The following is a 72,089-nucleotide window of genomic DNA, read 5'->3' on the forward strand; positions in this document are numbered from 1 at the left end:
GCCAAGATCAACAGTTTCAAAGTTACGTTGTGGTGCACCTATGAACTAAGGCACACTGCGAGTTTTGGCATCAAGCGAGATCATTGTGCAAAATCAAAACAAAATGTGATCTCTTAAAAATGAGATAGGTTATTATAGGCTTTGGCATCACCGTCCTATAGAATACAATGTTTTATCGATATCCCTCATGAGCTCTGAGTTACGACCCTCGAAAGATCGACCTCGAAATGCACTTAGAGCACCTTGGAGACTACCCGGTACAGGGTGGCCACGGATGATGGATGATCTCTGTGGCTAGAACAAGGGTGTCACTAGGGTTCACCCATCCATCTGGAGCTAATGGCGCTGACGATTTGATGCCAAGATCAACGATTTCAAAGTTACACTGTGGTGCACCTATGAACTGAGGCACACTACGAGTTTTGGCATCAAGTGAGATCGTTGTGACGAATCCAAACAGAATGTGATATCTCAAAAATGAGATAGGTTATTTTAGGCCTCGGCATCACCGTCTTATAGAATTCAACGTTTCATCGATAGCCCTCACGAGCTCCAAGTTACGACCCTCGGAAGATCGACCTCGAAATGCACTTAGAGCACCTTGGAGACTACTTAGTACGGGGTGGCCACAGGCGATGGAGGGTCTCTGTGGTCAGAACAAGGGTGTCACTAGGGTTCACCCGCCGGTTTGAAGCTAATGGCACTGACAATTCGATGCCAACGTTAGTGGTTTCAAAGTTACGCTGTAAAATTTATCCTCTGTTTTAATACCATGTTGTTCAATTATTTGACTTATACAATAATTATATTTAAATTCCTATTTGACTTAAGTTTGGGGGGACTTAAGAACCCATAATTTCTAATTTGGAGATCTTTGGATGTTCATTTATAAAGCAAACACATTTGTAGTAGGTTGTCGTATGCATGGAAGCACTAGTATTGTGCTAAATGGCTAGTCTTACACTTGATCAACCCTTATAGAGCTCACTTTCACACGTTTAGACATAAAGATCCCAAAGAAAGAGCCCTAATTTTTCCTCGTAGACCGTCTCAAACAAATTTCATCAAATTGAATCAAAGATTGTAAGATGTGCATGAATGGAAGTTGTTAAGTATGCTTTAAAAACTTTCAAGAAATTGCATTCTTAGATATGAAGCATCATTTTGAATTTACAAATTGGGTTCTAATAGGCTTTGAGTGTTTCATAAGGAATTAATGAATGATGAATTATCTCCAATATTTTGAAAGTTTCACATGTTAAGTTTTTCAAAAGGCAGAGAATTTGGTTTTTGAATAAGAGGTCATAAGTTCAAATTTAATAGATTATAAAAGTTTCATTCTTTTCTCTCTATATGAAAATAAAAAGAGGTGTGTCAAATGTTGAAAATGACAACAACGAAATAAGAAAATAATAAATGAAATTTACTTATTTTATTTAGTTTTTCTTATTTTAATATAATATTAGTTCAATATAATGGCTTTGATTTAAATGTTAAAAATTGTTTTTTTTTTTTAAATTAATAGATAAACTAGGATATATATGGACAGCAATACTTTGAGTTTATACAAGTGTTTCAATAAGTTTATGTGATTGTTGTCACATAATTAGAGCCTATATAATATAGAGAACCCAAAATTTGACTTGACCTATAACAACCAACTTTAATAAAGTGTAACAAAACCACCCTAGCATTCCCAAGATATAGAAAAACATTATCCAAATCAACTATTTCTTCCACCCATCGTTCTTCTTGCACCATGAGTCTTTCTTTATAATAATCTAGAGATGAAAACCTCACACCATAAAAGAAACGAAATGCATTGATAAGACTTGTAGTAAACGGCTTACACAATATTAGCATCATAAAATCACTTCTTGTTTCAATGCCTCATTGTGAATGAGTATTCAAACTTATTGACAGCTTCCCCAAATTGTTTTTTAAGGAATCAAGTATACATATTCCCAGCTCAAATTTTCTCCCTCAATAATTATCTATATTAATTCTAATTGTTCATCCATATTTTCTAGATTTGTCTTATTTGATTAGTTTGATAAAAATGGTTTTAATAATCATAATGTCAGCTCTATGTCAAATAAGGAAAAAGCCAAACTTGTAATAAGATATCCACAACCAATTATCTTTCATTATCTCCTTGCTTCAATACTCATATAGCTATAAATGCTCTTAAAATTGTCCTTATAGCCTTGTATCACATGCAAATATGATTTGAAAGAACTTGTTCAATATCTTTCTCTAAGGATCTACATCTACTATTTATTTCATTTTTATATCATCCTCTTATAATTCCTTACAAAGAACCTACCAAAATACAAATTAGGATATGTAATTAATTTAACCTATCTTTTTCATTATTACAAAAACTATATTAAAAAAGTTTAATACATCATAAATCTTAGGAATTCTCCCCAACAACCCCCCCTCCCCTCCCCCCCCCCCCCCCCCCCCACTCTTCATGACGTACCTACATTCCAATATCATAAAAAATATTAGTAACTTATTATATTAAACAAGATAATCATTGATTTACTGAATCATTATGAAGAAAATAACATAAGAAGTAAATATACCTAGTCAAGTGTTCCAGTAGGGTCCTCTCTCTATTTTAGGGTCTCCAATAGAGCTTCATGATCAACATTAGTAATAGTAAAAAGTTCTTTTACTTTTGGTCTTCCTTGATGCTTCAACAACTTTACATTTGTTGCTATAATAAGATGCGAATATATGAGAATTATTTTGTGCTTCTGATAGTCTTCGAATGTAGGATTTCCATTCCTTCTAAGCATGTATGTTTGCAGCCATGTTCCAGCGACAACCACTAAACCAATAGTATATATGAATCCATCATCATCTGTGATCGGTTGTGCAAGTTCTTGTTTACCTCTTACACAACGTGCTAACCAATAATCAGATTTCTCATCATTCCCCTATGGTGTAACCAATGCAAAGACATGTCCTGGTTGAAGAAGATCTGATAGATGGTTATGCTCAAGTGAACTTTTCATATCATCATTTCTGATAGAGGGTATGATAGACAATGGAGTAAGATAATGTGGAGCCCATGTGTCCACCCACTCACTCGACTCACAGTGATCCCAATCACACTGAAAACAACTAAGACAAAAGCAAGCTAGTTGTCATGTCCAAATGGTCCATGTACTAGAATCAAAGCTCCAGAATGAATGCATTTTTGATGAGTCTCTCACTGTAGAACAATCTAATCTATCACCTATGGACCCTTCCTCAACCAACCAAAAGAACCTGCGTACCACTAAATCAAGATTCCCCCCTTGTGATAATGCTAAACTACACCAATCAACAATGCTACGAGCATCAAGAAGCTCTGTTGCTAAAATCTTCAATTACTCCTTAACTAGAGCTCTCTTCACACATGCCCCTACTCCATTATGTTCCCCTTTCCCATGGCCGGACTCAAAAAAACTCCAAATATGAGGCACCCCCCTCTCTATGTGCTTCCTACACAACCAATAAAACATGCGAGCATTCTTCAATTGACATGCACAGTTATCTAACCAAATGATATGTCTATCCATAGCAATTGCATGCTCCTGTAAGAAATTATCAAAATAATTCTTGAAACAATGTTGCACAAATTATTGAGACTGAGATCTATCATCACTCATATAAAAATGATACTCTCTAATAATCTTTCAATTATCTTCCACACTATTAGGGGCATGTCTATATGTTATGTGGACGAAAATAGCAATCTGAATGGAGTTGTAATACTGAGATTGTGTCTCATTTTGAGGTTGTAATGTGTAGTTCTCAACAAAGTCAACAACTGATATAATAGTGCCAATGAGAAAAGTCTCCTTACACATTCTAAATTGTTGATCCAACCACTAAGACCTGTGACTATGTCTTGCATACTTGTAGAAAAGATTTTCCTTGAAATCTGAAATAAAACTAGCCATACTGATTTCTTTTGAAACCAATTCACATCTAGAACCCTCACCCCCACTTTTTAATGTGTATTTCACCGTTTCATATACCTTTTTTTTTACTATTGTCTTTCCAAGATCTTGTTCGTACCCCTCATGGAAACATGTGTCAAACTTGGATAAGCCACCACATTCTGAACACTTCTCATTTAAGTAAGCATTTCTATAAAAAACAACAACCATCAACTCTATGACATAAAAATTGATCTAGCAAGTCTCTTGATGATTTTGGAAGCCCACTAGCATCACAATTCTCCGACATTTTTTTACTATGCAAAGTAGAACGGATGGAGTGTAATAGTTCATGGTGCATAGAAAACTCGACATGATATTTGCAACAACATGTATTTCAAATTTTAAGTGGCACACAATAAAATGGCTTCAAAGATTCAAAAATCCTTTGTGATATATGAAGACTTGGATGACTCTCTCTAAATTGTTTGAACAACATAGTTTGACTTACCTCCAAATAGTGTTTAGGATGTGGCGTGCGGTCTCTGATGCCAATTCTCAACTTTAACACGTCTTTAGCATTGGGTGATACTCGTGAGCTAGAGTGCCAAAATTGTGTAATTTCTTCCTTCACATCATATGATAGATTCTTATCAAAACACAGAAGTCTCCCACCAAAAGCCCATGTTTCATTTTGAAGAGGATCATCAATTCTCTCTCATCTACTAACTGCTCTTCTCAAAGTAGTATGATTTAGGTTCAAGTCAATACAAGTTTGTCTCATATATCTACCCTTTCTCAAATTATGACTTACCAAAGAGGTTGTGATAACCCTTTGAGCAGCTCTCTTATCCTTCTCCCTACTATTTTTCCCAATGCTATTGAGAGCACTGAAAAGATTCTTCACAATAATGGCATTTCTTTCCAATTTTTTATTTACACGAATCTTCAGTTTGGAAAGCATAGGTCTCATATTTTGCATCTTTAATAAGTGCATAAAATGCTGACACTGCTCCACCACTGTCTTGTTGCCGAAAAACATCTTATATAGTCTTGAAGCCCATAACCAAATGGTTCTTTTGGATTTCTTCCCTTTCAAATTGGTAATAATCGTTTCATCAATTTCAATTATCCATTTTGGTGTTCTAGAACCTTTATGTCAATTATAATTAGGAAATATGTAAGGTTCCTATGCATTGTCATGTTTGGCATGGTCAATCATGCAATTTACATTATGACCTAGTAGCATTTCATCCTCCAAATTTTCATTCTCTAAATTTTCAATCACGACATTATTGTTTTCAATTGGTACATTTTTATTCCCAAACTGCACATATTCATTATCTAACTCTATGATTTTACCTTCAACTAATTCATCGTCAACTTGACTCACATTTAACATACCTTGTCTTTTTCTTCGATGATTTACTTTGTCCCTTTCCCTATATGTCGCAATGTCCTCATTGGACACATGTGGTTGGTTCTAATGTGTCGAGAGGTGTCATAGGTTCTCGACACATTTCATGACAACCTATGTCCCTAGGGGTCATAGGGCCCCTAGGGACACATTTGGTTGGTTCTAATGTGTCGAGAGGGGTCATAGGTTAACCTAATACTTTGACCAATGCATTTCATGACAACCTATGTCCCTAGGGGTCCTAAGGCCCCTAGGGACGCATTTGGTTGGTTCCAATGTGTCGAGAGGGGTCATAGGTTAACCTATGACCCCTCTCGACGCATTTCATGACAACGTATGTCCCTAGGGGCCCTAGGACCCCTAGGGATGCATGTGGTTAGTTCCAATGCATCAAGAACTTATGACCCCGATCAATGCATTTCATGACAATATATGTCCCTAAGGGCCCTAGGACCCCTAGGAACGCATTTAGTTGGTTATAATGCGTCGAGAGGGGTCATAGGTTAACCTATGACCCCTCTTGATGCATTTCATGACATATGTCCCTAGGGGCCCTAGGACCCCTAGGGACGCATGTGGTTGGTTCTAATGCGTTGAGAGGCATTATAGGTTAACATATGACCCCTCTCGATGCATTTCATGACAACCTATGTCCTTATGGGTCCTAGGGCCCCTACAGATGCAAATTGTTAGTTTTGATGCGTCGAGAGGCATCATAGGTTAACCTATGACCCCTCTCAACGCATTTCATGACAACCTATGTCCCTAGGGGTACCAAGGCCCCTAGGGATGTATTTGGTTGATTCCAATGCATCGAGGGGTCATAGGTTAACCTATGACTCTGACGACACATTTCATGGCAATGTATATCCCTAGGGGCCCTAAGACCCCTAGGGACGCATTTGGTTGGTTATAATGCATCAAGAGGTGTCATAGGTTAACCTATGACCCCTCTCGATGCATTTCATGACAACCTATGTCCCTAGGGGTCCTAGGGCCCCTGGGGACGGATTTGGTTAGTTCTAATGCATCGAGAGGGGTCATAGGTTAACCTATGACCCCTCTTGACGCATTTCATGACAACATATGTCCCTAGGGGCCCTAGGACCCCTAAGGATGTATGTAGTTGGTTCTAATGAATCGAGAGGCATCATAGGTTAACCCATGACCCCTCTCGACGCATTTCATGACAACCTATGTCCCTAGGGGCCCTAGGACCTGTAGGGATGCATGTGGTTGGTTCTAATGCATCAAGAGGCATCATAGGTTAACCTATGACCCCTCTCAACGTATTTTATGACAACTTATGTCCCTCTGGGTCCTAAGGCCCCTAGGGATGCATTTGGTTGGTTCCAATACATCAAGAGGGGTCATAGGTGATCGACGCATTTTATGACAACCTATGTCCCAAGGGGTCCTGGGGCCCCTAGGGACACATTTGGTTGGTTCCAATGCGTCAAGAGGGGTCATAGGTTAACCTATGAGCCCTCTCGACGCATTTCACGAAAACATATGTCCCTAGGGGCCCTGGGACCCCTAGGAATGCATGTGGTTGGTTCTGATGCATCGAGAGGCATCATAGGTTAACCTATGACCCCTCTCGACGCATTTCATGACAATGTATGTCGCTTGGGACCCTAGGACCCCTAGGAACGCATGTGGTTGGTTCTAGTGCATCGAGAGGCGTCATAGGTTAACCTATGACCCCTCTCAACGCATTTCATGATAACCTATGTCCCTAGGGGTCCTAGGGCCCCTAGGGATGCATTTGGTTGGTTCTGATGCGTTAAGAGGCATCATAGGTTAACCTATGACCCTGATCAATGCATTTCATGACAATGTATGTCCCTAAGGGCCCTAAGACCGCTAGGGACGCATTTGGTTGGTTATAATGCATTGAGCTCTCAATGCATTTCATGACAACGTATGTCCCTAGGGGCCCTAGGATCCCTAGGGATGCATGTGGTTGGTTCTAATGCATCGAGAGGCGTCATAAGTTAACCTATGACCCCTCTCGATGCATTTCATGACAACCTATGTCCCTATGGGTCCTAAGGCCCCTACGGATGCATGTTGTTGGTTCTAATGCATTGAGAGGCGTCATAGGTTAACCTATGACCCCTCTCGACACATTTCATGACAACCTATGTCGCTAAGGGTACTAGGGCCCCTGGGGATGCATTTGGTTGGTTTCAATCCATCAAAAGGAGTCATAGGTTAACCTATGACCCGACTGACACATTTCATGACAATGTATGTCCCTAGGGGCCCTAGGACCCCTAGGGACGCATGTGGTTGGTTATAATGCATCAAGAGGGGTCATAGGTTAACATATGACCCCTCTTGATGCATTTCATAACAACGTATGTCCCTAGGGGCCCTAGGACACCTAGGGACGCATGTAGTTGGTTCCAATGCATCAAGAGGTGTCATAGGTTAACCTATAACCCATCTCGACACATTTTATGACAAGCTATGTCCATATGGTCTTAGGGCCCCTACGGACACATGTTATTGGTTCTAATGCATCGAGAGGCATCATAGGTTAACCTATGACCCCTCTCGATGCATTTCATGACAACCTATGTCCCTAGGGGTCCTAGGGCGCCTAAGAATGCATTTGGTTTGTTCCAATGCATCAAGAGGGACCTTGATCGATGCATTTCATGACAACCTATGTGCCTAAGGGCCCTAGGACCCCTAGGGGTCACGCATTTGGTTGGTTATAATACGTCAAGAGTGGTCATAGGTTAACCTATGACCCCTCTCGACGCATTTCATGACAACGTATGTCCCTAGGGGCCCTAGGACCCCTAAGGACAAATGTGGTTGGTTCTAATGCATTGAGAGGCATCATAGGTTAACCTATGACCCCTCTCAATGCATTTCATGACAACCTATGTCCCTAGGGATCCTAGGGCCCCTAAGGACGCATTTGGTTGGTTCCAATCCGTCAACAGGGGTCATAGGTTAACCTATTATCCTGATCGACGCATTTCATGACAATGTATGTCCCTACGGGCCCTAGGACCCCTAGGGACGCATTTGGTTGGTTATAATGCATCGAGAGGGGTCATAGGTTAACCTATGACCCCTCTCAACGCATTTCATGACAATGTATGTCCCTAAGGGCCCTAGGACCCCTAAGGACGCATGTGGTTGGTTCTAATGTGTCGAGAGGTGTCAAGAACCAACCAAACATGTCCCTAGGGGCCCTAGGACCCCTAGGGACATAGGTTGTCATGAAATGCGTCGAAAGGGGTCATAGGTTAACCTATGACCTCGATCGATGCATTTCATGTCAATGTATGTCCCTAGGGGCACAAGGACCCCTAGGGACACATGTGGTTGGTTATAATGCGTCGAGAGGGGTCATAGGTTATCAACACATTTCATGACAACCTATGTCATAGGGCCCTTAGGGATGCATTTGGTTGGTTCTAATGCGTTGAGAAACCCTCTTGACACATTAGAACCAACCAAATGTGTCACTAGGGGCCCTTGGACCCTTAGGGACTTAGGTTGTCATGAAATGCATCGATAAGGAGTTTTTGTTCCAAAAAAAATTTAGTAGAAAATTCATATTTAATTATTTATTTGGAATAAAAATACCCAAAAATATGTGTCACCTCCGGGCATGAGTCTACTTTTTATATCTATAATTATATTAAAAAAGATTATCATTTGATTTTGATTAAGGTGGTCAAACATACACCTACCTTTTATTGTTGCCCTAAAATTTTCGTAGTACTACATTAAAATCCAAACTTTTGACCAATCAAATATTTTTTTCTCCAAATAAGGCCTAGTAGTTTAGAAACTACATTCAATTTTCTACAAATTATTTTCTTACAAATTTTTGATATAAAGTCCAGAACCACTTTAAAATTGTGTCAAGTTGACACAACCCTGATTTGTTGGTTTTTCACTGCCACTTAAGGCCATAGTTTGGTTGACCATGATCCTGCACATACCCTCCTAACAAAATATCCTTTCTCACTATAACAAAAGAAAGGTTGGAGAGATCCCTCATAAGAAGCACGAGTAGCAACACTAATTGGATAATCCATAGTGGTTTTTCTCACCACATGCCTGGTGTTAGGAGAAAATTATATGAGGTGGAAGCTTACAATGGAGGAATGGTGTAATTAGGCAACAACTCACCATACACAATAATAGGTAAGGGTATTATATCCCTAAATGAATCCACTCACTGTGAAGATGTATATCTAGTGAAAGATCTCAAAAATAACCTATTGAGTGTAGCTCAGTTAATAGATAAAGGTTATAAGTTCAAATTTAATACAGGGTCTTGTAGAATCTTTGACAAGATAGGTAGACTGCTAGTAATGGGAAAACAAAGAAGAGGTAACGTCTTTGACCCCAATATTTATGAGATAACTTCTTTGTAGATAAGAATGATAGTAGTTGGTTATGGCATAAAAGGTTGTGTCATGTAAGTTTTGAAAGCATTGTTAAGGTAGGAAAGAAGAAATGTGTAAGAGGCTTGCCTCCTATTACTAAACCTAAAAATGTATTGTATAAAGACTATCAACTAGGAAAGTTGGCTAGCTCTAGTTTTTCTAGTAATTCATTTACCTTTGAACAAATTTTAAAGTTAGTACATACTGATTTGTACAGTGCTATGAGGACTTAGAGTGTATCTAGTGACAAATACTTTATGTTGTTCATTGATATTTTTCTAAAGAATGATATGGATTGTTTACTTGAAGGAAAAGTCAGAAGCCTTTCACACATTCAAGGCCTATAAGGAAAAGGTAGAAAGGGAGGCCGGTAAGGCATTGAAATGCCTAAGATCAAATTTGGGAGGTGAGTTCACCTCACAAGAACTTGAGAGCTACTCCCAAGAGCACAGGATAAGAAGGCAGATGTCAACTCCCATGACACTACAACAAATTGGTGTTGCAGAAAGAAGAAATTGAACAATCATAGATTTTTCCAAGATATTGTTGATTCAAAACAATGTTGCACAAATCTATTGTAGTGAAGTCGTGAGCATAATTGTATACACTTTAAACAAGGTATAGTTAAAGAAGGGTACTAAGAAAACTCCCTATGAACTACGATTTTGGCACTCACCTTTGGTGAGTTACTTCAAAGTGTTTCAAAGAAAGTGCTACATCAAATGAGACAAATATCAAGGGAAGTTTGAACCAAAGAGTGATGAGGGTATCTTTTTTGGATTCCCTACTTAGAGCAAGGTACCAATGTTTGGACCTCCAAACAAATAAAATTGTGGAACTTGTTAGTGTATATAAGTTCTCATAGAACAATGAATAAGAAAGAAAGAACTAGAAAGCTACAAATAATTTGTATACACTCCACTGGTTGAACTAGTGACAAAGGCACTAGTAGAGGTAGCACAAGAACAAGTTCATGCACATGCAGAAGGAGTTCAGCCTAAAGAACCAAGGGCAAAGGCACATGAAGGAGAACCTATGCTAGCCAAGTATATGAGAAGAAACCTCTATGTTGATCAAATCATTGGATACAAAGACATTGGAGTGATGACAAGGAGGAAGGTGAGAGAGACAACATGTTTGTTCTCACACATGGAACTCAAAGTCACAAGAGAAGCACTGAAGGATGAAAACTAGAGAAAAGCCACGGAGGAAGCAAATGACCAAATAATAAAGAATGACACATGTGTTAGCATGAATGTTGATAGTATTCCTATGGGGAAGTATATTAGCATTGTTGGAGATGTGATTTAGAGCTTATGTGTTGCATCCATAACAGTGTTTGTCATTGATGTCAACATATTGGTTATTCTATGAAGACTGGCAAAACAACAAAGAGAGATTAGCTTCACGTGGTTCAAGGGTTGACAATCAGCTTATGTGCACTTAATAATATATTCTAGACTATGTATAGATGCTACAATTAAGAGAGCATATAGGAAGATGAAGATTAGACAAAGTTATACAGATTTTAATGAAGGTGGCTTTCAAACAACCTTTCCAGAAATTGGTAATTGTTGTTTGGATTTTATCTCCTAACAAAGATGGAATATGGTTGAGCAAGCTAAGACAGAGGTTGAAGACATGTTGAAGATGGCTAAGTTAGCATGATCAAATGTTCATCGCATGAAAAGTTATGAAGACTATGAGCTAACAAATCGATTGTAATCTTGGTTAAAGTGTAAAATTGTAATGTAACATGTATTGTGATATCTTAAGATGGTCCTATATTATCATTGTAAATTGGGAAAGCCTCGGGACTAACTCAATGATTTATTTTAGGACTTTCTATAAAGGAAATATGTTTTCCTTGGTTGTAGTCATCAGTGAGATCCTTTTCATGTTATGTGAACTTGAGAGTGAGATCCAACATGAATATTTTGTAGTCAGCATGAATATTTTGTAGTCAACAAGAATATCTTTGTAATATCTATTGTGCAAGCTTGGTATATGAAGTTGTGAAGATCATAGTAGAGTTTGGTGCAGTTGAGGAAAAAATAGCTTACAAGGAACTATATTTGGAAAGATAAGTTGGTGTTGGATAGTTACTGATTCACACTTGTATTATTCAATGAGGATAGTATAGAAGTTGTTTGGACAATGGTTTTAGTTGACTTCCTTTCAACTCTTAATAAGGTTTAATAAGGTTGGCAGAAGTCCTAATAGGGTTGGAATCTCCTAACAAGGATTCAAATTCTCCTAACAAGGACTCATATGTACTAATTGTATTTCATTGACTCCTAATGTGGTCTATCCTCTTACAAGGAACTTTTAAATTAGTACATCATTTTGTGTTTACCATCCCCACCGAGGTTTTCTCTCTTATCAGGGGTTTCCCTAGTTAACAAATCTGGTGTTATTGTGCATGCTTATCTTTCCATGGTTGTTGTTATTAATCGCATTGCAAGATATATTGTCAATTAGTGTCAAAACACTTAGTCATAATGGAAAGATAGTTGTAATCGAGTTTCTAGTCTACAGTGTTAATCGAGCTCACAAAGGAACCATGCAAACAAAGTTAATTATGTAGGAAGTAAGCAATGTCAACCGAGTTGTTGTGTCAACTGAGTTGACAATCCACACCGAGTTGTATTGTCAACCAAGTTGACAGTGTCTACCGAGCTACAGTGTGAATCAAGTCAATATAATAGTTTTGTTCCAAGGTGATAATCAAGTTGGCAGAATAATGCGAACCGAGTCAGCAATGTCTACCAAGTGATCAACATGAACCGAGCATCCAATATCAACTGAGTGCCAGAGTTAGCCAAGGTGACAGTGTTGCCCGAGTATCCTCAGCATCACCCGAGTAAGCCATTGGACCCGAGTTACCGCACTGAGCCGACTTGCTAATTGTTTTTAGAATTAGTTATGTTGTAGCTAACCTGTGATTGAATTATTTGGATGGATATAAGGCATTTTATTTATCCAAAATATCATTTATTGTATTATCATTAAAAGCATTAAGCAAATATGGGAAAGCGGATTGTTTGAAGGCTATAAGCATTCCAAGGAAAGAAGGAGACTCATCTATCACAATCAAGTGATTAGTTTACTTCAAAGGATCTTCATCAGCAATGACACTTGCACATTAGATATCATTCCACTAATTCATCCTAGTAGGTGCATCAGTCCCAAATCCTTTAACTGGGTGGACCTAACAATCCTTTGTAGAAACTCCTAACAGAGCACATACTTAACTGTATTGTATACATCCTTTCACAAGGCGGACCTAACAATTCTTATTGCTCTTAATCGAGTAAGATCATTAAAAGTGATCATTTGTAAGCCTTAAAATGCCAACTTTATTATTGCAGTAGTGAAGCATTGTGGGTGTCATCCCCACCCCAATTTTACCTTCTACTTGGAGGGTTTCTAGGTTACCAATATTGTGTTATGGTGTTGTTACTTTACTGATTTATGTTTCTTGCATGCAAGTAGATTAGACAACTTAACAAGTGGTTTAATAAGAAGAAATTTAAGTGGTTCCTAATTCACCCCACCCCCTCTCAGTTACCTAGCTTACATTACATTTCTAGCAATTGTATCTATTGTTTACATGTTTCAGAGTTAATAAAGATATTGATAGTTGTTTTTATTGCATAACTGATTCACCCGATCACATCTAGTTGAGTAGGTTTATCTTAGGCATCGTCCCATTTCACCTGTTGACATGTGCAAACACTCAACAACACACCCTACTAGTGTTATCCCTTGTGTTCCTTAAGTGCATAAAACCGTTGAAATTTGACAAGTTCTTTATCACAAATTATAGCACTTGTGAATAATATGCTTGCACCTACAAGGTCATGTTAGGCCCTTTTATAATAACTTGTCTCAAATTTTGAAGACTCGGAGTGATTTTTATAGGGCAACAATTCTCCTGTTGATACAAAAATCATCAAATGCATTAAGTGCAAAGTTGCAAGGTAGCCTAAACCTTGTTCTATTTTTCATGGGCATGGACCAACATTGTAATCACATTTAGTTGGGAAACTTTACCATAAGCATAGTCCCCTTTCACCTCTCAGCGTACTTGAACACTTAGCAACATACCCTACCGATGATGTCCCTTATGAAGTACCCTAAGTGCATAAAATTGTCAAACTTTGGCACGTCACTTATCAGAAATTGTGGCACTTGTGAACAATCATTTTGAACCTATAGGATCGTGTTAAGCCCCTCCACAATAATGTGTCTTAGATTTTGATTACTCAAAATGTTTTTCATAGGGTAGCAAAAAAAATCATGCAATAACATTTAGATGCATTAAGTGCAAAGTTACAAAGTAGCTTAAATCGTGTTTTGTTTGTCATGGTCATGAATCAACAATGCAATCACATCTAGTTGGGAGGGTTTACCCTAGCCATGGTTCCATTATGCCTCTCAACATGCTATACACTCGATGACATATCATATCTACATTGTTCCTTGTGCGCCATAAGTATATAAAATTTTTGAACCTAAATGGGTTGTTTTTCACAAATTGTAGCACTTGTGAATGATCTATCTAAGCCTATAGGATTGTGTTAGGCCCCTTAACAATAACCCATCTCAAATTTTGAAGACTTGTAATGGATTTGGTAGGGCAACAACTTGTTTGTTCATGCAAAGATCATCAAATGTAGTCAATGCAAAGTTGCAAGGTAGCCTACTTGTTATGTTTGTCGAGGATATGAGCTAACATCACAATCACATCTAGTTGGGCAAGTTTACTCTAGGCATGGTACCATATCACCTCACAACACATAAATGCTCAATGACATACCCTATCAACGATGCCCCTTGTGTGCATGAAATTATCAAACTTTGATGGGTCATTTCTCAGAAACTCTAGCACTTGAGAACAATTTGTTTAAACCTACATGATCAGGGTAGGCCCCTTTACAGTATTGTCTTAGATTTTGAACAATCATAGTAGTTTTGGTAGGGCAACAAAATTTTTTTGGTTCATGCAATAACCTTCAAATGCATTAAGTGCAAAGTTACACGGTAGTCTAAATCTTGCTTTGTTCATCGTAGGTGTGATCTAACACCACAATCACATCTAGTTGGATAAGATTACCATAGGCATTGTCTCATTTTGCCTCTCAACATGCACGAACACTTGACGATGTCCATTATGTATTTTAAGTGTATAAAACTATCAAAATTTGACAGGTTAGGTTGTTTCTTGCAAACTATGACACTTTCAAATGATCTCTAAACCTATAGTGTTGTGGTGGGATCCTTTATATTATCTTGTCCCGGATTTTCAAGACTCAACAATGGTTTTTGTAAGGCAACAAATTTTTCATCCATGAAAAAATTGTCAAATGTACTTAATTCAAAGTTGAAGGGTTTTATATCACAATCAAGTCTAGTTGGGAAAGTTTACCCTAAGTATGGTCTCATTTCACCTCTTGACACACATGGGCACTTAACAGTGTACCCTATCGTTGATGTCCCTTATGTGCAAAAGATATGAAGGTTATTGTTCTATTGATGTAAGTGCTTCAAACTACCTTTTCTAAAGTTGGAGGACCTTGGCAAAGGTTTATACCCATCACACATACCTTACAACAAGAAAGTTATGCTTTTAAATGAATATATGATTCCTTTTTTTTTTGCAACAAAGGATTATAAAATAGATTTACTTATTTAAAGTATGACAATAGAACCAAATAATGGCTACTTTTGATTATTATTATTATATTTTCAAGAATCATTTATGGATTAAAAATACATATTATTACATTTGTAAGGTAGGGGAGTCATGTGCTAGATAATTTTGGGTTCTTTTACATTCACAACGTCAAAAGAGTGTGGTTATCTTCATTTTGAATTATAGAAAATATAATATTGCAAATCCATGAGCTATGTGTTAACATTTATACTATATTTTTCCATATGTTGAATTTGCAATCTTTTCTTTTGAATTATCAATCATGTGATGAATATAAATGTTTTTCTTCCTTTATATGTATGTTACCCTATGCAACTCAAATGATAGAATAGGTTTTTTTAACCTCTCAATCATGAAACCCAATGTAATCAATTTTTTTCTCTAGCTACATTTTATTTATCAAACTATACAATTTCCACTTTGATTTTTGTTTTCAAGGAATTAAATAATGTGTTTATTATTCTTTTCTAATCTTTTCTAGATTCTTAATTCCTTCATACTCCTAAAACTACAATTTGTATTAATATTAAATTAAGGTTGTCCCTCTCTAGCACAAAGAAAAATTGTTGATCCAATAACTAGACTCCGAGAATGATTTCTATAACAAGATTAACTAGTCTAAGGTGTAAATCCTTCAAACAAAATGTTTTCAATAGACAAAACATTTTGGTAGTTTCTAGATATCACAATGTTGAACAAAGATCAATACATTTCACTTGACGGTGCCTTCACTAGTCTACATTAAATTTAAAAAACAAACAAACAAACAAACAAACAAATTTGAAATTGAACAACGGAATTCAAAATATTTTAAATAAAACATAACATTTTGATACCTTTAAAATCACAATGAAGGAAAAAATAAGAAAGATATGAGGCCATCAACATGAAAATAAAGAAAAATAATAATGAAAATAAGAAAAAAAGGACCTAAGAAAATGATATAAGATTGTACGTATATTTTTGTTCTTTTCAATAAATAAGCAGTGACCCATCTTATACCGATATATTTTTATTCTTTTTAATAATAAGCAATTACCAATAGAATAACATTTATAAATAAAATAAAAGTTTTGAATTTACATAATGAAAATGAAAACAACAGCTTCCACAAAGACATCATCTAGCTCAAAACAAAATGTCATTTTGACATTCGGTTACCCAAATTTCGCGAGCCCATTACGGCTTGCCAGTTGCTTAGAATATGGAGAAGAAAATGTATCATTGGAAAGGTCTTCAAGCCAATATTAATAGGACCTATTCCAGGTGATAAAAGACGTCTGTATGCTGCTGCACAATGAAACTAAAACGGAGTTTGAAAGTAGACTTGTCAAACAAAATTTGATTATTGGAAAGAACAAAAAAGCAAACATTATTTGAAGTGTTTATAAACCACTTTATCTCCAGAATAGAAACGAAACGAATATGTTTATTAGTTGTCATTTTCTAAAGAATAGAAACGAATATGTTTACCAATAATTTGAAATGCAAACTCAAGAAAAAGACACGTTTACTATGGAGAGAGTAGTTGCTCCTATGTATTTGCATCGGCTTTTCCGATGCAAATAGAAAACAGCAAAATTATAATTATAAATATAAATATTTTGAACGGGCAATTGATACAAACCATCAGTATGGCTGCAAATTGCTCGCTTTGTGATGCAGAAGCAACAATCGTCCAAGATTAACATCCTAGAGGATAATCTAACCAAATAGTTTTATCTTAATTTTAGTTTTGATAAAATTTTAGATACATATTTTGTGGATTAGGAAGTTCTATATTTTCATATAAATATTGTAAGTTTGCAAGCTTTAAAAACAGACTGAGCATGTGGGGAAAGGAAATAAATTATGCGTTTTTTATGAAGTTCCAGAATGTCATTCATTTTGCTTGCTGTATATTATTTTCATTGAGTTGAGTTTCTACTGTGCACCATTTGTGGTATCAGAGCTTGGAGAATTTGATGGAATGCTGATATTAAAAACATTGGAGTCATACTGTGGTACTTTGAGGACAAATCCACAAGCACAATCAAACCAGTAGACAATTAAAAGTCAATTCGCTGCTGCAAGGAGGTGGGACAGCGAAGATAGATCACAGCCACCGGTTTGAGGAAGAAATTCGCAGCCTTGAGAGTAACTGCAAAAGCCATACAAAGCCATCTAGACTTGAGCCAGTCCAACATTGTATTGGTACGATATTTGACTTGATATTGAGACTGTTCTTTTTATTGGTTATTGAACTGTCATGGATGCTGAATTATGTCTGCTTCAAATGTAAATTAAGTCAATTTTTCAGAACTGCTGAATTGTACGATAGACTCTGGAAATCCTCTGAAAATTTGAAAATGTTTTTTTTTTTAAATCATTTTGAATACTTTGGGGGAGGTATTAACTGAATTGTCAAATAAGGTGTAAGGGTAAAATGTTCTGGAAAGCTAAGAGGAAGGAGAATCCAAAGCCATAAATCAGTTTGAAGAGTTCATTCCGTGGAAATATAATGCTAATATTGTTTGTATATTTGAAATCCTTATTTTCCAAATGATCCATCATATTAAGTAAGGAAGGGAGAAATTTGATCTTTTTTGTATGAGAAGAAGATTATTCTTCAGCCCTCTGCCATTATTGGTACCTGAGAGTGAAGAAGTCCCAGCTAGAGTGAGACAAGATTTTCTTTGCCAAGATATGGCACTCAGAGTTCGAGGATGAGGAAGAGGAAGAGGTCCAGCAAGGCAAGCTGGCAATGCAGAAATTCTAGAAGGGATGAGACACATGGAGGTAAGATTAGAAGCTATGGAACTTGCGCAAAGAAGAGCAGCTGACATAGGAGATGTTAGTGATGAAGAGGTGCAACCTCAAAGAGGAGGAAGAAGAAGAGGAAAGAGTTGAAACAAGAATCGTTAGAGCGATTTTTGGGAATTGGTTCCAAGCCAAGGTTGGAAGTGCCTATGTATGAAGGCAGCCTAGATGCCGAGGAGCTGATCGATTGGATCAGTGCAATTAACAAGTATTTTGAATATGAAAATGTTGCTAATGACAAGAAAGTAAAGTTTGCAGTGACTTGATTGAAGGGTCATGCATCCCTCTGGTGGGATGGAGTACAAGATGAAAGAATTCAGCAACAAAAGACCAAGATCAACAGTTAGGACAGAATGTTAGCAAAACTAAAAGGTAAATTCTTCCCCAAAGACTATCAGCTTAGTTTTTTTAAGAAATTACAAAATCTTAAAGAAAAGGACATGTCAGTTAAAGATTACACAGAAGAATTTTATAGGTTGACCATTAGAGCTGGTCACATTGAAGATGATGCTGAAAAAGTGGCTAGATATCTCAATGGACTGAAGTATAATATTCAAGATGAAATTAACCATTTTTGTCCTAGAGTTGTGGAGCAAGCATAGCGATATGCTCTAAAAGCTGAAGAGAAATTATCCAGGAAACAGACACAAAGCTCAAGAGGGAAAAATCAAAGTTTCAAAGGAAGAGGATCACAAGGAGGCAGAGGACAATGGCAAGCACAAGAAGAAGAAGCCAGTAACTTGCATCCACAAGAACAAGCATATCAAGGTAATGACTCTTTTAGAGAAAGGCCTTATTTAAGAGATAGAGGTAGAGGATTTATTAGAAAATGTTTTAAATGTAACAAACATGGTCATAGATCTTATGAGTGTCCAGAAAATCCTACCACAAGTCAAAGAAGTGTACACATTGTTGAAGGTGAAAAGGAGGAAGATGTACATGAACCTGTCACTTATAATGATGAACCCAAAGTTGGTGAATCACTCTTAATGAAAAGTGTGTTACTCAAACCCAACAAGGAGGTGATAGAACCACCCCAAAGAAAGCATTTGTTTCGAACAATATGCAAGAGTGGGGGAAAGTGTTGCAAAGTCATCATAGACAGCGAAAGCACAAACAATCTGGTTTCAACAGAGATGGTAGAGAAGCTAGGATTGAAAAAGGTAACACATCCTAATCCATACAAAGTATCATGGTTGCAAAAAGGACATCAACTCTTGGTTAATGAGCAATGTAAAGTGGATTTACAAATAGGAACTTACAAAGATTGGATTGTGTGTGATGTTATGCCCATGGATGTATGTCATGTTTTACTTGGAAGACCATGGCAATATGATAGAAAGGCTATGCATGATGGGCGAAACAATACCTACACTTTTGAGAAAGATGGGAAGAAGCACATTCTTACACCCCTGAAGGAGGAAAATGTTGTTGCTGAACCAAGTTCTAGGGTGATGCTAATGGGTGGTAAGCAATTTCTACACCAAATTAAGAAGGAAGAGGTAAACTTTGCTTTGATAGGAATGCTTAAAAGTGAAGATACTAGCACAAAGATAATTGATTTTCCTAAAGAAATTCAAGATATGTTGGAGTATAAAGACATAGTAGTGGATGATCTTCCTAATGTTTTACCCCCATTAAGGAGTATTAGCCATCACATAGATTTGATTCCGAGAGCAAATATAAAACCGCCTATAGGATGACACCAAGAGAAAATGAAGAAATCAAGAAACAAGTGCAAAAATTGTTGGAGAAAGGATTGATAAGGGAAAGTTTAAGTCCTTGTGCAGTTCCAATGGTTTTGAGCCCTAAGAAGGATGGGAGTTAGCGAATGTGCATAGATTCCAGAGCAATCAACAAAATCACCATTAGGTATAGGTTTCCTTTACCAAGGATTGATGATTTATTGGATTGTTTAAGTGGGGGCTAAGTATTTCTCTAAAATAGACTTGAAAAGTGGGTACCATCAAATTAGAATAAGGGAAGGTGATGAGTGGAAGACAACCTTCAAGACAAACCATGGTCTCTATGAATGGCTAGTTATGTCATTTGGCTTATCTAATGCTCCAAGCACTTTCATGCATCTTATGAATGAGGTGCTTAAAGATTTTACAAGTAAGTTTGTCATAGTTTACTTAGATGACATCCTGGTATATAGTCACTCAAAGGAAGAACATTTGAAACATTTAAGGATGGTATTAAATAAATTACATGAGGAAAAGCTACTAATCAATCTCAAAAAGTGTACTTTCTTGAAGACAAAATTGGTTTACTCGGGATTTGTCATCTCACAAGGAGGACTAAAGATGGACAAGGACAAGATAAAGACAATCAATGAATGGCCTACTCCTGAGAATATCTTTGAGGTAAGAAGTTTTCATGGGTTGGCCAATTTCTATAGAAAATTCATAAGAAATTTTAGTGGGATTTGTGCTCCAATAGTGGATACCATTAAGGGAGGTAAAAATACATTCTATTGGACAAAGGCTGCTAATAAAAGTTTTCATATGCTTAAAAAGAAAATTACTGAGGAACCCCTCTTGTCTTTGCCCGATTTAACTAAGCCTTTTCAAGTTGAGTGTGATGCAAACGAGACCGCTATATGTGTTGTCCTCAATCAAGATGGAAAGCCTATTGCTTACTTCAGTGAAAAGCTTAATGATGCAAAGAAGAGATATTCAACATACGATCAAGAGTTCTATTCCATCATACAGGCATTGAAGAAATGGAGGCACTACCTCATACCTAAAGAATTTATTTTGTTCAATGATAACCATGCTCTATAATTTATTAGTAGTCAACATAAATTAAGCCAAAGACATGTCAAGTGGGTAGAATATTTGCAAAGTTTTACTTATGTCATTAAACACAAGAGTGGTCAATCCAACAAAGTGGCAAATGCTTTGAGTAGGAGTTCGATCTTATAGGAATCTCAAGTAAGTATATTGGGATTTGATGACTTGAAAGAGATGTACAAAGAAGATAGGAACTTCAAAGAAGCATATGAAGCTTGTTCAAATCCTCTGAATAGCAATAGAAGTCCTTGGATGGAGTACATGATGCAAGAAGGGCTACTATTCAAAGGCAGCCAACTTTGCATTCCAAAAAGCTCTATGGGAGAAAACTTGTTGAAGGAGAAACACAGTGGTAGTTTGGCGGGGCATTTTGGACAAAATAAGACATTGGCTCAATTAAGTTCACATTATTATTGGCCATGTATGGGAAATGATGTCAAGAAGTTTGTGGAGAGGTGCAAAATATGTCAACAGGCCAAGGGAAGTAGCCAGAATGCAAGTTTGTATCAAACATTGCCAATTCCAACCAGACCATGGGATTCCATCAATATGGACTTTGTACTTGGTCTGCCAAGAACACATAAAGGACATGATTCAATATTCGTTGTAGTTGGTAGGCTTTCTAAAATGGCTCATTTTATTCCATGTACAAAAACAAGTGATGCTACTAATATTGCAAATTTATTCTTCAAAGAGATAGTTAGGCTACATGGACTTCCTCGGAGTATTGTCTCTGATCGAGACACTAAATTGGGCACCACTTTGAATTTCAACTCAGCTTACCATCCCCAAACTAATGGTCAAACAAAAGTGGTCAATAGAAGCCTTGGAAACATCTTGTGAAGTTTAGTTAGCATGCATCCAAAACAATGGAACTTGGTGCTTGCACAAGTAGAGATTGCATATAATGATTCTCCTAACAGAAGTACAGGTATGAGCCCTTTCCAAATCATGTATGGTATACATCCTAGAGGAGTATATGAGTTAAGGAATTCGGGTCCAATGGAGATGAAAAGTGTTGATGGGGAAGATTTTGCCAGTGCAATCCAAGATTTGCATGAACAAGTAAAAAGTAAACTTGAAGAGAGTACCATTAAATACAAAAAGAGAGCTGATTTGAAAAGGAAGGAAGTCAATTTTGATGTGGGAGATTTGGTTCTAGCTCATCTTAGAAAAGAAAGGTTTCCAAGAGGAGAATACAATAAGTTGACAGCAAAAAAAAGTGGCCCTTGTTAAATTTTACGAAAGTTCTGTAGCAATGCTTATGAGATAGAACTCGCAAGGGGTGTTGGTATTTCCCCTATCTTCAATGTTGCAGATTTGTACCCTTACAAGGGAGACGAGAAATTAGTCCAGGTTCTTGAAATAGGTGAAGAACAGGTCCTCCAATGAAAGCAGCAGTTACCTAAAGCAACTCCGAAGCAGCCTGAATTAATCTTGGACACAAAAGTCATCATGAAAACTAGAGGTAAAGAACATCTACAATACTTGGTCAAATGGAAGGGGCATCCACCAGAAGATTCCACATGGTTGACAGCTTCTAACCTATTCAAGTATGGAGTCAGTATTGAGGAACTCATGGACAGGAGCCCATGAGCAAGTCTTTTGTTCCTTGGGAGTCTGATGCAAAAGCAACTGTCATCCAAGATTAGCATCCTAGAGGATAATCACACCAAACAATTTTATCTTAATTTTAGTTTGATAAAATTTTAGATAACTAGGAATTTGGCAATGTTAGTAAATTGTTCCATATTTTGTGGATTAGGAGGTTCTATAGTTTCATATAAATATTGTAAGCTTGCAAGCTTTAAAAACAGATTGAGCGTGTGAGGAAAGGAAAAAAATTGTGTTTTTGGGTGAAGTTCCAGAATGTCATTCATTTTGCTTGCTGTATATTATTTTTGTTGAGTTGAGTTTCTGCTGTGCACCACTTTGCAATTCATTCAGACATTTGAATGCTTTGCAATTCATTCAGACAGCCTTTGTAACTGTAACTACATGTTCTACATTAGCCAATACAGAACTAATAGAGCAACCAAGATTGTAGCAGAAAAAGAAACATTTTATTGGGCCATCCGATTAAATCCTCAACCCCTTCATAAAAACTAGCTTCTATAAACGCACCTCCTCTTTGAAAATATATATATATTATTTTTTATTTTTTTGATGATGACCACTACAGCCAACCACCAACATTAGTAACAACCCAAAATTATCCAAATAGCTCAGCAAAAAGAAACCAAACAAGTGGTGGGGATTATCTTCATAAAAGGAGTTACATCATCTTCCATATCTTTTAAAAGTTATGAACCTCCAGCTTCAGAGAAATCTGACTTTGTGAGCTGTGTTAAATTTTGTCACTACCAATATGGGGTTCAAGCCTTCCAATAGTCTTGCCTCCAAGGTATTCTCTTGATATTCCTCGGCAAAATTTCCACCATTAAATCTTTCAACCCGAGTTACTCCAAGGTTGAGAGGAATTCAACGTCCATTCTAGCATCCAGTTGGGCAGAAAAAGCCAGGTGAAGACTAATCTAGAGCTCATCGAACTATTGCTTCTGCTACCACCCATATACCTGAAACTTCTCTTTTCCTAATCATAATTCACATCAGTACTCGCAGGCTGAATTAGGTTGTCCCTTTGACCAGACTCTCTATGACATTCTAGAGTATTTTCATTATCTTGCTTATTCTCCCATAATTCATCATCCTTCTCCATCCAACAGAATTACTTGCCGGTCTTCCAATGTTTCCTTCAATGAAGACGATAACCACTTTATTTCAACACCTATCCCCTGAAATATGCCCACGACCTTGCTAGTTGAGTACCACTTCTTCCTCATCAATTCTCTATTATACCACTCTTCAATTCATTTCTACATCTAATGGTCAAACATGCTTTCTCGGCTTGTCGCTTCAGGCTGGAGTCTAATTTTGTTAGAAAAGATAGCTGATTTTTCACATCTAATGTTCAAACATGCTTCTAACTTATTTTTGGCTTGTCGCTTCAGGCTTGAGTCTAATTTTGTCTAGAAAAGATAGTTGATTTTTCACGTGCTTCCTCTCTTTTCACAATTTTAGATGCATAGTTGAATTTTCACATGCTTCCTCTCTTTTCACAATTTTAGATGCCTCTTTCCTTCATGTTGTATCTCGTAAGTATTGTCTCAATCGTGATGAATTACCTTCTGTCATGATGCCAGTGCTACTTAATAGCAAATGACAAGCATCTATTGGCACCACATCATATAGCATTTTGTCCACATGAAAGTCATCTTTGAAAGCAAAAAGACAAGATTGATCCTCAGGTACGTTGTGATCCTCCTCCGACTGAAACTAAATTGTCAGCAGATCTACCATCAATGACCACCTTGCAGACTTCGTTCTTATGCATTCATTTTTTTTCAAAAGATACTCTTCTCCTACCAGGACAATTTTTAAGGCTTCTTTATTCTTCACATCATCAAGTTCTTTCTAGTCCGTATTTCAAATAAATCGATCAAAGGTTGTATTCAAGGGCTATCATTCCTTTTCGGAGGTTCTGATAACAATTGATGGCTTTATGAGCTTCATTACGAATGGAACATCTCAAGGGCTTTGAAGGGCTTCCAAACTCTAAAAACTTGTAGTCTTCGTCTATACATCGAAAGCCCTCTCTCCTCTGCAATCAACCTTCACATTCTTGCCGCCTTTTTGACTCTTCATATTTAGAAGTATTAAAAAATTTATAACCCTCTATTCTGACTGTTATTACCCTGGTAAAAAATTATTAAGATAAAAAAGAGATATAAAAATGAGAGTTCATTAAAACTGTCGTCAAAATCATGAGACAAATTCAGGGTGATTATCTCTCATCCACAATATTCCAATCTTGCATGTGTTTTAAAGTCAATTTAGTCAAGCAATCAGTAGCTCCATTCCACTCCTGAGGAATGTAAGTAAAAGTAACAGACTCCATAGATCTACAACAGAGGAGAGTCTGATTAACAACTAAAGCTAGGTGCCAACTAACATCTTCAAGCACCTTAGAAGTTACGAAGTTCACAACCACTTGAGAGTCAGACTCACCGATAATCATGCACCATCCCCTCAAAAGACATTGTTCTATAGCTTATGCAATGAGAAATGAAATTAGACTTCGTCGCAGCTGCAACAAACCACTCCCCCAATGCCAGCAAGATCTGGATTCTCTCAGAAAGAACCATCACTATTGACTTTTAGAACTCCAGGTGAAAGAAGAGACCAATATCCCTTACAATTCACCCACCACTTCACCCACACCCTAGAATGCCTGGACACACTATGAAACCATTGACCCCCAACCCTTTGAATCCCTCCCTAAAGATAAAAATTGAGGTGATCACCATCTTGCTTTTCCAATTCAATTTACCGTCCACCTTTAAATCATATTCATATGCCTCATTCAAAGCATAACCAATGCCGGGCCATTATGAAGTTGAATCCCTGACATACCTAGCTACTACAAGCCCTTCATTCTGTTGCATATCAGTCCTCATAAATTGCCCAATGTAAACTCGAAAACCAACACACAGACCTTTTCATGGCTTCTTCAGGTCGTTTCAAAAAAATAAATGAAAACTAAAAATAAAAAAGAAATGCATGAATAGTACAGTAGCTACAAACAAAAGTTAAAGATTAGCTCAGCAAAAGGAAACAGAGGGTTGTGTAGGACCCGTCTTAGAAGGGTCGTTGTATCAAAAACTAAGAAACGTGGCTGCTTTGGAAAAAGATTTCAAAGAATGTAGGGCTTTGCAAGATGATATTGCAGCAGTAAAATTCTTATGTACAATTAAATGTATTTATTTGACGTGTATGTTTCAAGTCTCATGATCTACTGTTTAAAATTCCAACAATGCTAAGATTTCTGTTGTTAGAATCCTCTTGAATCCATCGAATCCAATATAGAAGAATATTTTAGTGCTTGCCACCATTAGACAATTATCTTAGTTGTGATTCAATTTGAGGAGAGGAAGAGGAGTTAAAAGAACAGTCATGCGTGCTTTGAGGCAGAGAGTGCATGATAGTTCACAGTGCTTTTGGTTCAGTTGTAAGCTAATATTGTGACTGATGTGATGTTATAGCTATGATTCCTTGTTCCTGTAGGTTACTATTGAGAAAACATCAACTGCTGCAGAAAACATTAATTACAGCCGAGTACTCTATTACTGAGATTTATAATCTCAGGAATAGAATGAGAAGTCTAGATGCAGATTTTAAAAGTAGAAAGGGACAAGTTTAGGCCATTTTAATATTTCTACATTCCAGCATTCCCAGACAACTTGTAAAAGAAAAAATAATCATACCGAAAATTCCTCAGCTACACTGCCACTCTGCACCTTGCTACCAAGGAAAGTTTCCCTAGATAAAAAATCAGAACAGGTGGTGTCATACCAAAATTTAACACTAAAAAATATGGGAAACTAAGAAAAGAATAGGGCTCTTCCGTAAAGAAGACGTTTACATCAAATACAGGCGTAGAAATTCTTATCTGTACCCTTTCATTGTACTGAATTCTGTGTTTCACTTCATTGCAAATGTTTATGCTTGCTTCAAATTATTTTTTAAAATTTTGATGTGATAATCTGTTCTTTTTATGGCACCAGTTTTCCTGTCTACATTACTTGTATGTGATCAAGGTTACGGAGATTGATTAGGTGCCTTAATTTCAATTTGAAATAGTTTTTCTATTGGGACTCTGACGCTATACAATCAACTATCCCTTATCATTTATAGATTTTCTCCCGCAGTTTATCATATTGAAGTGATAAATTCTAATGACATGATCAGTATAGTGATTATTTTTTATTTTTTATTTGTAAAATTATTTTATCAAAAGAGTAGTTCAATTGGTTGAATATAATTGATGAGGGTGTGTTATGTTTTTTAATTATATCTTCAAACCTCTGAAATTATAAAAGATGTAATTGGAATATATTGGTTGGAGATTTTTAAGAGATATCAGCATAGATTGATATTCCTGTATCAGATAATAAATCTTCTATCAAAAGAACACAACAATTCAGATTTTAATTGTCATAGCTTCCAACACACACATTAATTGATAAACACAAAAAATAAGATGTTCTCATTACAATTAAAAAATTATAAAACTTCAAGAAAAATATCTCCTTAAATTGAAATGAAAGCTTAATAACAAATGTGAAATACATAGCAAACTATTCAAACAAAACATTAAACTAAGTGTTTATGTATTAACAGATAGAATACAAATTTTAAAAGTACACAAAATCAATAAATCATTATAATTCTACACATGACACTAGATGCATGTAAAGAAACTCTTTCAAAAAATCTCCACCATAAACAAGGTTCCAGTGTATATCAATCTATTGGAATCAGATCTGTACATAAACAGCACACTTCTCCCTTTAAGTAAATATCATTTCAATATCATCTAGATGCTTGTCAGAACTCTTGAAAACTCTATCAATTGTATGTAATTTATAAAAGAGTTGAAAGGAACTAAGACTCACTGAAACCAATATTGTAAAAATCCAACACCCCTATGAGATTCTTCAATGCATCCAAAGTATATATATAACTCTACATATTTTTAACCTAGGTAAAAAATTTCTTCTTTGTAGATCCATCTTCTACTAACATGGGTTTAAAATCTCTTCCTTTTATGTCCACTCTTCTACTGTGGATTGGAAAAATTCTTCGTATATTCACTCTTCTACTGTAATAGGGATTCTCACTATGATGGTCTGAATTCTTATGTCATTCTATCTTATTTCTTTGACTACATGCTAAGATTGTAAATTAATATTTACTCAAGAGCATTGGCAAGATTAATTGAAAGAAAAGAAACAAATGCATTCAACATGACTAGTAGATGCAGAGGAAAATGTCTACCAAAAAACTTAGAAACAATCTAATGTCAAACAGGCATACTTCCCAACTTAAGTTGCCTGTTGGGATTTTGGTACAAATGTGGGTTCAAGATTCAGGTCCGAAATTCGTCTAAATTTTTTTGGGCTTGGGTTCGGATTCGTTTTGGGTTCATCTGTACAATAACTTTTTTTAGATATCTATGTGTGTGTATATTTATGCAACAAAAAATAAATCCATACTTGAATCTGCTAATAGTAAAGGAACATAGTAAAATACACCACCAAATCTATATTTCAGTTCAACAGGACATTAATTGGATCATTTAGCCATACATACAACTTGATACACTTGCTTGGTCACATGCATGGAAAATATTTCCTTATCAAGGGGACAGTTTGAGAATGAAGGGAATTATCAAAAGATAAGTGCAGTTATCTGAACTTTTATTTTGAATTGGTTAGAGCATTTCTAACCAGACTATATTAAAAGTTGAGATACAAATCTGAAGTCCAGGATTCAAAGATATCATATATTTTTAAAGACATTCCTCTATATTCATCAATTTAGATGTCACCTATTGTCAATTTGGATTTCCTTTATGAGCAAGTTTTCACTTTCATACACAAATGCATAAATGAATATAAGCATTTTTTTGGTCTATTTAGTGGTTGGAATAGGGTTGGGAGATCAAAAAAACACTTTTAAAAAGTCTAAAAATTTTGAGACCAAATTCAAACCAGGTCTAGACAGCAAATTCTTCGAAATTCGCTGCAAATTCTACCCAGGTTCCTCTGACAGAATCTACAGCAAATTTGTATCTCTACAAGAGAATTTGAAGAGAATTTGACAAGGACTCGACTTTGTACAGAATTAAACCAGACTTTGAGGATTGTTGGAGAGAATCTGGTAACTTAGTGAATCCCAACAAATGCCTCCAAACCTAATTTTCATTTGGATCTTCAAAATCTACAAAAATGCACCTGGGACACCTTGGGAATGATAAATTTGACATGAAAATACCATACATAATCACCAAGTACACAAATAATCATATCATAGAGTTCTACCACCCTGTAGCAACAGTGACAAGAAACCACATAGATAGGACAGTTTTTTGGAAGGAAGGAAAGCTGATCAAAACGTGATAAACTAGCCACACACTAATTGGCAAGTCCATAGTCAACCAAGTGTTAGGATTAAACCACAGACAAAAATAACAATTACATGCAAATATAACCAATATCAGAAAATAATAGATCACACAGAAAAGAACACAAGACACCAAGATTTAACGTGGTTCACCCAATCCCTGGGCTACGTCCACCAAACAACAAGTCTGATATTATTACGATCTAGTAATTACAACCTGATTACTATCTGTAATCCCTTACAGCTCAATACGGCCGCAAGAACCAATTTCGCATCACAACTATAAAACAATCCCTAACCCTAAGCTCTTTTATACAAGTATTTTTACTACTTTAGGGTTATAATTAATAATTACATGTCGGCCCAAAATCTCGATAAAATAGGGCCCAAATTTATTTTTTCGGTACGTGCAGTGCTTTCCTAATCAGTCACCACAATCTAACACCAAGAGCCACTAAAACCAACATGGAAAAAATCCAACACCCCTATGTGACTCTTTAATGCATCCAGAAAATATATATAACTAATATAAACCCTTGTGAAGAACCTCTTCTTTGTATATCCACTCTTCTACTAAAATGGGTTTAAAATCTCTTCATTTTATATCTACTCTTCTAATATAATGGGTTATGAAAAAAAAAATTATATCCACTCTTCTACTGTAATAGGAATTGTCACTATGATGATCTAACTTCTTATGTCATTATTTTTAATTTCTTCGACTACATGCTAAGACTTGTAAATTAATATTTACGTAAGAGCATTGGCAAGATTAATTGAAAGTGAAAGAAATGCATTCAACATGGCTAGCTGATGCAGAGGAAAAGGTTTACAAAAAACTTGGAAACAATCTAATGTCAAATAGGCATACTTCCCAACGAATGGTTCCAAACCAAAACTTCATTTGGATCTTCAAAATCTACAAAAAAAAAGACCCAAGACTCCTTGAGAATTATAAATTTGACATGAAAAGACCATACATGGTCAACAAGTACACAAATAATCATATGACTGAGTTCTACCACCTTCTTGTAGAGTGATAGGAAACCATATAGATAAGACATTTTTTTGGAAAGAAACGAAAGTTGATCAAAACATGATAAACTACACACCAATTGGCAGGTCCTTAGTCAACCATACAAAGTTGTAACAACACATTTTTCAAACTACAGATTTGGGCCAAAATTTGAACAAGCTATCCTTACAAAAGTGGGCATAACTTACTCATTTCTCAATGAAAATAAGTCAAACTTAAAGCAAAAGAAAGTAGATTCAATACTCTTTCCAACCATATGACATTCATACCCCAATCCTTCTATATAAAAGACAACGAAGTGCTGAAACATACAGGAATCAAAATTCTACCAGTTTGAGACACAACTAGGACAGTCACAACTTCGAGCATAAACCCAATGAAGCAATTGTGTTTTTTTTTACTTTTCTTTACATTATTAGGGCCCTAACACATATAGGAACACATTCTATATACATCAACCTTGAATCAAAATGTTTGATAGTGTTTTAGAAGCATTTTATATGCTACTTTTATGATTGTCACAATCACCTTCACAGGAACAGTCATAAACTAAGTTATCGATTCGTGCTTCTTGCCCCTTGGTGTGGAAGCCAAAGCGAACGGGCTTTGGATACGTCCAGAAGCCCTGCGGAAGCTGGCTAGAAGCTAGACGCAGGCTCCCGGATGCGTTTGGAAGCCAGAACTGGCTTCCAAATGGTTTTTACCCCGCACGGCACCAACGACCTCCCCAAGTTGGGACGATCCCAAACTACACCTATCACCAAAGTTCAAAGTTCAACATGTGCACACACCCTTGTCAACACAAACACAATATGTATATCTTTACATAGCAGAATATTTCAACAAAATTCTGAACACAATATTTTAGGGCAAACAAGTAGCTGTATTGATTTCAACAAATGGCCCCTGGCCCGATTTACATCAATCTCAACTATGTCGTTAATCACTACCCAAGTACTTCCCAAAGACTGGCTTCCAAACGCATCTGAGAGCTTGCAGTTGGCTTCCTACCAACTTCTGCAAGGCTTCGGGAGCCTACAGTTGGCTTTTGACCAACTTCCACAAGGCTTCGGATTCATTCGAGAGCATCCGTAGTCCCAGCGGCCAAAAGGCCCAAAAAAACAATAGAAAACCTAAAAAACAACTTAACTTGCCCATTATGCACATGTTTTAATTTCTTTTTTAGGTTTATTTTGCTATGAAACCCTAAACGACCCTAAAGGTGAATGTTGAAGCATTCACAACTCATTTTGGAACTTTGTTTGCACCTACAACCACTTCTCATTTGGTCTCTAGTTTGCATTGCCATTGTGAAGCCAAGTTCAGTATTTTCAAAGAGGATCGATCGAAGAGCAAGAGATTGCTTTCTCAAAAGAGTTTAGATCATTCAAGGTAAGTGATCAATCCCATTCTTGAGTATTTCGATGAATTTTTTCAAGTTCTTGAAGAAAATTTTCAAGTTTTTTTTTCAATTTTTTTTTTTGAAAGATATGTAGAAGCAAGTTTAGTATTTTTTTCTCACTTCTTTCCACTTGTATGCATGATGTTCATAGTTGTTAGGACCTAATTAAAATTTATTTATTTTCCTATAGAATAAGTTGCAAAAAACTAAGGCAAGAATGGATACTGGTGGTAGTGCTAGTCAAAGTTCAGTGGGGGACCAAGGAGGGGAAGGGACTAATAATTTCAGAATTGATATAGGTTCTCCTTTGTGGAGACATACAACACAAAGATCATAGGTTGCAGGACGTGGCTCATACTATTGGAAGTACAATTATTGTCAAAGTAACAAAGGAAAACCTTTCAATAGCTCATATTCCCGAGTGAAGCTTCTTTTTATGGGCCCTACTGACAAAGGATTTGGAATGTGCAAAGGCAAAAATGGTACCGGAATGACTAATGTTGTTACATCCCAATTTTTGACCTAGCTTGAAATATAGTTGTTGAGGTTCACATGAAGTCAGTTGGCAATCTAATTTGATATAATCTGGCGAAATGATAAGATGGTTGTTATGATTTCAAATGAAGATGACATGTTAGTTGATCGTTAATCGCGAATTCATGGAATTAAGATGAAAGGTTAACTGTTATAATTATTTATGATTAAATAATTTAATTATTAAGAAATTTCTTGCAAGGAGCATGTCGAAGGGGTGGAAGCATTGTTAGAAAAGAATTAGGCAGGGAATCACCATCACTGGGCAGACGGGTAAAAGATCTAGCCAGAATACATGTGCAAGACCTGCATGAGTTATTTAATAATTTAATAAAAAAATAATTGAGATAAAATATAAAATGTATCTTAAAGGATTTTAATTTATCTTTCGTCATATTATTTTAATAATGATTTATATTCATGCATTTAATAAATAAAATGATTTTTGGCACTATTATAATTTAATAATTAATAAGTAATGTTACAATTAAGATTATAATAATGTTCGATTTATAATAATTGTATTATTATAATTTTCAAATTATAATCTCCCAATTCTTCCTTCCAAATTCTTATTTTTTCTTTTGTTCTTTTCATAGTCGATTTTATGTTTGGTATCCAAATGGTCTTCTTGGGAATTTGAAGGGAATCTTGTAACTATTTGGGAAGCCGATGAGTCAAGTTAAAACTTTATATTAATTAGAGTATCGATGATCGCTTTTAATAATCTTTTTCTTTTTGGTACCCGACTACCATTATTAATTGCGGCAATAGCATTTGGGACCTTTGGAATTCCTTAGCGTCACATATTCTTATATACCTGCGATTTTATTATATGCGGGGATGCGATGAAGGTATGGACTGCTGTATTTCTGCGAGTTCATTTTAAAATTTGTAGCAGCACTTTTCCAATCCAACATGTCGTACAAGTTCTAATTTACTGAAGATTTACGCAATATTTATACTCTGGAGTTTTTTTTTGCAAGCAAACCAATGAAGAGATAATGCAAATCGACTCCAGAGAGTTTTGGACTTATACAGGTTATGTGGTAGTCAATCTCACATTTGGAGCTGTGTACAGCTGAAACGTTTTTGAATCTATTTTTTCCTTTCAATCTTTATTCCATGCTAATCGGTGTTTTGTTATCATTTCCTTATCATATTTAAATAGAATCTGATGCCGAAAATATATTCAATCTGTATGGTGAATGCATGTACACATAATCATAAGCTTCTTAAATGAAATTCAATGGGTCATGTATCAGAGCATATGCTGTTCATTTGGGATTATCTCTGCCTTAGATTAATGAACCTATCTGAATACAAGTAATTGTGTTTGTGTTTCACAGTTTCTTCTTTCTTGTTTGTTGCCGGCTACATATTGATAGAGCTAAGAATAAAGTAAATTGTTTTACAAATCTTTTTCACCTTGGTTGAGTATTCATCCATAGCCAGCTAGGCAAGTTGAATAGAGATCAATTCATAATACTAGCTGTTGGTAATCTGAGATTTACATGAGATCATTTACCAAATATTCTTAAGTTATATCATTTATGAAATCCGTTGGTAATTGTAATAAATTGATTGATTATATGAAAACACACCATGCACATGCTATCATAATTTTCTGAGCACATCCAAAATACTATTAACACGAGGAAATTCACCGGCAGATAAGCCATGAAATGGTGAAGAGGAGGAATTTAATCTGCAAGAATGCAGAAGAGAATTTAGTTATGATTAAATTAATTAATTAAATATTCAATTTTGATATCTTTAAAGAACATAATTATGTGATCACAAAGTGTGAAATGCCGGATGTATGTAATAGCTCCTGCACATTCTTGTTATTGTGATCTCCTGTTGCCAAGTCGTATGGTGAAGTTAATTATCAGGAAGTCCAGTGAATGGTAAGATGATCCCTGTCAATTCCGGGTAGGGAGGGCCAATCTCGTTAGAGATCGTGTGGGGATATATATTGTGATCCAAGGTTGGGTGGTTAAGCCCCTGGCAATGTTTCACCTCTCTCAAGATGTCGTATATGCGTCAGATAAAGATAAGCCATGCAATCAATTGTTTATCAGAGATAGGTATTATCATTTTTGTTTATAAGAAGGTAAGATTAAATTGAAGCATTTCATTGTTATCATTATTTTACTTTCATATAAATGAATATTGAATATAAGTAGTTATCTAATCTTGTGAAATTGTCACAGATAAGCAATTGGAAGGAAAAGAAATCCGAAGCCCTGATTGATTGTGTGACAGCTGGAACCTTAATTGATACAGTGGTATTGGAAGCCCTAACTGAATCCATGGTATCGAAAGCCCTAGTTGAATCCGTGGTTGCAGAAGCCCTAAATTGAATCTGTCGTCGCAGAAACCCTAGATAAAATCCGTGGTTGCGAAAGCCCTAAATTGAATTTAAGGTCGCGGAAGCCCTAAGTGGTAAAGCGGTATCAGAAGCCCTAAATAAACCAAAGGTAATTGATGCCCTAATTGGTAAGATGATATGTGATGCCCTAATTTAAGTTATAGTGTTATTTAGTTGTATTCATCAAATGATTTTTGAGATAGCAATTGATTTGAGAAATTGTTATGGTGTATTTGTGGACTAACCAGGTGGTTGCAGAAGCATACCTATATGATCTTCAATCTCAGTTTTCCGAGGTATGTGATTTCAATTTCCAAAGTAATTTCATTAAAAGGTATTTCAAGTATTTAGTTAAGAAATTTTTGTTTAACTGACTTTAACAGGAAATCTTCTTCACATGAACATGAATGATGTAATTGCCTTTTTATGAAATCGAAGTTATAACTGTATTTTATGCTTATGTTAGATGTTAATTTAGACACAGGAAATCTAGATGTTACAAATGCAGAAATACTTTCATTTGTGAGAGAACAAGAAGTTGTTGATGCATTGATCAATAGATCAAAAAAAAGCTACTATCAAGGTCCATCCACAAAGAGCAAGATGCATGCACCCACTGAACTAATTGCATCCTCCCAATACCCATTCTTGCAAGTACTTGTGCCAAGAGAGGATGAGGAAGAAGTGGGAATTGCAACCCGCAAAAGAGGCCCATTGCACACTGCATTGATGAAGCTATTGCACGTTGCCTCTATGCAAATGGGCTTCCTTTCAACTTGGTGAGATCACCATATTGGAAGGAAATGGTGGCAGCAATCAAAGAATCACCAGCTGACTACACAAGCCTAGGGTATGAAAAGGTGTGTATGACTCTATTGCAACAAGAGAAGACACATATAGAGAAAGACCTTCAACCAATCAAAAAATCTCGGAAAATTTCAGGTCTAACTATTGTGTCAGGTGGTTGGAAGGATACAAGAAACTGGCCACTAATTAATGTGATTGCAGTTTCCCCCAAAGGGGCAATGTTTTTGAAGGTTGTTGATTGTGAGGGGCAAGTGAAGGATTTTGAATTCATTTCTAGAATTCTCATCGAGGTCAACAAGATGGTCAGGGTGCAGGTGTAGTTGAGAGTCGATATGAGCATATTTTTTGGACCCCATGCAATGTTCACTCCCTTAACTTGATCATGCAAAGGATTGGCACTCAAATAGATTGGATGAAGAAAATATACTGAGGGGGAGGAGATACAAATGTTTGCATATATTATATATATATATTATACGTTTCCTCCCGCATCCGCATCTAAAAAAAAAATCCCCACATCCCGTATCTGCTTCCAGAATCTGCCTCCGAATCAGTAACTTAGGTCATAAAAAGAGACTTACTTATCACACACCAAAGCTTCTCTCAAGGTGAAATTGTAAATTTAAGGTCTGCACTCAACCTCCTTGACATCTCCAACTTGTACACTTCAATATTCATTTACCACCCATATATGCAAGCCGAAAACATAAGATTTCATATCTGATACATAGAGATATCAAACATGTTATGCCATCAAAACCATATCAGACCTGCCTATGACGCCTTCAAACTTTGGAATAAGTAAAAACATATCAAAATCAAACTACGATACAAATTTGGATCCCTAAAAACCGAGTAATAGCAGATTTTTACATTTTTCCAACTCTTGAATTATCCTAGATAGGATTTTGAGCCTCTTCTACAAAATTTGTTTAAACTTTTATAAATAGAATGAATTAAACCAAACTTGAACACAATAGAGTATATTTACGGTACTTCCATCCTCAATCACAGAGGATTCGTAAGAATGAAAGAAATGTCACAGAAAAACAATAAAAATCAGACGGAGAAGCTGGAAAAATGCAGGAAAATCAGTACTTCGTTAAAAAGTTTCACCAAATCATTAAGCCACCATTACAATGAGCATAAAACAATTTATTTAAGGGAAAATAGTCATAATGTAAGTGATGCACATAGAATAACTTTTCAACTTCCAAGATAAGATTTTTTCCCTTTCTGATAAAAATTATTGCTTTTACAGCTGTTTTCCCAGTTTGGACAACTTTTGCATATTAATGCCTATAGACTTACAACTTTGAAAACTGATCATCAATGGTCTAAAATGATCTTAGAGAACAATATTAAACTGAAAATAAGAAAAAATCCTCAAAATCACTTTTTTTTCCTATACAAGGCTAATAGGCATGTATAGTGCCCTGCACCACTAGCCAAATTATTGCTTCCGGGGTGGAGGATATGAATTTGAAGCATATTTTGGTCAGTCTCAGAAAGGAGGTTGATGATTTCAGTTGTACCTACGGAGTCATGCAATATTCTACTATTTGTTTCAGGACTTTTTAAAAAAATTGAATCTAATAATACGTAGATTGATCTTATTAATATAAGTACAAATTTGTAGGTCAGATACACTTAAATTGATTTTTAAAATAAAAGTATGTTATTTGTAATTCAGATTTTATAAAGACAAATTTGTAGATCAATAAACTTAATTTTTTTAGCACATACTTCCAACTGCTATATTAAACCATCCTTTTCAAATTTTGAAAGAAAAATATCAGTATGAATGGTTTGGAGTGCAATTGACTCCAAGAGAGGGACTCCATGAAGAGGAGTGATGCTTCTATAAATCTGTCTCATGTTGCTAAACATTGTAAATATAAATATTAAATATCTTTAGTAGAAAATTAGATGCAGTGGTTAGAGAAATATTTTCAAAGATGATATGTGGAGACTCCAGATCTTGCACCATCAAAATGTGAATTCACAATCAGTTAAATTTGCTTTACATATCTTTCAAAATTCTTTCACAATGTTTACTTTAATGTTAATCGATTTTCTATCTTGTTATAATTCTAAAAGATTTTAGAAATTGGGAGACTTTAAATGTAGATAAGTCGTTCAGTACTTGTTCCATTAAGTACCTGGTCATAATTTGTGATTCAAGGAGAGGAAAGCTGGAAGAATAGTCAACAAAGCTCTCCGTTAAAAGAAAGGTAAAAACTTATTCAATCAGAAAAGGAGACACGAAACATGATGAATCACGTTCCCAGCGAAGAGGACTTTACCCAATTCTGTCAGTTTCCACGAAATGATCTAACAAATGGAACAACTTTAAAGGTAATTGCTCCCTATCCACTATATTTCAACCCCGCATATTTCAACCCTGCATATGCTGAGAAGCTATAACAGTCATCTAAGCTCTAAGGAACAAGGCATGATAATTGATAAAGCGCGTAGTATCTGGTAGTGTGTGAAGTGATTGTAAAGTTATTAGTGAGTGTTTATGTTTGGATGAGATCCCTCATACTCCATGAATTCATAACTAGAGATCAAAAGCATTTTTACTTTCTTTTTTAAAATTATAAAGAAAAATATATAATTTTAATAGATACTTACATCTCAACATAGCAGCAATTTTAAGGTTGGCTCGGTCACAATAAAGCAGTCCCAGATTGCACAGTGGAGATAACTTCCTAGCCTTTGTTGTGGAATTGTTTTTTAACATTCTTAGTATGATAGGTGTCATTGTTGAGTGTTTATGTGAAGATGAAGTCAGAGATCTACTCATACTTCAATATCAAAGTGTTTACTTTTCTAAATAATCAAACTCAGAATGTCATTGTTGAATGTTCTATCAAAATGAAAACCCTCATAGCTTGAAAAAAAAATCTTTATCAAAATTAAATATACAACTAATATTTACCTGAATCTGGTGTAACAGGGATCTTGGGCCTGGCTTGGTCATGGTAGAGGAGTGCTGGATAGAGATAATTTTCTCTTGAGTGCTGGATAGAGATAATTTTCTCTTCTTGATGGAGCCACGATCAGATGTGTGATAGCTGTAGAAGGGCTGCCCTGTAGAATTCCATAGTGGAAAATGAGTATCCCAACAATGAAGGCAATAATTGACCTTGCAGTTTGCACTGAAGATAAGCAATAACAGTACTGCCCAGCAGAACGATTGTGCAGTTTGCATGATAATCGATAGAGTGGAAGAATAGTTCGGTTGCATGTTAATAATATGATTGGACTGGTTTTAATATTTTTGTATTGTTTCGTGAGAATGATGACTGTGTTTTGAATGAGTGGACATTGAATTGCTTTAAATTTAAATTTTAACTTGAGAGCAACTATCATTTTTCTTCAATCTAATAGGGGCTAGTCCTTCCCACTTTCTGTGTCCGGCATGGAGCTTAGACAACATAAACAATTTTAGAAATAAAAGTGAAAGAGTATGGAATCATAAATTATAAAGAGAGCATTACAGACGATATATATAAGGTTTAAAGGCCTTAGTTTTTCAGCCTATAATTTGGAATGCACCATCTAGTATAATTATCCTTGCTAGTAAGGATGCTCTCCTCAGATACATAATATCTTTAAAAAGTTTGCCCTCGTTATATTCATCAGGTAGCTGAATTCTCAAGGCTTCAACAGAAGGTGTACTCTGCAGCAAGCAACTTATTACTGCAACTTCTTTTTGATCGAACTCAAGAATTTCTACACTTATTTTCTTGAGGTTATGATGTGGTGGGGTAAGACATGCAGGTACAGGATCTCTTGCCAGCTCCTGCATTGCAATACTACGATTGAGTAATTTAAGCAAGAGTTATTTCTCGCACCATGGCAAATTCTGATGACTTGCTAAAAAAGAAGTACTTTCATCTTTTACTTACATGTATTCAAAATGCATGATCTTAAACTACTACTTATAGCCATTGGGTTTTGAGGTTCTTGTGAATAAATACCTGCATAAAGAACCCAAATATTGAGAGCATCTGAAGATTAGGCAGCTTGTGAAGTAGGTTAAATAGAGGAACACCCCTATCTGATTCTCTCTCGAAGGGCTCGGCAATGTATATGACAAGTGTCTGCAACGACTGGAAGTTGCTCATGATGTGAAGAAATCTACTCGCTGAAATAACTCCAGGATCGTTTTATTGTGAGCAATCTATGTTCAATTCTCTTAAGAGTACCTTCAGGGTGTAATTCAAGATCAAAGATGGCATAAGAAAGCTAGTAAAACCTTATACCATTCAGATTCAAATCCTCAATCATGTACCCTGACAGAAATCTGAGTTTTGGGCAGCTAATAGATAGAGACTTTACTCTTTCCATACCCAGATGTTCAATAGTGGATGAACAAATATCGGCATTAACCAGCCCAGAATATCCTATTATTTCAAGTTTTTGCAAAAGGGGGCAAAGCGAAATCAAGGATTCTAAAGACTTATCTGTGAGTTGAACATCTCCGAGGTGAAAAGTAATGAGGTGGGGGAAGCCACCGAAATTGATTGGGAAACTGGTGAGAACATAATCGCTCAGATTTAGTGTTACCAGACTTGAACAAGAAAAGACAGCAGGGGGTAAGGTTTCTTTCAAATTACCATTGAGCCGGGCTACAAAAGGCACATTGTGATCAAACAATGTGAGATGTTTAACATCACACCGAGATGCAGATCTTGCCCATTTACACAGATTTTCACGAGAAAAGTGCCGCCGTGGGGTATTATCTAACCAGGTGTTGTGGAGCTGGAAGGGCTCTAGGTTGCCTCAGTGCAGAAGCAAAATATTGGAGATAATATTCTCAACCCTTGAAACGAGGAGCGGATCGCGTGAGGTACACTCTGAGCCCAAAATATGATATGGAGACAAGGTGAGTTCGGGCATCTGGGTGTATAGAAATCTCCACCTCTTAGAAAGAATAGAAGATTTGACAGCTTCTTTCATAGGGAGCTTTGGAGCTTTGTTAATATGAGAGACAGAAGAGAATCAGGAAGTGTGCAGAATGCATCCTCGGCAGGCATGATTGCCACTTGCAAAATGCAGAACAAGAGTGCCACGAGATTATCTGTTATAACATAGAAATTTGTTAAATACAGACAATCTTAAATTTATCACGTTTAGGAATATTAATACGTTCTAATAGGCCCGTGGCTAAATAGCCGACCGGATGTGAAGTTAAACAAGAGCTCTTGAGAGGTGGAGTTCCTCCCTTTTAGAAATGAGAGTATCTATGAATTTGAAAAATATAAATAGTTGGGCTTATAATTGGTAAATGGAGTGGCAAGTTATCACTTTCAATCTTCCTTCGAGTCGATGAATAGTTAATAGTTTCTGGCTAAGGCCATGTTGTTTTTTTCGGCTTCGGTCGTCTGATCTTGTATCCTCCGGCCCCTTTTTTGTGAATTGTAATCTTAATAAATTTTATTAATTGAAAAGGACTATATCAAAAAATATAAATAGTTGAGTGTAACATTTTGAAATGTGTAATAAAAAATAAGGATAAAATTGTTTTTATGTTTTTATTTATTTTTAAAATAGTAATTAAACACATGCACAAGGAAATTGAAACATAATATAAATTGTATTTTAATTTTTAATTTCTGAAATTAAGTATGATTAATATAATATCATTTTTTAATATAATATTTATTTAATTATTGTTTATAAAATTAGTTGATATACTATTGTCAATATATAAATGTACAATTTTAAAAGCTTATTTTGTTAAGAAAAAATAATTTTAATTAATTTTAAAAGTTATATTTAAGAGAAAATAAAATCTGGGCGGGGGCCCTAGCTCGGTTGGCTAAATCTTCCCTGTTGCAGGGGGTTGGTCACGGGTTCTAGTCTCCCCCGTCCCTGTGGTACCGGTGGGTGTGTCGCGCCAGCGCTACCAATCACGTTAAAAAGTTTACCAGACGCATTTAAAAATAAAAATAAAAAAAGAGAAAATAAAACCTATTTAAATAAATTAACTTAGTATGAATAAATAAATTTGTCTAATTAATATAGTGGAAATAGATAATAGAATTAGAAATTTATCTTTAAATAAATTAATCTATTGGAAAAAAAATTAATATATATAATCAATATTATAAATTTATGTTTAAATTAATTTAAAATGGAAAATTTAATTTACTAGTTAGTTTTATAAACCTACTTTATTTATCCGAATTTGTCTAATCCATTTCAATTTATAATACCGTAACATCATGATTCAAGTGCTTTGAGGAAATTTGAAATTGTATGCTTTGTGGATAAAGATTTGACATCCATATACAAACGTTATTAATGGGAGAACTATTACAGCAATAAAAAGCCAAAGAATAATAACATTTGCATGAAGTCCACTGTAGCTGGAGGTTTTACAAAAAAATGTGAGCAACATTTTTGACGTGTAGGTTCCCATGAAGGGGACTATTTAAGTTCACTCTAACTCTACCCCATGTCCTGTGGTTAAGTCTATGAGTATAGCAACTAGCAGCCACAAATACAGAGCCAATCATATATATATATATATATATATATATATATATATATATATATATATATATATATATATATATATATATATATATATATATAGGAAGAAAAAGACATTAAGAAAAAATAGATGGAAGAAGTACATAATTTGTCTTCCACAATTCTCTGGAAAGTTATCAACATAGGTGTGTTTCAGTCTGAATGTGCCCAATAAATATTAGTCGTGCAAAGCAGTCCACCAAAATTAAAGTTTAGATGGCATGACACTAACAAGCATTAAATTTGTTCTTATCTCTTCTTCTTTTTTCGGTAATTTTCAACTTTGAAAAAAGATCTATACCCAGGAAATTGGTTCCTAGCCAATGAAAAATTAGAAATTTGATTGTGAAAATTGAATTTAAAAATACACATCCAAAAACCTTAGTTTTTTATATTTTTCCCTGTCATCAAATTAATTGGGGGGGTCTAATGAAAACATTAGGACTAACAAAACGTCAAATTTGGTGCATATATTATGTTGGATAGACCTCGCCTTCTAATAGAACTTGAGTCCCGGTCTAAGTTAAGAATTTTTCAAATATGTGTTATAAAGTACTCTTATTGTAAGGGGTTGTTGATCTATGAAGGAGGAGGCTACACTCACATTCAGTATCCTCACTCGAGATGCAAGATTTAGACATTTAAGGAGGACATTAAGAGGCGGTTACTTTCTTTCGTAGACTCGTGCAAGAAACTATTATGGGTGAATAAGAGTAACCCAACCGTTCAAAGATGAACATTCTACAGTGATTGCTTTTGTTCATGAAGCAAAGTGTCAAGGTGGAGATATCCAAGGAGGCACAAAACAACATTCAACAAGTAAGGAGTTCAGAGTAGTGCAATGCTATGTGAAGTGAAGCAATGTAGCGATAGTGGACATGTGAAGAGAAATGTGACTTGGAGTTGTTGTTCAAGGAGGGGGCCTGAGTTGTATCCATGTAAGTCATCTCATCTCACAAGTGAGTTAGAGTTGTGTCACCGAGTTCCAACAACATAGGGTGTTGCGGGTGTGGAATTTATGTGCAGAGCTACAACTAAGGACGTGCTCGGTGCATTGGCTATGTGTCGATGTTCCAAGAGTGGATGCATATCTAAGGGTGGCAACTTGTATAGAGTGCTCAAGGGTAATACTTGGGGTAGTGATCAATGGCATAGTTGAAATTGATGTAGATCGAGCCAGGAAATTGATATAGATTGGGCCAGGGGTCATTATTGAAATCAATAAAGCTACTTATTTGCACCAAATACTATGTTCATTATTGTGTTGAATTATTTTATCATGCAAAGAAGATATTTTATTTGCATTGATAAGTGTGTGTGGAGGTGTTGAGCTTGGATCTTTGGTGGTAGGCATAGTTTGGGATCATGTCAAATCGAGGAGATCTCTAGTGTCGCATAGGGTAAAAATCTAACCCCATGACAGCTGGTATCAGAGCATAGTGCTTGATACTCCAAGCTTACCACATAAGAGGAGCAGGGAAGTGTAGTTATGTCAGAGGAGACATCATCTATAGACCCAACTTAAGCTCGATGCCAATGGCAGAGCAAAATTAGAGGGCCAGTGCTAATACAAGGTCCAAAACTACATAGAGACTTGATGTTAGAGTCAATGACTTGGAAATTTTAATGCAGTCCAAAGAGGACATAAGTGCAACAAATCAAATTGCATCTCTAGAGGTACAGATCAAGGATATTGTTGGCTTCTGGAAGTAACACCAGGTTTACACTAAAAAATGGCAACCACCACACCCTGGTTGAGACCCTATGAATTAGCCCAATTCAATAATAAGGAGACAACAAAAAGGGGGTGGACCAACTAATAATATTTCTTACAAACCTTCTACACTTCAAGTCCTGCAAGACCTAAGGGGGGAATTCCCTAATTCAATGCATCTTCATACATGCATCATTTCCTCAAAATCAATTATGCAAGTAACTCTATTATTCAGCTTCAACACATCAAAGGGGAACTACATCTAAGCTAGAAACGTTATAATCTGCCTTTTAGATGTGGAGGATGGGGCTAGAAAATAACTTACAATAAGTTAAACATGAAAGAGAAACATAATTTGATATTTGAAGTTTCAACAAGAACCAAATACGAAACAACAAGAATATGCAATCTCCCAACTGAGATTAGTGCATAATCCATTGGGCAAATGAGTCACAAGAAATGTAGCAAAGTAATGCAAACTTATGAAATAACCCATATCTATAAAATGTTGCTTTGCAACACCTCATGACAGTAATTCAAACTTGGCATACTTATCAAATCCATTTGTAATACCAATAGATCCATAATCTATACCAAACACTTAGTCAATCCCTTGGGCTGAAGCATGAAAGATGAATATTTACCTCACAGGAAGACATTGAAAATAAAAGGAAACTTTGTTTCATTTCATTCCAAAACCCAATTGGTTTACAATAATGGAGAGAGCCAAATCTATTAAAACTTTGTTATACAATGCATAAATGACTCAATGAACTCAAAGACTACCAAGGACTCGACATAAATCCAAAGATTTGCTCAAGGAAATATACAATGTAATGCTCAATACAAGAAAATCTTGAGAGAAAGATGGAATCACAAGTTGAGAACTTGTTGAAGCAATTGGAACCAACCCCATACAATGAGAGAAGAGAAGAAGATATTGAAGAGGAAAGAGGGTTGGTTATGATCCTTGGGTGTCATTTGTCATCTTCATTTTCCATTTATTGTTGTTGCAAAGCTTCTCTCATCTATCCTCCTACAACTGAAAATCAAATCCTTGTGATTTGATTCAACAAACTCTCAAGATATCCCCTCCAAATGATGAAGAACCAACTGTTGATAATCTTTTTGCCAAAAACCACACTAAAGTGTTTCCAAGGTAAAATACACTAGCAAGAACATCCTCTCCAAATTTAGGACAAACCCAAATAACCATTTTCCCATAAACTGATCTTGAATTGCTATAGAAAAGCCAAAACAAAATAGTTGAGAATGCCCCAATTCTAATAAAACTTGAAAAATATCTCACCCAATTAGACTTGAACTTATTTTATCAACAAAATCAAAATCTTTCTTCTGAGACCTTTTTGGAAACATATCATACTTATATGTTTCGACTTCATTTGCACCCTTAACGGGCCTCTAAATTGCAAACTCTCAATAATGAACAAGCCTCTTTAAAACATTTAAAATTATTTCACTTTACTCTATAGTCAATACTATACACTTTCTCATTAAAATTTACACACATGCTCATTAAAATGAGCAAGTGATTTTTTATTGGCTCAAACTCCATACAGGTGGGTCCCACTCCACTTTATCGTTGTTTAATGATCCATGAGCGCTCATATGAAAGAACTTATCATTTTAATATCTATTTGCCACATAAAATTTTACCTTTAGATCCACTTGTCAAACTCGTATTTACTACCGAACTACCACATGTCAATCTCTGATTGGTTCCCAAATTCTACATTTCTACCACATCACCTTGACTAGTTTGTCACCTTTACACCTATCATGACTCACCATGTCATGTGGTGCAACCGCACAACATCACACTCCATTTTTTTGGGACCCTGTAGACACTTAAAATCATCCCAAATGCTATATTAATTCATTTAATATTTCCTTTAACACTGTGATTAAATTATTTATTAATTAATTATATTTGTCATATTCTTCTACTTATTTAAATAAATTTATTTAATTAAGTTTGTTAACTTCCCTAAGGTATTTAAATCTAATTTGAATGCTCCCCCTCTAATGTATTAAACTCATTTAATACACAATGCTCCATAAATCCCCAATTAAATAAATTTCAATTTATTTAATTCCATCCACTTTATTAAATTCTTTAATTCTATGACTAAATTAAATCCTATTTAATTTAGTCTTAATCCCATCCTAAAACCTATTCTACACCCATCACTCTCATCCTTCTAAGCCTACCCATAAATTAATCCCACTTTATTATCCAAAACCCCTCTTAATCACCTTTTTAGCAACTATGTGGTTGCTCACACATGTGTGAGCAACACAAGGCTCAAGGAGCCTCCTCTCATTAAATTCTCCAAAAAAGGTACTCTTACACCTTTGTCCCCCACTCCTTTCTCCAAGGTTGCTCACACATGTGTGAGCACACCTTGAGCCTCTCAACCATAAAAGCTCTTTTTGACTTTTGCATGGCTTGTCCTTTAGCCCATGTGTCTCCCTTGTGGCATCTATGTGGATGCCACGTAGATGCCACCTCCCCAAGGTCTCTCTCAAACTTATAAATAGAGCCCTTGTCTCAAGCATTTTTCATCTCCCTCGCTTGCATTGTTATCATGCTAGTTTAATTTTAGAGCTTTTAGAGATTTTATGCTCAGAGCTAACCTTTGGTAATTTGTTTGCATTGTTTAAATTTTTAATTTTTGCATTAGCTTCATGGTAGCATAACATTGTTAGGTTGTTTTCTTCATTACATTGCATTTCCATCCCACATCCTAGAATCCTTTGAGGATTGGCTCACTCGTAGCCATTTCTTGAAGGTATTCTCCATTCATTTAGCCTAGATTCACTCATTTCATATATCATTTATCAATCAAGGGATTCAATAGTTGTGTTTGGGGAGAGCACATTCACATCCCTCACACTTGAACACACGAATAAGGCCTCTTATGGGCCCCCTTGTTGAGCTGCTTTGAGGTTGCTTGAGGACTTTTCATTTCAGTTGTTTTAAGTTGTAAAACTCAAGTAGAAATTAGTAGTATTTCAATCTCATTTGAATCTTGATAAATGCATATGCTACTAATGTTTTCTTGTTTATGCGTGCTCTCGACAGGTTAGGTTTTTAGGTATACATTTTGGCATGCCCGGTGGGACCCATGTCCCTTCTCAGCTATCAAAATCCAAAGAAAACTTTGTAACTTACTGCAAAAACCCATGCACTATTGTGTCTGATATGATGCACTATCGTCTGAGAAGACGCTCTATTGTCTATGTAGATTAGCGTCTTTGCCACTACTAGTTTATAAATTCAATCTAATCCTGCATCAATTTGTGTTTTTTTGTCTTCGTTAAAGTTTTAGCATCTTTGCAACATACTTTTTCATCTCTGAAGATTACCCTGTTGTCATCTACGTTGCGAGCAACCATAAAAGCTAGTTGTTTATATAAATTGTCATCTGCAATTTTTACCAAGTTTTGTCATCTACGATCCATATATTATCATTTTCGCTATGAATTTTGTCATCTGCCAACCAGTATATCCCATATCCGTTTAGAACCCTATCATCTCTGAAGTTTGGCGTCTGTGACCCTATTCTGTCATCTACGACTATCAATGTGTTAGTGAAAAGTTTAATTGTACTTTTCTATATTCTGTTGTCTTCATGTTTCAGCGTCTGCACAATTCTATCAGCTACACCTGGTGTCTGTCGTCTCCACATTTTGATAGATTGACTTAAATTTTTAATACTTAACTCATTGATTGTTTGATTTGCAGGGATTTCTAGTCAAGTTTTTATTGCAAGGGACAACTTTTGGAAATTTGTTGTGATTTTAATCACTTTGGGATTTTATAGTGATTTTAATCACTTGGAGAATTTGTAGTGATTTTAATCACTTGTAGGATTCAAATGGTGAATGAATTTGTATGAACTAATCATTTTCCTTGAAATGCATGTTGCAACTAATATCTAAAGGCCAAACACACTCTTGAATGATTTAAGGAAATTTACACACATTTCATTGGAATGAATGATGCTCAAACACACTCTTGAATGCCTCAATGAATGAACAAGTTTTTCATTGGAATGCATGTGTAGAGTAGTCAAATACAATCTTGAGTGCCTTAGGGAAATTGACATACTTTCATTGGAATGAATGGTTAGATAGTACACACAATCTTGAATGACCAAGGGATAGAGAAGCTTGCTATGAAACATTTGGACTTGGTGCTTAAAATGAATTCACTCGATCTTGAATGACTTAATGGAATTGGTTTCATTTTCAACAATTTGCTTATGTTGATGATCGATTTACTTTTGTTGATGAATCTTCGCTTTTCATTATGTTGACGACTCTATCAAGTTGGAAAGAACAATGCATGCTTAAACGCGAGTGTCTTCAAGAGTAGATTACAAAACCTAAAGCTCCATTGGGAAAGAACAAGTGTCTTTTAAACCCTGAGGCCACTTATATATTCTCTCATCTTGCGCTTCATGTGTTTTTGAGTGCACAAGAAATAAGTGGTCTTGTTTATATTTTTTAGGAGGCCTGCTTGGGGATTTCGTCACCCCTTGGGACAACCTCAACTCTAGCGTTCAGGCAGAGTATAAATATCGAGAGGTGAATCGAAATGCACTTCTCTTGGAAGTATAATTTTGTTACTCTTGGCTAAGCCACAAAGAACTTTATACCTTTGGGAAGTGAAGGTGGAGATTTGGGTTATCGTCTCCTCTCGGCTATGTGGTACTATTTTCTTTCATCTACAGATACAGGCCTCACGTAGCTTGCATATATCAAGGACACCCTCTAGATAATCTTTGTATATCCTAGTGGCAACCTTATTAGGATTGTTGATGTGTTCAGTGTGCTTGATTGTTTAAACATTCAAAACCAATACCAAACATCAAACAAGTCCAAAAACGAGTGAAATGGTGAGCTAAACAGTCAGTGAGTGAAATGGTTGTAAGTGGGTCCTCTTGACCTATGGTTGTTTTCATATTTGGTCTAGCATTTGAAATTCATTGGCTCTTTTAGTCATAAGCTTATTTGCAAAAAAAATTGTGCTTGGTATTGTAATTGGGTTTGTTTTGTTCCTACCATGACTGACAAAGTCAAACCTAAGAAGGTGAAATTGTCCAAACCATTTGCCTACAAGGAAAGGAAAAACCTAGCACACAGTGATAAACAATTCTGATATGCTATCAAAGACATCTAGAAAGAAGAAGCTGGATAGGACCGCTATGATAGAATCTTATACAATGGTAAACTTTGAAATTAGTCTGCTTTCCCTGGAGTGAACCCGAGATTTATGTTTCTAGCGAGAGAAGATTGAGTTATCCAAGCAGTGACCATATCATCCTTATTCTCCACATCAACCCTTTTTTCAAAATTTATAGTCTTCCATTTGCAAAATTTCCTCTGGAGAGCTTAATTGTTTGAATCTTAATCTTTTGACCTAAGAACATCTTAGTTACAAAACTTCCAAGATTACAACATTGGACCTTTATCCATAAGAAAATGTTTATCATAGTTTCACTCACTCGTTTGGGATCACAAGTCCATCTCCAAATAGTGAGTAATCTATTCGGTGTCCTATCTTGCCCAAAGATCACTTGTCCATCTTTGGTAGGAGAAAGATACTTTTATCCTATATCACACTTGGTTTGCTAAATCAACAAGGTCTTTTGTTTACGTTTAGGTTGTTGGCCCTTTTATCGTATAAGGTTTAGTTGCTTTCGCATTTTCTTTTTCTTCCACAATATTCCACCCATTGGTTTGGTCACAATTGTATGGTACAAACACGATCTGACAGACTCACATTTAACCCCATGTCTCACTTATTGGAATCACTCAGACAACAAGAGATGGAGAATCCTTTTCCTCCATGATCGACTTCATTGGGGAGCACATTTCCCCCTAGTGCAAACTTTATTTTGTCTGGCTCAACATCCATACAAGAACTAGAGAATCCTTTCCGAAACACCATGCTAGGGAGTGATTCACATGATGATGATGAAGTGTACCAAGATGAAGATACCATTGACAACAATGACATCCCTAGTGATGTCCAAACATTTCTTGTAGATCCATACAACTTGGAAATGTTGGAAAAATCTATTAGGGCAAACAAGACAGAGATCTTCCTAAAACTTGTTTAAAGATGGTGTTAATGTCCCTACGAGTTTTGATGAGAGTAGTTTGTTTAGACAAATTACCAAAGGTGGCGCTCCTATGTTGCCAACTTCAAACATAGCCCAAACATCTGGCAAAGAAAAAGAACCTGTGGTGAGTACTAGTGCCATACCTACATCAAGTGCTTCAACACAACCAACATTCCAATTAAGTGTGGAACATATTCAACAAATTATTAGTGTTATGCCCAACGCTACGACACATGCTAGCATTCCGCAATCAACCTTAACAGGTCTAATTGTAGGATGCTTAAACATTGGGCAAGTACCTATACAACAAATGGCAATCCCAACACAACCAATATATTCCTCTTATTTTCAAATTCCAACAAGTATGATGAAAATGTTTGTACCAATTCCAACAACAACATATCAATACATTGGCCAAAGTGGAACACCGCCACCTCCACCACCTCTTAATACGTTTGGGAATCCATACAACTTTGGAGGTGGGTTCATAAATTCCCAACAATCACAAATGCAACCAAACCAAGATCTAGTCCAACAGTTGCATGAACTAAAAAATTTGGTCCAAACAAAAAAGGGGTGAAGGGACTTCTCTTTTGAAGAAATGTGTCCCTTTCCATTTGACAAATCTATTAGTATGATATTGTTTCCACCAAACTTCAAGATTCGTAAATTCAAAAAATACATAGGAGAAACATGTCCCATCACACATCTCAAGGAATTTTTTGTCTTATGTTAAGAAGTGGCCTATAGTGAGGATTACCTTAAAAGGCTCTTCACGAGAAGCCTTGGAGGCCCTGCCCTCAAGTGGCTAATGAACTTACCTAAAGGTTCCATCACCTCTTTCAATGATTTGACGGGGAAATTTGTAGAGCACAATACTCTTACACCATTGAACATCATGCCTTATTGAGTGATTTGTGCAACACGAAACAATGAAATGGTGAAACATTTACCAACTTTCTACAATGGTGAAGGCATCTTATTAATCGCATGGCATACAAAATTGAGGATTCCCACCTTGTAGATATATTCATTAAGAATTTGATACCAAAGATGTCTTTCCAAATGAAGATGGCTAGTCCCGAAGACTTTTCCACATTGGTCAAGAAAGGCAAGAACATTGAAAATGGGCTCTTAGACAAGGGTTTCATTAAACATTATAGCTCTTCATCAAACAATGACATGAACAACAATAGAAAACCCAAATTTTGGTCCAAAAACAAAGGTGTTATCCACAATGGTGTCACCAATGTCAAGAGTGTGCAAAACCTTCAAGGTGGAAACAACAACAACAACTATCGTAACCAAAACAACAACAATTCAAATTGTGACAATTAGAATCAAAACAACAATCAGAACAACCAAAAATCTCTTAATCAAATGCAAATTTTTCCTCGCAACAACAACAATTACAACCATGACTATGATTGCAATAGGAAGTTCACTAACTTTTGTGAACCTTTGGATGCCATATTCCAAAAACTAGTGGATCACAAATTAATGATGTTTCCCCACACGCGACCCTTTGATGAAAACCAACCCAAATCAAAATGGTACAAGCAAAATGAATATTGCAAATACCATCACATCAAAGGACATAACACAAACAAATGTATGAAACTCAAATTCTTCATTCAAAATCTTGTTGATGATAGGGAAATTGAGGTTGAAGGAGGACCACCCTCTAAAAATGCCAAGTTGAAGATATTTCAAAAGCCATTCCTCGATCACAACAATGACAATAACTACAATGGAAACGAGAATACAAACAATGTAAACCGAGCTTCCACATCAAATGCACTCCAATATGATTATTCTACTACCCACATATCAGGTTTTGACTCCTTGTGCGGTAAAATAGAAACAAATGATATATGTGGTTTTGACTCCATGTGTGGTCGCATTGAGGAAGTCGACACTAATGTAAATACCCTTTTCCTACAAGCAGTCAATTGTGGCACAACCACTCGACGAGGAAGAGTTACTTTGCAAGTTGCCACTCCCAATCCCACTAATCTATTAGTTCCACATGCACTTGTTGTGCCATCCACTTCACAACAACCCGCTTCTTGCTATGACGTATTATCCCAATTAGGGAAGACTCCTGCACAGATATCCATTCTAGAGCTTCTCACCACCTCACCTATCCATAAAGAAATTTTGGAGACTGCTCTTTTAGAGTCTCGTGTGCCTCAAACCATTAATGCATCCCAATTCACCGCCATGATTGGAAATCTTGCCACACAACAACACCTTGTCTTCACAGACAAAGATTTCCAAGGTCCTAATCAACACCACAATTTGTCACTCCACATTGAAGTCCTTATATAATGACATAAAATAAAATGAGTCCTTATAGATAATGGATCTGGTTTGAACCTTTGCACATTGAAGCTGATCCATTTCTTGGGGCTTCTAGAAGACCTCCTAGATATCAATAACAGGATAACAATCAAAGCATATGATGAAAGAGAAAGAGAATCAAAAGGAGTTACCATGCTACCACTAAAGGTTAGGCAGTTGTAATAAACATTGAATTCCATTTCTTAGATTTAGACTTGCCATATAACATCTTTCTTGGTCGGCCTTGGATACATACACTCAAAGTGGTACCATCTACATATCATCAATGCTTGAAATTTCCCCACCAAGGAAGAGAGGTCACAATTCAAGGAGATCCTTTGCCTTTTACTTTTTGTAAGAGATTGGAAGGTGCCCCAACAATTTTTTGTCCAGTTTGCAAGTTTGCTAAGGTTATACCTAGATCTCTCACAATAACGAAATCACCTTCTACAACAGTACCAAAATTATCCAATATCGGTTCCAGTTCCCGTAAAGGAAAAGAGAAGGTTAAAGATATTAAGGTCAATACTACAGTGAAGAAGGTTATTTTTGCTGACCAAGGAATTGGAGAGTATAAGTTTGAAGATGTCTTATGTGTTGAACAACTACCACTCTCACCCTGATCCTTTAGAAAACCTTCCCAAATACCACCTTTTACAAATAAGGATACTATGCATGTTAATAAGACAACATTTGAACTTGGGGTTCACTTAGTGATGAACACATGGAATCTAATATCTTAGATTGGCTATATTTTGACAGAAAAGATGAACCTGTGGAATTCCCTAAAGATAAGTATGTTTTTGATTAAGTAAAACAGGTTTTACAGGGATCTTAAAACCCAAAAGTTTTTACAACATAACTGAAATAGAAATATTAAAAAAACTCTAGCTACAATGCATTTGCTTATCAAAAGCCAAACCCAAACAACAAGCCCATGGCTAGGATACAGAAAACTAGCTACACTAGAAAAAGACAAGACAAAAAGAAAGCACTAACTATTAGTTCTCTCTATCAAGAACTTGCAGGGTCTCTACAGCTTCATTGGTCTTCTAGTTGTCTGCGTCCTCCTGGTCCTGGTTCTGAGCATCCGTCAGATCCCTAGTTTCTTTCAAATCATCCTTAGCTTGCCCAATGTCCAAGCTAGCCTTCTCCATCTTTTCCCCACCAAATCCAACACTCATCAATGATTCACCCAGACTATTAATATTCTCATTTAGGGTTTCAATGTAGCAATCACCTAATTAGCCAAGTTCTGATGGGAGAACTCCATCCTTTGGACTCTTTGTTCAACCTTGGTGATTCTGTCCTCCTAGTCAGCATTGTGTCCCTAGACGTTGTAGTGTCATTGGCTTCCATCCTAGCTTCTCTTCTCTTCATTGTGCCCCTGGTCACTGTTGATTCTTTGGCTTCCTTCCTGGTTTCTTTTCCCCTTAAGGTCTTCAATTTCATGGAACAACCATTCGATGGACCGAAAATTGTCTATCATGTTGTTCTTTGCATTGTTCAAAAGATTAAGCCCAATTTCCCTTGCATTATCTAAGATAATGACTAGAGTAGGGTCAATGAGTTCATCAAAGTGGGTTTTGCCATCGTTGTCTTCCATCACTTGGAGATTCATTGGCTCCTTGACTATCCCCAATTTCATAGTTTTTGTGTTAAAATTCCTCCAAGACCTCCTCCTATTTTTTGTTATCACCTCCCCACTCTCTTTCATCAAAATTTCTATCTTCCCCTCAGATGGAGAAATAGAGGGGTCAGGGTTTGGAGTCTTTGGAATCTGGTCATTGGTTTCTTCCAGCAATAAAGCCTCATCTGCTTTCCTTTTCTTGGGATTCCCCAACATGTCAGCTAAATCCTCCTCCTCCTTTTCACTTTCCCTCCCCTTCTCCTCCTCCTTCTCATCATCCTCCCCCTTCTTCTCTCCCTCTGATTCTGTATCCTCTTCTTCATCATTATCCTCCTCCTCCTCCTAAAGCCCAGACTTAGGGGGATTGGGGGGTAAGCCTCTAGGGCTCTTTCTGCAAGGAATGCGGGAAAAAGGAGTGACTTTCCTTTCTTCCTTAGGGGTTTTACCTTTAGAGGAAGTATTATCCTCTTCTTCCAATTTTATTCTATGCACATCCTCTAAATCCAAACTCCCAGTTTCCTCAGATGCACACCTAGTATCACCGAGGGAATTTCCCCTAGTTTGAGTCTTCAGATACTCATAGACCAGGAGGAGTAATCCCTCATGAAGGGTTGGGTTAGCTGTAGGTTTCCTCTTAAAACCCTCGATACCCTTGCTCATGGAGGTAAAAAGATAAAAAGGAAAAGAGATTTTGATTCCATGTCTAAAATGATTAAGCAAAACGAAATGGTGAGTTTTGATCTTATCAAATCTAGGATCCAAAGATATATATTCAATGATAAACCTTAAGACATACTTCCAAAGCTTTTTAATTGACTCAATCTCATAACATGTCTCCACCTTGATGAGTTTCTTCCTCTCATCTTCATCCTTCACAAAATCTTTGACAATGTTAGTCGACAATTTCTTATTTTTGAAGAAATTAATCCCTTCCAGAGGGATCTCTGTAACCTAGGCTATCAATTCCACATTGACATGGTGGGTGACCCCATCAATTTTAACTCTCCCATTTTTCCAGGAATCCACCATTATCTTGGTGATCGCCATATAGTATGTTAAGGCTCCTCCCATCATCAAAAGCATGGGATATCATAGCACCAGCCTTGGACCTAAAGAAGATGGAATCAAACAACCCCTTGAGGCTAATAGATATCCTAAAGGACGTGGTTTGGGCTCCATTAAACCCAAGGTGTCCTTTTCTGACAACTATTGTACGGTTGAACTTGATTCTGAGACTGAAGAGGAGGAATTCTTTGAAGTTCCCTTCTAATACATTAAGGATGACCTAGATAATTATGACCACGCCATTACCATAGCTAACCTTTCATCTACTGACTTACCCCTCACCAACCCTAACATGATAGACTGGGACCTTCAGGACACACCACCAACTCTTGATATCTGTAACCCTGACGAAGCAGTGATGGCACTCTTTGGCCTTAAGAATCTCCAAGATTACGAACATGAGATCCAATACAATAAGGAAGCCTACCTTGGTAGCCAAGTCAACTCTTTTATTCGCAAAAGTAAAAAAGAAAAGAAAAATAGAAAAATAGAAGAAACGTCCTCTAGTGAAAACTCTTTTGGAGCACTTTTGGATGAAGAAAAAGACAAAATAAAGGATGCATCTTCTGGTGAAAACCTTCTAGAGGTGCCAGAAGAGGGAGAGACTGACTTACCATTCAGATCTTTACCACTAAAAAAATTGTCTATATTGAATGAGGACACAATTCCAATTAACTTGGGTATGATAGATAATCCACAAATCATCTACATTGCAGCTACCCTAAGTCCAAAAGAACAACAAGTGATGATTGAGTTCCTACAAAAAGGAAAAATTAATTTTGCATGGACATACAAAGCATGCCTAGTTTAGACACAAATTTGGTTGTGCATCACTTAGCAGTAGATCCAAAGATTAAACCTGTGAAACAAAAGTTGTGCAAGATGCATCCTAAGGTAGCACTTTTGGTCAAAGCAGAACTGCAAAAAATGTTAGAGGCAAAATTCATCCGACCTATTGATTATCCCGAGTGGGTTTCAAACATTTTTCTTGTAGGTAAAGCATCTAGGGGTATCCGCATTTGTTCAAATTTTTTAGATTTAAATCTTGCATGTCCTAAGGATGATTTTCCACTTCCTAACATAGACATCATAGTGGATTTGACTACCAGACATGAAATGTTGTCTTTAATGAATGGTTTATCTGGTTAGAATCAAATCAAAATTGTTGAAGAAGATCAATATAAAATGACATTTACTACCCCATGGGGAACCTTTTGTTACCAAGTCATGCCTTTTGGCTTAAAAAATGCTAGCACCACCTATCAACATGCAATGACCACAATTTTTCATGATCTTGTACATGTCATAACAGAGGACTATGTTGATGACATCTTAGGCAAATCCAAGACATGAGATTCTCACATTGTTGTCCTTACCACCATCTTTGAAAGATTGGAGAAATACAAAGTTTGCCTTAATCCCAAGAAGTGTGTTTTTGGGGTTCAATCAAAAAAGTTGTTAGGATACATAGTGTCAAGGAGAGGTATTGAGGTAGATCTCGCAAAAGTGAAAGCCATCATGGAAATGTCTCCACCTACTACATTGAAACAACTCTGCAGCTTTCAAGGGCAGTTATAATCCATCAAATGGTCTATGTCCTAGTTAGTAGATAAGGTTCATCGACTCCAACATTTGCTTCAAAAAGATATCAAGTTTCAATGGGATTGCCTATGTCAAAAAGCATTTGAACAAGTCAAGGAATACTTAGCTAATCCACCAATGTTGGTTCCTCCAATACTAGGATGACCATTGATTCTCTACATTTCTACTACTATAGTTGCATTAGGTGCTCTTTTAGCACAACTAGATGACAAGGGGAATGAGCAAGCTATCTACTATCTCAGTCAAACGTTAGTTGGTTATGAGTTGAACTACACTGCTATTAAGCGAGCTTGTTTGGCGATAGTCTTTTGCAAACAGAAACTATGCCATTATATGCTTAATCACACTACACATCTCATTGCCAGATAGATCCCCTCAAATATTTGCTATCAAAAGCTTCCCTCATTGGTTGAGTTGCAAAATGGGTCTTTATTTTAAGTGAATTCGACATTGTCTATAAAGGATGCAAGGCCATTAAAGGACAAGTAATTGCAGACCAACTTGATGAAGCTCCTCTTCAAGGAGATCACCCTATTATAGCAGATTTTCCAGATGATACAATTATGATTGTTACCCCTAGTACACAGTGGAAACTATATTTTGATGGTTCCTTCACACAAAAGGGATCGGGGGTAGGAATTTTGTTTGTTACACCGCAAGGAGACCTTATTCCTAAGTCTTATAAAATTTCATTCCCTTGCACCAACCACATAGCTAAGTATGAAGGATTAGTACAAGGGCTACGTCAAGCTATCAAATGGAATATTAAGAGCTTACTTGTCTTTGGAGACTCTCAATTGGTCATTAGGCAAGTCATAGATGAATACCAGATAAAGGATGAAAAGTTGTTGCCATATCACCGGATAATTGAAGATCTTAAACAACACTTCACTGAGATAGTTTTCTAGTGGATACCAAGGACTAATAACAAAGCAGTAGATGTTATGGCTACCATTATCTCCATGATCTCCATGCTTGAGTATAGTCCTAAGTGTGAGTTTCTTGTTGAGAATCTTTTTCTACCTACTCATGAGCAACTCGAATCAGAGCAGGTGTGTGAGATTTTCGATTCTGAATCTCTGAAATTTTTTGCCTACCTTCATCACAAAATGATCCCCATAGCCCTTTCCACAAACCAAAGAAAAACCTTCATCCATCGCACTACCCGATATACTATCCTAGGTGATACACTTTTCCAAAAACACTTCGATGGAACCCTCCTCTAATCTCTTCAAATGAAGCCAGAACGATGTTAGAAGAGGTTCACCAAGGAATTTGTGGTGCTCATTCCAGTGCCCTTACATTAGCAAAAAAACTCCTCATATTGGGTTACTATTGGCCTACTATGGAAGTGGATGCCTATCATTTTGTGAAATGATGTGTTCCTTGTTAGCAACATGGAGATTTCATACATGCTCCCACCCAAGACCTTCAGCCCACCATCACACCATGGCCCTTTTCGCACTGGAGATTTGATCTTGTTGGTCAAATTTATCCAAATTCTGCAAATGGCCACAAGTATATTATTGTCGCCACTGAGTACTTCACAAAATGTGTCAAGGCTATCCCATTAACCTACACAACCAGAAAATAGGTTTCAAAGTTCATCTTGAACCACATTATTTATTGTTTCGGTATCCCTCAAGACATCATGACTGATAATGGAACTCCTTTCAAAAATTAGGAAGTTGCTATATTGTGTAGGTAATTTAGAATCACCCAGCATTTTTCCACCAAATACTTCCCCCAAGGCAATGGCCAAGCTGAAGTCACCAATAAAACCATTTTGAAAATCCTAAAGAAAATCGTTAATACAGTTGGCCGTGCCTGGCACCTCCAAATTACTCTTGCCCCTTGGGCCTATCGTACCTCCATCTGCACCCCCATAGGAGCCACTCCATTTTCCCTCGTTTATGGTTCTGAAGCTATCTTACCCATTGAAATTGAGCTCCCTTCCCTCAGAATCTCTCTTAAGAATCTAATTTCTGAAGAAGAATACCGAGTTGCTCACTTGCAAGAGTTGCAACTCCTCGATGAGAGACACCTCAATGCCCTAAACCACCTCCACGTGTATCAAAATTGCCTTCAACTTTAGTTTCACAAAAAAGTTAGACCTCAAGAATTCGAGGTAGGTGACTTAGTTTTGAAGCATAACATGAGGAATCTCCAGAACTCTGAAAAGAAGGGAATATTTGAAGCTAATTGGCTTGGTCTGTTTATCATTACAGCCAAATATGGTTCTAGGGCATATCATATTGCCACCTCAGAGGGAGATCCACTCCCTGAGCCTATAACTATCCAACATCTCAAGCGATTCTATGCTTAAGTCCTACAGTTCCTGTACAATGTTGTTATAGCTCCACAAAATTAAAAAAAAAATAGAAAACTCAAAAAACTCCAAAAACATTTGTAAAATGTTCCTGAAGAAAAGACTAAAAAGCAAAAAAAGTTCATGAAAAAAGTAAGTTGGTCCATTATCTATAAGGCTCATCTCACTTCACCACATTCCACCATTGCATCCCACCTTTGTGCAGAAGTCCTATCTGAATTTCACTTTTCATGCATCTAATAAAAGACCTCTTGTCTAGGAGGCATCCATTCACTTCCATCTTTCAAAAGACCTCTAGTCCATGAGGCATTTTCTCGTCGAGTGTTTGTCCTAATCTCGTTACATTGAGCTTTTTCCTACAGCAATGACTGCAAAAAAACTGAAACAAAATCACCAATTGAGACTTAACAATTCAAGAAAATTATTCTTTTCATAGCCCTTGCCAACAAACATTTGCAACAACACCAGACAAACACATAGGATGAATCCTTCCTACACATGGTCCAACAATTTTCACTTTTGGGACTTAACGTTCTTGGTAGGAATTGTGGACTAATTGACTACATGGTCATGTAGTCTCTTTTGGTTGATTTTATTTTGTGTGTTAGTAGTAGCCTTTTACAGTGTGCCTTGATCTTCCATATTTTGGTATCACCTAAATGACTCCAACTGACTACACGTGTCATTTGTGGTATAATCTATTTTTGATGCTTTAGTACATATATGTCAATTTCAAGTTATGGTTATGCATTACTCACTGGGGGCAACAGGTTAGCACACTTTCCACCAAAGATCCTTAAAAAGACTTTGAGTGTGCCTAGACCTCTTTAAATGCATATATGTCATTTGTTCCATCATGACTATGCAAACTACATCTATCATCCTAAAGTATCTATTATGTTGAGAGTCTAGTCCACGCAAAGGAATCTTGTCATCTATACTTCTATAGAATATGGTGCATAACTCCTTTTGCAAAATCAAACTAGGGTGTGCTTTCCCATGTAAACACAACTGAATCCCTTGATATCATGTAGTATAGGATTTCATTGTGCCCTACTTGAGACAAGGGTTCTGTTTATTTCCCCCTCCTATGCTACACTACTTGGCTCCTACAAGTGAAAAAGTTTTGACACATGTCCATTCATTAGGTTCATTCATATTACATTTTCATATCTCATATTTACACTTTAAGTTACATCATTTCATTTTACATTCATGATTAGTGTCTTTTTCTATTAGTAACATTTTCATTTAGGATACATTCATTGCCATATTAGTTCATTGCATTAGACATTTTTATTAGATTTCATCATTTGTTCATTGCATTACTCCATTAAGTACATACATTATGATCATTACATTTAGTGACATATACATCATAATACATCTCATAAAGCATATAGTAAATCCGTACATGTACCATAACAAAATGCATACATCTCATATGTTGCCATAGAACCTGCATCATACACACATTAGTCATCATATATGCATCATAGGAAACATAAAATCATACACATCCTGCATCACAATGTCAGTAACAACATCATAAACATCACATGCATAAGCAAATATCATCCATACACATCTAGGCTCATCGAATCATGTCATGTATATCAAAAGAATAAGTGTCCATGTACAATCCGTATACAAGAAATTATGTAGTATCATTGTGCATAATGCATCATCAAAAAACTCACTGCATCTGCATCACTATGTCAAAACTGCTCACTATAAAGAATCATGTGGCTGGCTATGAGGGCCCTACCCCTCCTATCGCCCCTCATCATGGAGGCCTACCCTGTCCAACCAATAGCTTTGATCTCTGATGACCCCCTATGGTCCATAAGCTAGCTCCCCCCTGGAACTCTGGCTAACATTGATCTAGTGGCACAACATCATGATACAAAGACCTATAATAAGCCACCTCTCACATGACTCGTGCCTCATGTCAACGTACAATCATGGCCTCTTGAATCACTATCACCATCCCCCAGCTTGTACCACCTATTGAGCAATATCTTGTTGGCCATGGTACTCGTCCACCTGCCTATGGTGTGTCTCCCTCTCTGACCGTAGGGTGGCCACCTCCTGCTGAAGCACATCTAGCTCGGCCAGCTCATCTACCCCGACATGCATGGTAAAGTCATCAAAATCTCCTGCATCTATCTGCGCCTGCAATGCTACCAAGGCCTCCTGGGCACTATCTGCCCTAACTCTCTTTGTATGTACCTTAGCCTGTAACTGGGCAGGCTCTATCTGGGGACTATCCCACTCTGCCCTAACTATCTCTGCATCATCTAGCTAAGCTAACCCCTATGGTGCCTATATCTATGGTGGCCCTGCTAGTACTCTCCTCTGATAAACTCTGCACGCTTAAGGACCTTTTGTGCCCCCTACCCTGGTGGTGGCACCATCGTTACTTGTCCCCCATCCCTTGCTCCACCCCTCTCACCCTGTGCCTACTTTGCCAGTGGTGGCGCTCTTGCTACTGTGAGTTGCATTGGCTGATGGACCACCCACTACTATGTGTATGTAGGTGTCATCCTTGTGTCTCTCTGATCCTGTCCATGCACCCAATGCACTAGCTACATCCCTTGCCATGACATCCTGGCTAATCTCAGAGTGGTCCCATTACCCCATAATCTCTTGTACTCTTGGGATACCATGGGATATAGGAATCTGTTTGGCATAGCATCCTAAATCTGCCCGAACTGCCACTGTACCCCAAAGGGCATATATATTTCATGACAATGTGCATAGTCTAACCTATTATCCAATAGTTTGTCTATGTAAATAAGAGATAGAGCTAATCCTCATTGTCATCCTCTGCCCTTGCTAGTAGTGTAGCCCCCCACCGCTCACCGTCGTCATATGTTGTCCAGTCAAACATAATGATCTCATCCAAACATTGCCTCCAAAATCTTATTGACTCGGTCGAGGTGTATTGGATCGGTGGCCTATATCAAAATGCATACGGCTCCCTAGGCTATTAGGTCTCTCGCCTCATGATAAGGCATGTCACATCAATGTGCTCCCATGACCACACCATCAACAATGTCAATCCTGGACCTGTAGTCCATTGTGTCTATAGGCGCACATGTGTAGATCATGGTATAACTTGGCCAAGATAGTCTGACCCCAGCAGAAAAATGTGCCATCATCCTATAATAAAGTGTTCAGCACTCGTGTCCAGCCAATCGGGAACCCATGCCCAACATGGTCCGACACCATCCTCCATATCAGTGAGGCCAGGTAGAGAGCAAGTCATGGTAACATCTGCTCCAATGCCTCCCTCCAAGTCAACTAGGATCTCTATATCGGTAGACTTTGGTGTTGGCACCGAAAACACTCTAATAGGTAGGGATTTGCACCCTCTAGCACCTACTCTAGATACCTCTCGTAGATCAGCACTTGAAGAATCTGCCACACATCATGCAGAGTAACTATCGCTTCTCCAATAGGCAGATGGAAGCTAGAAGTCAGTGTATGACACTACTCTATAAGTGTAAAAAGCTACGCTGAGTGTGCCCTTAGATCAGGCCACTCGTGAATATGCTCTAAACCACATAGTCGCACATGCCCCCACTCTGCCTCAGTGAGTGTATCTCGTAACACCATAGTTGTTGGATAGTGCTCCCATGACAAAAACGTCACTATCTCCATCTGCAACATAGACATGCAATGGTCAGTATATCATCTATCTCTCGCTCTTTTTGCATATCTCAGCATGGGCCATCCTACTTTGTTCCCCCCAATCATCCTCGTCACCTAATTCTGCCAATCTGTCCAAATCGGTGAAGACACCAATTCACAGAGACATGAATCAATGTAGATGCCAATCCATGTAGATGTGGATCGGCAGAGACAATAAACCATGGAGACGTTGATCTATTATCTCTGGTGGCTACATAGACGTTGCTTTTCCCATTGACGGCTACTTAATTATCGTCTTCAGAGATGACAACATGGAGATCATCACCTCTGACCTCGTCTTCAACCCCCCCTTTCCCCCTTTATCGTCTGTGCAAACAACAAGATGAAACTTGTCATCTTTGTAAATGACAAGATGAAACCTATTGTCTCCGCAAAGCCCTAACCCCTTGTTTGTTGTTTGCACAGACAACAGAGCATAGAACTATCATCTCTGCCTCAACCCTGATTTTCCCCTATTTAATGCATAATAAATGCCTAATCTAATTGCGTAATAAAAAATTTGACAAATAGGGATAGTCGACTCACCGATGGTCCCATGTCGGCTGACCTTTGGTGCTCCTGGACGTGCTCTCCAAGCTATATTCTATCGATCGGATCCATCTTGCGCTTTGGTTCTCTACTCTCTAGGTGTGCAAATTACCCTTCCTTGAGCCCCTTGGAGGCTTATATAGGCTCCCCTTTTGAGCCCGTACCCTTTCTTTGCCCATGTCGATCCTTATTTATCCCCAAGTCATGCAAAATGTTCATCTATGTCTTTTTCCACCCATTTCTTTCCTCCTAGGGTCCTTTTCGCGAAAATTGTCCAAAAATTATTTTTTGCTCCATTTTCACGAGGGGGCACCCTCCTCCCCTATCATCACTATGACACATCTCCTAGGATTCCTATCCTCTCTAGGGCAACCTATATTTTTTTCTTTGATATAATGTCATTCTGACATCACATCAAAGACGGGCAAAATGTAGATGCTTAAAATCGTCCCAAACAATATATTAATTCATTTAATATTTCCTTTGACATTATGATTATTTATTTATTAATTAATTATATTTTTCATATTCTTCTACTTATTTAATTAAATTTATTTAATTAAGTTCACTTCCCTAAGGTATTTAAATCTAATTTGAATGCTCCCCCTCTAATGTATTAAATTCATTTAATACATAGTGCTCCATAAATGTCTTTTTAAATAAATTTCAATTTATTTAATTTCCTCCACTTTATTAAATTCTTTAATCCTATGACTAAACTAAATTGTATTTAATTAATTCTTAATCTCATCCTAAAACCTAGTCTACACCCATCACTCTCGTCCTTCTAAGCCTACCAATAAATTAATCCCACTTTATTATCGAAAAACCCTTTTAATCACCTTTTTAGCAACTAAGTGGTTGCTCACACATGTGTGAGCAACACAAGGCTCAAGGAGCCTCCTCTCATTAAACTCTCCAAAAAAGGTATTCTTACACCTTTGTCTCCCACTCCTTTCTCCAAGGTTGCTCACACATGTGTGAGCACACCTTGAGCCTCTCAACCATAAAGGCTCTTTTTTTACTTTTGCATGGCTTGTCCTTTAGCCCATGTGTCTCACTTGTGGCATCTATGTGGATGCCACATAGATGTCACCTCCCTAAGACCTCTCTCAAACCTATAAATAGAGCCCTTGTCTCAAGCATTTTTCATCTCCTTCAGTTGCATTGTTATCATGCTAGTTTAGTTTTAGAGCTTTTAGTAGAGCTAACCTTTGGTAGTTTGTTTGCATTATTTAAATTTCTAGTTTTTGCATTAGCTTTATAGTAGCATAACATTGTTAAGTTGTTTTCTTCATTGCATTGCATTTCCATACCACATCCTAGAGTCCTTTGAGGATTGGCTCACTCATAGCCATTTCTTGAAGGTATTCTCCATTCATTTAGCCTAGATTCACTCATTCCATATATCATTTATCAATCAAGGGATTCAATAGTTGTGTTTGGGGAGAGCATATTCACATCCCTCACACTTGAGCACACCAACAAGGCCTCTTACGGGTGCCCTTATTGAGCTGCTTTGAGGTTTCTTGAGGACTTTTCATTTTGGTTATATTAAGTTGTAGAACTCAGGTAGAAATTAGTAGTATTTCAATCTCAATTGAATCTTGATAAATGCATATGCTACTAATGTTTGCTTGTTTGTGTGTGCTCCTGACAGGTTAGGTTTTCAGGTCTACAGACCCACCATAAACTTGTGAAGCTACGCTTAAATTGCCAATAGCTAGGCTTCACCTCATAATTAACATTCTAAAAGCATCATGAAGTTATGTATTGACTGCCTCGTAGCTTCGTGACATTTTCTGCTAACACCTAGATGCCCCTCATGAAGTTACACCCAACCTCTGTTGTAGCTTCACAACCAATTTTCCATAACCACCATTTGGACCCACTAAGTTACAGTGACTACCAATCAAACCTGTCACGTGACCTTGAACCCAATTTCAATGACCATGTGTTAAGTCGTATGGACACGGCAAGTGTTTCGCTCCCATTTTTTGTACCATGTGGAAGCCTCTTATTTGTCAGTTTGATCGCCACATGTCATTTGCTTGGTTGTTCAAAATTATACTATGTCTCGATCTAACCGAGTGGGCACATATGTGAGCCTTGTGTCTGAAAAGACAAGAGCCTTTTGGACACTTACTTACCATGTGCTCAAATATTAAAAAAAATATGAAACTTTCTACCATGCCACCAAAGTGGGATATACACAATAGGCGTAACTCAACATAAATCAACCAACATTCATGTAATAAATTGCAATCACCCATATGGAAAGAAAGTGTGCCCTTCTCATGATATTTGACCCTTAATTTTGTTACCAATTTAGCCTACCTCCTAAATTGCTATGTTGAACTTGTTTATATATTGAGCTATGTATTTTAAGTTGCTATTCATATATATTATATAATGGTTTGAATGCAAAAGTTTAAGTGCATAATGTAGGAAATGAGAATAAATTGATCATTTTCATTCAAATTTACACATCAGTACAAAATAGTATAATTTTATTGAAATATGTTTTGGAGCTATTTTATAAGGTACAAAATATTCAAATTTTAGCTAGTACTTGATACAATGCATTTAGATACCCACACAAGTTGTGGCAACTCCTAATACACTATTTGAATAAACACATTGCATAAACATAAAAGTACTGGATAGATAAGGAGAAAAGCCTCCATTGCCTGAATAGAAGGTCGCTGATCTAAATTTTGAAGAAGACTTGGGCCCACATGTCTAGCTTTGAATAGACTTCCAAAATGTAAAGAGGGGGTCAGTTCATATGAACTAAGCAATGGAAACTATTCCAAATATCTCTGTAATACTAAGTGTTCCTACAATATGTTCTTTTAGATAAATGCATTAAAAGGTGCAAAGGAAAGAGAGATATCTAAAAGTAGAGTAGGTTTTATATTAATAATTTTGTTTCATGTGTACATAAAGGTGTGAAGGTTTGAGGTTGTTGAAGGATCATGCATGAGTTACATGCATTAAGCATGTCAATTGAATTATGTAGAGGTGAAGATTTTGGGGAGAAAGTTTAGGGGGCATACATATGTTACAGGTATGTGACCTTCTAGTTGAACCATAGTAGCTGACTGAAGATCCCGAGGAGATCATAGAAGGAACATGCATAAATTATAATCGTGAAACCTTCTGGTCAAATCATGAAGGGGTAAAGACTAAAGACAATGAGGAAATTTTCAAAGGGACATACATAAGTTTCAGGCATAAAACCTTTCAGTTGGATCTTAGAACAATGAAAGACAATGGACATGAGGCTACCGAAGGGACATGCCAAGTAGACATGTCAATCCATTGTAAAACTTTCCAACCATCGAGATGTAGATTTCAAACTTAACGGATAATTATAATGAGTTCAAATAGATTTAAAGAGATTCTAGTGTACATGAAGGGTTTTAAAATGGTCACTTAGAACTTTTAGTCATAAACGCATCACATGAGGTATTCTTTTGCTCAAAGATATTTCTATGATTTTGTTCAAATATACTATATTATTGTCATTCAAGTATATAGTTTAGATTTAAAGCATGACACATTGAATAAAAAATAAATGCAGTTGTAATAGAGTGACGTGTTACTAATGAGTTTTATAAATAATTTTGAAAGCAACATACACTTAGTTCAAAATAGTAAAGCTACAAGAGGGTGATAATTTGTGTTATATTCGTCGGAGTGGTTTGTTTGTTCTAACAAATGAATTCAAATTTCTCATGTTTCCCTCATCTAGTGAAGACTTATATGAAAATTTTAGTTCTATAATCATCATGTGTGTGTGTGTCTTTGATTCAAATTACAAATGGAGTTCTATTTATCAAAATTCTATGGACAACATTGTTAAAGATTTAAAAGGATCACATATTCAGTTTGGCAGTTGTTGTATATATCAAATATATCATTCAAATATGCAAGAAAGAGGGAATTCAGCCTTGGAGATGAGTTTTTAAAACAAAACTATGAAGGGATTTAATGATTTTAAAGAAAGTAAAGATACAACCATATTCATGATATGGTTAATAACAATAGTCATACACTTTTTGGGTTTTTTCTAGAACAAGGTGATTTAGGTTCTATAGTGGGCCAAATTCTCATAATGACAAAGGAAAAAGAGATATCAGCAATTTTCTGAGAGCACCATTTTCTGATTTTTACATTTGTTTGTTATAGTTTCAAATAAGCCTCATTATTAGTATGAATAGATGCACATACAAAAGAAAGCTTCACAAATGATGGTAACTAATAAACTTTAATTTCATTTTTCTTGAGATAATGGGTGTTGCACACATTGCATAATATTGTTATTTTATTATTTTATTTTATTATGTAATGTTGTGCCTAGATGGACGTGCAAAATGTAAAGATTCCCATGGAATATTTTTTGATGAGTTGTATTGTAACATTGTGATAATATTTCATGTAATTATTTAATATTGGGGAAAAGAATTAAATGCCCAATATTAAATGTGGGGTCAGTGGGTTAGGTAGCACATGGTTTATGTAATACCACTTAGTGGTTTTGTGGGACTTGCTACTATATAAGCAGCCACAAGGGTAGTTGTTGTAGAGAGACAGAGAGTGACAAGGAGAAGACAAAAGGCAAGAGTCGAGTGGGACAAGGCTTGACAGGTTAGCCAAGGGAGCATTTGTGAAAGTTGAAAGCATGGCATGGGATGTGTGGATTCATGCTTGTTCACATAGTTTGCTCGGTTGTGGCTATGGCCATGAAGGCTTCCATGGTTGTATGGCAATGGTATTTTTGCTGAATAATACATGGTGATGGATGCTTTTGGAGGCTGGGTTTTTCCCTCAACGAGGGTTTCCCAGGGTATATCTTGTGTCACATTTTTGTGGGTATCTTGTCTATTCTCTTGCATGTGGATTTTAATTGCGTATTTATTATGGGTTATGTGGAAACGGTTATATTCTTTGTTGCCAAATTTCCTTACAATTTTCACCAAGGTAGCTACAATCATTGGCAAATTCAATATGCTTCAACATTAAGCAGAGATACTGAGAATGTATGATAATTTTAGTAGGGATCTGGAAATAAGAATGAAAACTTGAAACCCTCATTTCATTTGATATTCAGGATTATGGAAAAAGTATCATAACAGAGTTTCACAAACTGGTGAATTAATGCAAGGAAAATACATAATGTAATGATGTCTACAATAATTAACTGAGTAAATAGCTTCCAACAATTTATGCAAAGAACATTCAAAGAGAAAAGATCTTCATAGGGGTTAGCCACAATATGAAGTTAAAGATAACAAGTTCCTATAGAGAAAACCACTGTAAATAAATAAATATTTTTTCTTGACAATCCTCAGATAGGATTCAATAAAGAAAAGATCATTTCTATAAGAATGCTTTAGCAAAAGATGCTAGAATTAGCAAAATGGAACCCCCAGCACTGTGAATAAGAGAGCTACCAAAATAAAAATTCAAAAATTCCATGAAAGAACAATTGAAATCTCCAGCATAAATAGCAACTTTAGCAAAATATAAATCTAAAGAGGGCATCCAGGTTTGCAGTCACAATGTCAAAACAAGTTATAATCAACTATGAATTTATAGAATGGATAAAGGATTTATATCTACAAATGTGCAGTCAAATCATGGAAAAATAATAGTAGAGAAAGGATGGGTGGTTTTGAAGCTTCAATAGACTACATATACAACTACAAATGTAGATATCCACATACACAAGAAGTGAGTTAAATAGAAAAACCCTCACACAAACTACATATCTCACAATTTCAAAATGGGTTTGATCACAAATATTGTAAGGATAAAAGATCATCTACAATGAAACAAACAAGATACTCATGTTCAGTTAGAGGATTGCATGAAATAATAGAGGTGACCATACCAGTGATGAAAAATGCCCAAAAGTGATCTCCGACAGTTTTAGAGGAAGAAGTTCCATTTTTAAGAAATCCCCTTTCACCAATAAAACACATAAAATAATCTTTAGTTAAAGCCTTTATGTGCACTAAAACGGATAGGATGACAAGAGGGTCTACAAGAAAATTCAAGATCTCCTCAATTTACAGTCCAAACCCTAGTCACCCATAGAGGAAATTTCCAAAAAATCTCATAAGGCCATATGAAAAGCAAATTTAGGGATTAATCTTTATTGTGCTACTGGAGCCGTAAAGAAAATATAAAATTTAGCATAATACATATCGGGTCTGCCCATTTAGTGGGTGTGAAATACATTATAAAACATTATTTATAAATTTATATATGTTAAAATATTTTCTTAATTGATAAGTCATTATATATATATATATATATATATATATATATATATATATATATATATTTGTAAATATTGTTATTTATTTATCAAGATGAAGAAAATGAATAGATATTTAGCGACTATTAAAAATTATCTATAAAAAAATTGATAAATAAAATATTTATTTGATTTTGTACAAATATTGTAAAATCAATATATCTAAATGTTGAAATTATAAAACATAATTGATTATTTTCAAAAGAAAAATCAAATAAATTATTGCATAAATTTATTATAAAATTAATATATCAAGTTACAATATACATTTGATATTATTGATTATATTAAATGCAAGGATAAATAATGGAGCTTTCAGTTATAATTTTTGGAACTTGGAGTAACTTCAACTCATCCTACAATTCTATTTTCAGCCAAGGAAGACTTTATTCAGTCAACTCCATGTTACAAGAACCTTTCTTTTAGGTAGAGAGTAGTTTGGTTTTCTCATGTATTTGAGAGCACTTAAGTGTTATTTTTGGTGAGTTATTGAGCAATTGAGGCCAACTATGCATGCAAACCACTTGGGGATTCTTATTGAGCATATTTTCACATGTTTTTGAGGAGTTTGACATGCGATATTTATGGCTTTTTTGATGGATTTGAATTAGGGTTTTGCATGGATTTTTCAGCAAATGGAAGCTATTTTTGGTTGGCTATTAGTTGTACTTGAGTTTGAGGGCAGGTTTGATTGGTTTCTTCATAGATTGGAAGAATTTCGAGATAGATTTTCCATGCATATTTTCCATATTTGAGTTAGGGTTTTGGAGCTCTATTTATTGTGTTTTCACCTCATTTTGAGGTCTCTTCTTTCTTGCTCAGAATTTTTACATATTGCAATTTTTTTAGTGAATTGTGGGAGCACTTTGTAGTAGATATTTTTTCAGCATTGGTTATACAAATTGAGTGGTTCCTTCTCATTGATTATTGTGCAATATTGATTCATCTCTCATTTTCAGACAACCCACCAGTCGAGAGAGTTTCGATGTTTCAACATGATAGCTAGATTCCATATCTTGCTATAGGCACAATCTCGATGGACAATAATTTCCAGTCATTCTACCCCTATAAAATTTTGACATTGCCCCTCATGATTCGGCCAACCACCATGAATTGAGTGTAAGATTTGATGAAAAATAAATCTTCGAAGCCCAAGAAACCTACATATAAAAAACCTATCACATGGATGTACTTAAAAGACAAGACTATGGTTTTTGCTCTGACAATATGAAAAGTTTATTATCTGCTAAAAAGAATGAATGAAAAGTACAATTAATCAATCCTTATAAAAGGAGATCAAAAAATCTAATAGGTAAAAAGGTATTTAATAATTATTTTATTTATCAAATGACTAATGCAAGTGCATGAAAGTGAAATATTAAGAAGGGAGTTAAGTTAATTTAATTAATACAATTAAATTAATACTTTACTCTAACACCTCCCCTTCAGATGAGCAACAATGCAGCTACAAACAATGCAAGAAGAAAGCAAAGGAACTACAATGTTGAATGCAAACTTGGATCTCGACAACATGGCCTGATGAGGTACCCAATCACAACCAAAACTCTATGAAACAAAGTAATAGGAAAAACCACATGGGAAAAACCCTACTCCAAACAGAGATAGAAATATGTTGAAAGCTAAAAAATAAACGAATAAGGCCTCATAGAGGCCCCCCAAGGACTACTTCCTTCACCCCAAGCATAGAACACAGTTGAAGATACTGCAAGGATGCAAAATATTTAGTGAAGATGTCAACAACTTGCTTTGAAGTGGGAATGTACTCCAAGTTTAGAGAACCATCTTGAATCAATTGCCTAATGAAATGCATATAGATCTCAATGTGCCTGCTCCCTTGATGCTCAACTGGATTGCGAGAAATATAGATGGCACTCTAGTTGTCACACCAAATAATAGTGGGAGTATTAGGAGGAAAACCAAACTTTATCATTAGTTGTTGAAGCCATAAAACATCCTGAATAGCTAACATAATTGCTTGATACTGTGCCTCTGTAGATGATAATGCAAGAGTTTCCTGCTTCTTGCAAGACCATGTGATGGGACTAAAACCAAGACAAAAAAAGATAGCCAAAAGTAGACTTTCAATCATCACTATCATCATCCCAATATGAGTCCGTGAAACCAACAATGTGAGGATCTTCTGATGTGTAGTGAATGTCATAAGAAGTGGTGCCCCGAATGTACCCAAAGATACATTTGGCAGCTTGCCAATGACTCTCATGAGGATCATGTGAGAATCAAGAGACAAGTCCAACCACAAAGGAAATATCAAGACATGTGTGAGTCAGATACAACAAACTACCAACAAGATGCATGTATAAAGTGGAATCCACTATAGGAATAGTGCAAGTGGTAGATAAAACCACGCCTAACTGAAAAGGTGTAGTAGAAGGCTTGCAATCAAGCATGTTGAACCTCTGAAGCATATTAAGAGTATAATTTTGCTAGAGTATGGAAATCTCATCAAAAAATAGAATAATCCATAGGCCCAAAAAATAGTGCAAAATTCCAAGATCAATCATCTCAAACTGCTCTCTTAAGGCTCATTGAACACTCTGAATTATAGAGGAAGAACTGCTTGTAATAATGAGATCATCAACATAAAGGTCAAGAATCAAAAGGTCATCCCCATGACGTTGAATGTACATTGTAGGGTCAGAATGACAACATGGGAAGTGTGATGCAAGAAAAAAAGAGTCCATCTTCTCATACAAAGCCTGAGGGGCTTATTTGGGACCATATACTGACCTCCTAAGTCTGCACACCACATAAGAGTCCTACACAAAACCTTGAGGTTTCTCCATATAGATCTCCTCATGTAGATCCCCATTGAAGAAG

At 36.3% G+C, this 72,089-nt stretch overlaps 1 pseudogene across 1 annotated transcript; it reads right to left on the minus strand.

The window, feature by feature from the left end:
* Positions 1 to 16,533: 16,533 nt before the first annotated feature.
* On the minus strand, positions 16,534 to 40,469 carry LOC149579461 (F-box/FBD/LRR-repeat protein At1g13570-like; annotated as a pseudogene). The gene is made up of 4 exons (XR_016365105.1): positions 39,260 to 40,469; positions 38,835 to 39,081; positions 38,215 to 38,366; positions 16,534 to 16,801 (listed from the first exon to the last, which is right to left on the minus strand). The product of XR_016365105.1 is annotated as an F-box/FBD/LRR-repeat protein At1g13570-like (transcript).
* Between the last annotated feature and the right edge of the window lie 31,620 nt (positions 40,470 to 72,089).

Source organism: Cupressus sempervirens, chromosome 1, assembly GCF_028749045.1.
Source record: "Cupressus sempervirens isolate cs-2001-9-10 chromosome 1, ASM2874904v1, whole genome shotgun sequence".
Lineage (NCBI taxonomy): Eukaryota > Viridiplantae > Streptophyta > Pinopsida > Cupressales > Cupressaceae > Cupressus > Cupressus sempervirens.